This window comes from Lacerta agilis, chromosome 4, assembly GCF_009819535.1.
Source record: "Lacerta agilis isolate rLacAgi1 chromosome 4, rLacAgi1.pri, whole genome shotgun sequence".
Taxonomy (NCBI): domain Eukaryota; kingdom Metazoa; phylum Chordata; class Lepidosauria; order Squamata; family Lacertidae; genus Lacerta; species Lacerta agilis.
Window position 1 is genome coordinate 98,641,520 of NC_046315.1, and position 72,089 is coordinate 98,713,608.

Genomic DNA, 72,089 nt, shown 5'->3' on the forward strand with positions numbered 1-72,089 from the left:
ACCCTTGCCCCGCAACAGAGAGAGAGAGAGAGAGAGAGAGAGAGAGAGAGAGAGAGAGAGAGAGAGAGAGATTCTTTCTGGGGGGAGGGGACGCATACTCCTAAACATTTTGTGAATCTAAGTTTGGCCTCATTGAGGGGCAGTATTTCAGTATGAGTAGGAAAATGAGAGTATCCCTAAACATTTTTTAGGAAAAAAAGCACCGCACCCACTCACCATGAATGCTCGCCATTCACGGCCAAATCTCACTCCCAGGATCGAAGGGCCCCCAGGCAAGATATTATTCACACACTACTCTGGCCACCCCACCCCACCCCAGTCTCCCCCACCCCCACTGCCCTGTCTGCTCCACTTTCTCCTGCCAGCCACCCCCTATTTCCTCCGCCCTACTTTCTCCAACTGCTTTCTTCTCCAAACACAAATTGCCCTGGTCATGGCATTCCTGCCTCACCTGATTCATTAGATGTAACTAAATGTAAATAAAATTTCATATTATGAAAATCAAGGTATGTTTTTTGAGATATGGATGAAGGAAATGTACAATGAATCACAACTTAGTGAATAAAAAGTTACTTCTTGTGCTGCTTCGTCTCTACTTTTTTCACTAACATGCTGGGATGGGCTCTGCTGAAGGGGGGCCCTCTCCTTGGCTTGATTCGGAACAGAGTTGTCATTGGAGAACACTCAGGGGAGAAATCACAGACTGTACAGAGCGCTTTATGGGCTTGTAATCTTTAATGCATGTGTTCCTTTCCAGGAAATGTGTTCTCCCTCACAATGCTGCTTGGAAGTGTCCTTCAGGGGCTGGGGGGGTGGCGCATTCCCCAGTAACCATGAGAAGTTGGGGTCTCATTCTGCACAAAAGGCCCAGTTATATGTGCCTTGTGCCAGGTCTGTTGTCTTGCCCATCTTACCCAATATTGGCAACTATATTCTGAGAGAACTTCCAGTTTTTATATCCAGATCATTCTTCCAAAGGATAAACTCCCTGCCCCAGAGGAAGTGCCTCTGGAGCAGTCTCTCAGGTGACCTGGTCCTGAGATGTAGAGGGCTTTACATGTTAGTACCTTGAACTTGGCCTGGTAGTAGGGTTGCCATGCAAAAGTTGCTGAGCTTTTCTTAGTTTTGCCCAAAGTTGTTGAGCTTTTTTTTAAGGAAAAAATCTAGACTACTGTCATGGGTTGACATATGGCAACCCTGCCAGGTAGCATATTGACACCCAGTGCAAATCAAGAAAGCAAAGTGTCACGTGCTGTTGATTTCTGCACAAGCTGCAGCCTCCAGTCCACCCCCAAGAAATCCATTTGTGAGGTTACCAATGCATGGACAACTGTGGTCAAACTATCTCAGCCCAGGAACCCTGTAGCTGTTTTACCAACCAACATTGGTAGAAGGCATTCCAAGTCCCTAAGGATACCTGCAGCTCTACTGACAGAGATGGACCAGGAGCACTTGCTCCTTCAGAGATAGTGAAACTCCATCCAGGGCAGGGAACCCAGGAACCACTGTGTCACAGAGCCTCCTTCAGACTCAGTTTATTAGTCCTCATGCAGCCCACCACTGCATCCAGACTTCATCAGCCACTCCCAGTTCAAATGAAGCACGTTGCTCCAAAACACCTCTTGACCACTCCCAAAGACTTCACATACATGTTAAATAGCATGAGACAATATAGTTCCTTGCAGTTCCTCATAGTGCAGGAACCAGGAGGCTGAGAAGCACTCATCCAATGCTACCTTCTGGAACTATCCCTGGAGATAAGACTGCCTCCAAAACCCATCTCCCATAGGCGGTCCAGGAGGGTTCCATGGTCAAGGGTAATAAAAGTGATCTTGCAAGAGCAACATGATCAAGGCAGATCCACTCCCAAACCTGGGTCTGAAAACAGACTGGAATAGGTCCCAGAGAATCAGCATCTTCTCGGAATGCCTGCAGCTGCGTTGTCAAGACCCTCACAAGTACCTTGCTAAAAATGGGGGTATTTGCAACAGGGCAGTAGTTGCTAGATGCTGTTAGGTCCAAGGAGTTCTTTTCCCAGGAGTGGCCAACCTATTGCCTCCTTCCAGGCAGCCATGCCACCTGCTCATGCAGACATGATGGACCAATTAAGGCCATTTAGAGCCATGATTCCCCTTCCAGTCACAAGGATGACAAACCACCAGAGATCACAAAGCAAACCCTCCTACAGTCCCTTTGCACTGATGCATGAAAATAATCATTGAAACAAGGGAGGCCTCTTTTGATTCTTTCTGATGGAAGATTTTCCATGAACAAGCTCGCCCCTTTTGGCTCAGCCATAGCCCCCACAGACTAAAAAGTTTCAAGCTTTTTCCTTCTCAGAAACGTTTCATTTTAAAATCACTTAACTTGCCAAGAGGTCTCCCCCCCCCAATTCTCAAATAGCGTAAGTTTCACGTCAGTGGGCATCCAGCATTGTGTATAAATGGAAGACATACTTGATAACAATGCCTTTATTTAAATACATGAATTAATGCCCAAGTCCCTTGACAATCGCAGACACCACCACCAGCATCTCTGTGCTAAAGAGGCATTAATTGTTTCCCCCCCCCTCCCTTCAGCTACAGAGGAGGCTCGTCTGCGCTGGTTCAAAAATAATGATTTGTTTTATTCATCTCTCACTTGACAGTATGTGACATGGCCAGCCACAGTTAGTTTTACTAATATGAGATCACTCCACACTCAGCAGCTTATTATATTTACTGATAGATGTATTTTGGTTCCTGACACAATTCAATCATCCTTGGAGAGAGAAAGTCAAAAATGGCTTGTAAAACGCCTCTTGCAGATCACAACCCCCAGCTTCTATTATCTGCCACAACCCCCGCGTTGTGTTCTCTGAGGTTGGAGGAAAGAGACTACATTCTTTGTGTTGTCGGCAGAATGGCTCCCATAAAACTGAGCACTCAAGTGGGGGGAAAGGAGGGAGGGGGGAACCAATCGCAGTTGTGAGTGAACCTGGAAAGTGCACTTTCCAGAACAATAAGCAAACTGAAGCACAACTGTCCTTCAGATTTTGTGACAAAGTTCTCCAAGCAAATAATATGTACAAAATCCCACATATTCACAAAAATAAATACCCCATATATGCCTGTTCGATCATTTTGATCTGCAGAATTTACACTTTATTTATTTCATGATTTTTAAAATTTCTTTTATAAAATTTATATCTACTTCATCGTAAATACCAGCAACAACCTCAAAGCAGTTTACAAACGATAGAACAGTAAAATCGAGGGAAAATCACAATACATGAAAGCATGAAAAATTTAAAATGCTAAAACAGTTTAAAATTACCTGAACTTTCTAAGCATCTTGGTAGGCTTGTCTGAACAGGAATGCTTTTTAGCAGGCACCAATAATGAATGAATTTACTTTATTACAGTCACAGACTAGCATAAGCAAAGCATCTAAATAAATAGCACAACAGTATGAGTCTAAGTGAATAATTATTAAATAAATGGGAGCAAGAACCAAACATAGCTTAAAGCATATATATATAGAATACTTAATAAAGCATAAATAAAGGATGAATAAAAACTGATAAGAAAATTTAAAAGGACCAGTTAAAACAGCTATACGGGGTCGGGCTTCAGAAGCGCAGATCTAACAATACAGCATGGGCCTTCAATTTAGGACTGAATTGTAGCCTAGACCGTCCTTCAACGAATATCTAACATGGCAATGCAAGATCTGGCGACTGAATGTGTGACTTCTGGACTTTTGTCCTGTAATAATAGGGAGATGTTGTGTTGTTCTGAACACCCAGGGAGCTCATATAAGATGGGTTGGATAAACCTGGTTCGACTGTCTATGTAATACTGGCAATGAAGAAGGGCGTGCTCTGTTGTTTCCTGCTGCCCAGAGCCACAGGGGCATTTCCTCTCCTCGTAAGGTATAAATAATGAATTACTATTATTATCATTATTATTATTATCCTATAACGGCTTTCCTGAATTACTGGAGGGAGGGCCTGACAATGGGCCAGAGTGAAAGCCCTTCGTTGTTTTGGTATTTCGAGGTTAGCTATGCATGACATTTGGGAGTCAAGTATCTTCTAGTTTAGCTAATTAAAATTTTTGTGGACCTGGCTAGGTCTACCTGTCGTTCTGTATCTACCACAAGCTGTTTAATGTTGTTATTTGCTTGTTTGTGCCCCATCATGCTAAGTAAGATCTATGGATTGAATCCTAGAGTTGTTATTATATTTTCCACTGTTCATTTCCATGTCGATTGAAATTCGTCTTTAATTGTCAGGGAAGTAAGGCTGCTCAGAAGGAAGGCTAGCCTCAGCCAGTAATTAAGAGTGGGGAGCCACACTCTGGTCTTTATTCTTATGAATCCGGTTTTGAGGCGTATGGTAGTGTTGGAGACATATTTGGATACTTGTAGCACATATCTTAAGAATTTAGATTGCACCAATTCTAATGGAGCGCAATTGGGGAAGGGGCCTAATTGGGCACCGTATAACAGTTGTGCAATCGATTTGGCCTCAAACAATTTGAGGGCTGTCGGTATGTAGTGTCCACCTTTGGACCTAAGGCACCAAAAAAAGTACAGTGGAGACACCTGCTTGATCTCAATAGGCAGGGTGCAAATGCTGCCACACTAAACAGCCGGGAACTTACAAATGTGGAACGGGGATTTTGTAGCACCTGCAGTACTAATGCCAGTTCCTCCGATTGAAGAGGGCAGGTATGTACTTGGGGGGCAAGGCGGTCATGTTCATTCCGCACTTGCGAGGAGTCGATCTTTCAGTGTGGCAGCACCTGGTCTCTGGCACTCCCTGCCCATTGTGGCTAGACAGGCGCCCCCAATCTACTCTCTTAGGTGCTTGCTGAAAACCTTTCTGCTTTGGCCAGTGTACACAAATATATAATTTAGTTGCCTATATCTATCTTATTTTTTTATTGCTTTACCTTTGTCTTAATGATGTTGGTTTTATGTATACTTGGTTTTTAATTGGTTTGTGGATTTTAGATGTTTTATCTAGAATTTTACTTGTACATCACTTGGAAACCATTTTGATCAATTGGTTTACATATCTGCTAAATTAATAAATGAATATATGAGGCACGAGGGGTGGCGGCTTGAAGTCAGTGGACAAGGGGACAGCTTTATTATATGGCAGCTATTTGGCTTTAATTGTTTTTAGTGGTGTGTAGGAAACTGGGATGTGGATTTTATTTGTCTGGAAAATGTTTTATTATAACCTGCCCTTGGGGCTCCCTGGAGCCATGTTGGTGGGACAGAAATGAATGAATTAATGAATGAATGAGTAGGTGACTCATGTTTTCTCAGCAGCCCATGAATCTTTTCAGCAGCCCTGAAAAAAACACTGAAGTATTTTCACATAGAAAATAGGGCAAATCCAGAACGGAGTATGAAAGGAGACAGCCTCTGTCCATCAAATAAGCTTGCATTATTTCTAGCTGGACTACTGCAACGTGCTCTACGAGGGACTGCCTTTGAAAAGTGCTCCAAAACTCCAGCTGGCTCAAAGAGCTGCAGCCAGACTGAGGCTGGTTATAGGGAGCAGATGACATGCTAGAACAGCTCCCCTGGCTACGGGGATGTTTCTGGGTGCTGGTTATCACCTATAAAGTCCTATTTAGTCCAAGCTATCTGAAAGATCAGTTTCCCTCATGCGAACTTGTCCAGGTTGTGAGATCTTCAGGGGAGGCCTTTCTTTCAGTCCTGCAACCCTCACATGTGTGCTTGGTGGGGACACGGGAGAGGGCCTTCTCGGCGGCTGCTCCCAGACAACTTTGGAACTCTCTCCCGAGAGAAGCCAGACTGGCTCCCTCCTTGCTGTCCTTCCACCAGCAGGTGAAGACTTTCTTGTTCCAACAAACTTTTGGGAACTGACTGTTTTTAATGAAAGGGCTGGTACCATGCTGTTTTTATTGTAATTAGCTACAAGTTTTTATTAGATTTGCACACAGACATTGTTTTAACTCTATCAAAGTTTAATTGTTTTTCAATGTACCCCCCCCATGCTTTTAGCTATTCCTGTTTTTATCTGTAAGTCACCTTGAGTCCCTGCCAGGGAAATGAACAACAACAACAACACACTATGTCCCCCACCCCTCTCATGGGCCAAGTTTGACTGGTGGATGAGGCCACCCACCTGCTGCCCACTTGATGTCACAATGACACCAGGTGTCTAATGGGAAAGCTAACCAAACAAATTAGGGCTTTAAGATCCCCCAAACAAAGGGCACCTTTGATAAGACTTGGCCATGTTTTCTTATCTACATAACCAATAAGGAACATGACTGACAACCAGGTACACTGGTTCTAAACACTGAGCTTTGCTATATAAACAATAAAATGACCCTCTATGCAAGTTCTTTGCCCTTGTTCTAGTTATTTTGAGTAACAGGAATTAGCCACATCATTTTGTCTTAGAGTATCTTATTTAACTGGAATTTGATCTTGATTATACATTTTTGAATGCCACTGTGAAAGTTTGCCTTCACCCACTGAAATCTTGACCCTCATTGCTGAAATCCAAAATGGCATCCCTGCCCAAAGGAATTGAGCAATATGGAAACAGCAATATAGCTTTTCCGTTTTCAGATGCCTGTATATTTTTCCTATGTAAAACTTAGCAAGCAATTGTCTTTTTTGCTCACACGGCTTCCAATTATCTTGCAGGGTTTAGGGCAATCCCCCTTCCCTGTCTGTTCCTGATGGGCAGAATCAAATAGCCAACATTCTGAAGCCAGCTCGTCTTTGAGATGAAAGTCTCTGGAGAAAATCAAAGGCAGATGTGAAGAAATGTTATATTTGACTCTGGCCAGAACTCAGTGTAAAGAGCTGTGGCTGATCAATACTAGTCCTATTAATTCTGATCCTAGACGGATGATCATTGCCTCTGTTCCCTCCCCTGAGTTAAATTACTTTGAAACAGCACAAAAAAAACTGTTCACAGGCACTAGTCAGAATCCATGTGAAAATATTTTTTCCCTAGACTGCCAAGCATAATTCATAGTTTTCACAAACTTAATAGGAGAAAATGTGGAGACTTAACTGTACCATTCATGTACCTAACAAAACTCCTCCGAAGTAGTTTGCAATGATGAAGTAGGTCCCAGTGGTGCAATGCAAGGAAAAGGTTCACACATGGAGCCCGGCAGATTAAGCCTGCTACACTGAGAGATCTCGTAGTCGCCCTCTCCATGGGATCTTACACTTCCAACTGGCATTACTAACGACTGGTGGGCTGCTGTGAGCTCTTTTTGACATTGAATCTAACAACATTGCACTACAATGAACCACCAAAGGGATAAGCATAACTTCTGCAAGGCACAATAAGAAACTGGAGAGCTATGAGTAATAGACCTCTAAAGGGATACATGTTCAGCTTACACCCTTGCCAGCTGGAGTGAAATGATACAGATTTAACACCACTCGATCCATATACTTTGCATTGGCATTGATTCTGGCATCGGAAGGACTCTGGAGTTACCAGAGTATTTGGCTCAGACCCCAAGTCAGAGCTTTGGAACCAAGTGTGAATCGGTTGAAAGTGTTTCAGAAGCATTTGGATTTGTGAGCAACAATTTTATTATGATGATGGCATACATCATAGAGTTACCCTTAGAAAGTGGCACCCAAAATTTCAGAAAGGGGGTGAGGGAGTTACAATGAAGGGGTGCAGAAACCAACCTCAGGCTTCTGTTCTGCTCTAAAGGTAAAGGTAAAGGGACCCCTGACCATTAGGTCCAGTCATGTCCGACTCTGGGGTTGCAGCGCTCATCTCACATTACTGGCCGGAGGAGCCGGCGTATAGCTTCCGGGTCATGTGGCCAGCATGGCAAAGCCGCTTCTGGCAAACCAGAGCAGCGCACGGAAATGCCGTTTACCTTCTCACCGGAGCGGTACCTATTTATCTACTTGCACTTTGACGTGCTTTCGAACTGCTAGGTTGGCAGGAGCTGGGACCGAGCAACAGGAGCTCACCCTGTTGTGGGGATTCGAACCGCCGACCTTCTGATCAGCAAGCTCTGTTCTGCTCTACTGGCACAAAAAACCATAAAAACTAAGTGCAAAGCGGATTGGAAAGGAATGGATATGTGGGCCTGGGGATAGACGTAGAAGGACTTGAACAGCCAGCATTTTTCAAGTAAGAACCATAAGCAGAACTGGGCAAAGAAGGAGCAGAAGGAGCAGCTCTGCAGCAATGCCTCTGCTGTGGGGTTAAGCATGAGCCATGATTTGGTCGTGTGACTAGGCAGTCACAAAGAGAACACTTCAGATGGAGCTCTTATTTAGGTTCAAATCACCTCAAGCACAATCCTTTTCAGTAAAGCTGCTGCACATTCTGTTGCCAATTATCCAGGGCACAGTAATTAAACAAAGAGATGTGGTACACATGCATGTGTGAACAAGGCCTTAGGGAGCATTTGGCAAGCAATTTCCCCCAGGAAAGTTCAATAAAGGAGTTACAGGTGGGTAGCCGTGTTGGTCTGCCATAGTCAAAACAAAATCGAAAATTCTTTCTAGTAGCACCTTAGAGACCAACTGAGTTTGTTCCTGGTATGAGCTTTCGTGTGCATGCACACTTCTTCAGATATGGGTATCTGAAGAAGTGTGCATGCACAATAAAGGAGTGTGAGCCTTGTTTTAGAGTAAAAAGATGTCTTCAAACATGTATTCTCTTTTTAAAAGTTTCTTAAATATTGTCACATTCTAACTATATGGAAGGAGAAGAGGAACACTCTATAAAGCACCCTTAGTGATGAAGAAAAAGTGAAAAATACAATCTCACTGGAGATATATAACGGTTTGGAGAATGAAATATTGTGGAAAAACACTGGATGTCTTATCCTAAACTGATTTTTGAAAAAGGAATTGTGTTTATCAGCTCTCTCACAAAATGAACTTGATTATGGATGCAAAACAATAATTGCTATGTCAAATTAGTGGAAGCCTTATACTTTTTGTACCATTGTGCACAACACAATAAATTTCTGTTTATTCCGTGTCCTCAAATGGCAGGGTGATGATCCTTGCCATTTTGCCTACGTTCAGAAGTGAGTCTGGTGATCACAATGGCTGGGGGAAATGCAAGCACAATGGTGGAAACTGCTACCGGCAGACGATGTGCACGGCCTGGTTCACACTGACGGCTCCCTGTGAACGGAGGGCCTGCACATGACCAGGGGCAGCTCAGGTTGCTTGAATGTGAGCGTGAAAAGAAAAGCCAGCAGTGAGGAGAAATGTGCGCAAACTCCACAGGAAAAATGTGCTGGGCTAAATAATAGTAATAATAAATGATGATAATAAGAATTTTATTATTTATACCCTGCCTATCTGGCTGGGTTTCCCCAGCCACTCATTCTGGATTCAGACTTTTTGGGGTTCACTTGAAATTCCTCAGGTGTTTCATCCAGGGAGGAATCCTAAAATTTAGGTAGATGAGTCGGAACATTGATCCATGTAGTAATATTGTTTTCTCTGACTGAAAGCAGCTTCCCAGCATCTCAGGTGGAGGTTTCTCCCCACATACAACCCAATATACTTTTAAAACAACAAACATACTACTATTTAATCGTAGAGCCTTCTGCATGCATGCCTCCATTGAACCATGAGCCTCTCCTCACGCAGCAGCAGACAATCGAACTGCCAAGAACACAAAGGAACCTGGACTGCCTATGGGCCGGCGGTGCAGCTCTCTGTCCTGGGTGGAAGGGCATGTCCAGAGATCCTTGTGCACTTCCTCCCTTGCTCATTAATATGCTTGATAGGTGCTGAGGTCTGGAAACAGAAAAGATGTGCCTGGCAGGGCAGGGCATTAATTACTTTCCTCCACATGTTACCCTGATGCTTAGCTAAGTATTCTGCAACTGCTGCCGTTACGATGTATAATTTGCACAGTGTTCAGTCGTGAGCAAAAGCAATTTGGCAAACCCTCCTTCTAATTAGTTTAGAGTCTGATTATCACATTTTGCCTCTCACTCACACATGCAACACGCTGCAGCTGTGCTGTGCAGGATTAAGCCAGTATGCGGAAAGAAACAAAACGTGTTACCCTTTTAAGCATTTGCTCTCCCTTCTTCCAGTAATCCCTCCCTGGGAGCTAGATTTAGCTCTTATCAAAAGCTAACAAAAACCCCTAAGCTTGCAGGCAAGGATCCTTTAACCCCTCGTATCAATAACATCTATCAAAGGTTTGCCAAGTTCCTGCTAACTGCCCAAGTGCTGGGATCAGTACTTTCGAATCTGCCATTAAAATGCCTTGGTTTCAAATGAATTTTTTGGATCGGAAAACATCACTTTTTAGTTGTCTATTCCTCTCTTTCAATGTACAGGGGGGGTCTGCAGCTGCTGCACAGGACAGCTCCAGTTTTAAAACAGGAGCATGCATTAGATCTCCCATGCAGCAATGCATTTCTCTATTTCCTATCCCATTTTTCTCCCAGGTGAACCTAAAGCTGCTTAAGCAGGGCTCCCAGGTAGTTTCTCATCCGTGCACTGGCCTTTGCAGTACAACAGCTTCAGGATTGCTGCAGCTATTAATGATTTCCCACACCCCCGCGGGCAGCGCACCACGCCCGTGGGATGAGTGCCATGCCCCCTGCGGCGAACACCACTCCAGATACCAGAGTAGGTTGCTTTGCCTCTGGTAGAAAGGGCTGCTCAGGGACTGATCAGCTGTCCTGAGATCCAGTCCTATCTGGACCTATTTGATTCAGGCCCAATCAGAATTGAGTCCCAGTTAAATGTAATCTCAGACCCTCTATCTATAATCTTTGAGCCCCCGTCTTCAGGGATTTTTTAACCTATGATTCCTGCATTGCAGGGGTTGGAGGAGATGACCGAAGAAGAAGAAGAAGAAGAAGAAGAAGAAGAAGAAGAAGAAGAAGAAGAAGGTCAACTCTATTCCATATCAGCTCTTTGTGATATATTAGTAACTTTGTAACTTATGAAGTAGCACTTTGGCAGCTAAGAAGGTCAGGAGGAAAGGACTAGATAAAATAGCGGTCAACTGCAAAGGGGATTCAGATATTTAATTTGGCACATTTTACTAGAGAATCTTCTGCTATTCTATTTTATGCAACCAACAATCTTAGTAGTTGTGACCGTGGTTTATATTGTACTAGCTGACCCGGCCACGCGTTGCTGTGGCTCATTTTGTGAAATGGCAAAGGAAGATGTAAAAGAGAAAGCGCATGCCTCCCCACAGCTTCTCCCGTTGAACTTCCGCCTGCCTCCTGTTTGTCTTTCCCCTGTTTTTGCCTTCCTCCCCACAGCTTCTCCTGTTGAACTCTTGCCTGGCACCTCTCTGTCTCCCCCCCCCCCCCCACTTTCGCGTTGCTGTGGGTTTTTTTTTTGTTTTTTTAATGCTTTTTAAAATTCTCCTGACCCCGAGAGTATTCTGGAAGCTCCTGTTTTCCTTCTTCCCTGTCCCTTTACAGCAGGAGTCAGCAACCTTTTCCAGCCGTGGGCCGGTCCACTTTCCCTCAGACCATGTGGTGGGCCGGACTATATTTTTTTGGGGGGGGGAATGAACTAATTCCTATGCCCCACAAATAACTCAGAGATACATTTTACATGCAAAGCTGCGGCGGCCATTTTAGGTTAGGGCACTGGAGCCTTAAAGAGCATTCTCCCCTACCCCAGTCCCAAAATTACCCAGTCCCAAAATCACGCACCCCAGCGACACAATCCCCTCAGAGCTGGTCTTACTCAGTGCGACCTCTCAGGCATGCCTCCTGCTCCGTGTTTTTTTTCTTCTTCTCGGCACATGCGAAGCTGCGGCGGCCATTTTAGGTGAGGGCAAAGGCATTGTTGCTCTGGCCAGGTCTGATGACATCAGAAGGCAATCCGCCTTTCTATTGGATGCTGTTGGAGTCTTCATTCCTTTTGCTGATGAGGTATAATAGGCTTTTATTCTATATTTTAGGCATGACAGGTGTGGTTTTTTTAAATTTTTATTATGCTATATCCTTCCCCCATTGTCATGTTATGCTTTGTCCTAAATTTGATGTGATTTGGTCCTGCGGTTACGGAGCAAGGTGCGGCCGGACGCACACACAATGGGAACATTTTTATATATATAGATGTGTGGTGCCTGATGATTTTTATGGTTATTGCTGTTTTTCCTTTTGTTCTTTTTCTGAATGATGCCATGACCTATGCCTAGTGCAATGAAAGTCTATGATGATGATGATGATGATATAGTAGTAGGCTGTTAAGCCCCCCCCCCCTGCAAAATAGCATTAAATGCATGTATGCGTTTTACTGGTGTGTCCCAGTATCACTTAGAGAAGTACATGAATGGTATACTTCTTTGCAGGGTGCCAATAATAAAGAACTCGGTACACTTTGACCATAAAACTAAGAAATAATAGCTGAAGAAGAAAAAACGAAACAGGGCCTTGTCCTGGAGTTAACAATCGTTGTAACTGGAATTTGTTTTATACTTTCAACTACAAAAATAGAGAAAACTATTGTTTATTGCTGTCCTGGCCTGAGTCCTTGCAACCTTTCTACTTTATTTCCAATGATAAAGAACTGGTCTAGCATGTTACAAGATTAGATTCTAGAAAGTGGGGTCTTCAAGCTAAGCTACACACTGAAGTGAATCTTGCTGACTCTGGGAAACATGCTTTTAGAGGAAAATTTCAATTTCAATTCTCAAATACATAAGCTTAGAATATTTGCCCAGGTCACAAAACTTCAAATAAAACTTAAGAATGGGCTAGATACTGCTTAAATGCTTTGCTTGGGTAGATTTCAGTGAGCAAATATTCATACATGCTCTCCGTTTTAAAAAAAAAAATGAACTTAGGCTTCGATGCAATGAGCAAGATAATTGCTTGAAAGAAATGAGGAGTTGAAATTTCCCAAATAAAAATTCTGAGGAAGAAGAGTTTGGATTTGATATCCCACTTTTCACTACCTGAAGGAGTCTCAAAGCGGCTAACATTCTCCTTTCCCTTCCTCCCCCACAACAAACACTCTGTGAGGTGAGTGGGGCTGAGAGACTTCAGAGAAGTGTGACTAGCCCAAGGTCACCCAGCAGCTGCATGTGGAGGAGTGGAGACGCGAACCCGGTTCCCCAGATTACGAGTCTACCGCTCTTAACCACTACACCACACTGGCTCTCAGGAAGGTAAGGCACTGCATGTTTTTGTGAATTATTAACGCGATAATTTTTTTCTTCTTCATCATCATCATGATCTACTCTGGATAAGAGGACTGGCAGCCAACAAATGGGATCTAGTCTCCAGAACCATTTTATCTGTCCCCTAGTGGCACTCCTAAATATTAATTTACCATACCGTCTAACCAACAATATGTGTTTGCTAGAAAGGCAAACGCGGAGGAAGTTGGATCTCACAGGGTCTACAGGAAATCCTGCCTGTGAGAGCCAGGTAAAGGGGGTGTAGCCTACTATATAACCTGGTCACACACACACACACACACACACACATACCCCAGCCTGCTTCTCTTTCTCTGCTTCCTGGTATCTCATCTCACCTCTCCAATGCCTCCTCCATGACCAGGGATGTAGGCCATCAGGCTACCAAATATGTCTGTAACTACTTTTAAGCCTGCCTCAAGACTGCTACTGTGAAACTGAGTGAGTAAGTCTTTCTTTACTTTTAAAGAATCCATCATTTATCCCATAGCAGCAATTACAAAGTAGACATACACTTCATCTGAAGGAGCAGACAGGTAGCTTAGGGATATTTCTGGATCCTTTGCTGTCTCTTGAGGCTCAGGTGGCCTTGATGGTGCAGAGTGCCTTCCATCTGCTTCAGCTGGTTGCCCAGCTGCACCCGTATCTGGAAAAAGAGAGCCTAACTTCTGTTGTCTGGTAACCTCTTGGTTAGATTACTGCAATGTGTTAGATGCAGGGCTGCTTCTAAAAGTAGTTTGGAAAGTTCAGCTGGTACAGAATTTGGCAGCCAGGTTGCTCACTGAGGAAGATGGTTTGAACATATTACCCTGATCCTGGTCCAACTGAAGTGGCTGCCAATTTGTTCCTGGGCCCAATTCAAAGTGCTGGTTTTGACCAATAAAGCCTTAAATGACTCAGGACTGCCTCTCACCCATATGACCAACCAGACCCTGAGATCACCACTTCAGGCCTTCTTCATGTGGATCTTTTGTCCTAATAAAGTGCAGCAATGCCATAGCAGTGCTAAACCAATCTAGTGTGAAAGCAACCCAGGAGAGTTCTGGGTTGCAGTAGTCGTAGTCTGATTTGAACGAGCTGCAGTCCTCTTTTGTATTCCTGTGGTGCAGAAAGCCTGCAGGATACAAGAGATACAACAGAGGACCCAGCTTCAGCCCCATAACATCCTGTTCCTAGTATTGCAGCCTGAAAGATGCTAGCAGAAACTATGACTTCCAGAAGCTGCAATAGAAACAAAGGGATATTCAGATACCTCCTGCAAGGTCTTCATGGTGCAAATGTCTCATTGCTTCTCTGGGTGGGGTAGCTTCAACTGCTGACAATAAGCAGTGTGAAAGGTCAGAGAGCTAATGGAAAGGTCTGATGTTCAAAGCCTAGGATGCAATTAGCCATCTTTTTCAGCGAAACAGAAGATACATCCATTGTCAGTCCACCCTCATTCTTCTTGACTCCAGCATTCTAATGAAGCTTTTAAAAAGAATTAATAATGAGAAAATTTTCTGATCCAAGTGTATGAATCACCATCAGTTCTTCATTTCAGAAATATCAGAAGATCATAATTATTTTGCTTTGGGTTAGGCTGACCTCATTTTTTTCCTTGGCACAATAATTTTGATTTCAGCAACGTTTTACATGTTCTTTTCAGCACACTCCTTCTGTGCTTTCTGCTTGTTTTCCCATGAAATCTGTTGAACATCTTTTGTATTTGATCTGGTTTTTTCCCTCTTCCGTACTCTTTGGCTTCAAATTGCCTTCTCACTGATTTAGAATGCTTGAAACATTTGGAGAAAAGGACAGAGAGCATGCAAAAAACAAAAATCACCACCTGTTTAAAGATCCAAATCTTGAGACTGGAAGCCTTGTTTTCCTGGCTTTGCTTTGCTGATGCTGTTGTTGTACAACCATGCAGCCTGCTCCTAATCATTTAAAACTCAGAAGAAGGTCCAAACTTGAGATGGTGCAGGATATTGTATTATATCCTGCAGGAAGCGTTTGACAGGATTATGGGTTGGAGAGGCAGAGTGCGTGTTCATTCTTTGCACCATGCCATTTTCTCAGTTAAAATCACCCCTTCTCTAAAGCTGCAACTTAGTCCATGAGGCAAAGCATATAAATATCATATGGGTATCTGTAGGGTGTGCCCTCTGGAGAAAATACAGGGGGGGGGCAGCATGGGCAGACGGGGCTGATCACCCCATTGTGCCGGTCCTGATCTAAATTCCTCCTCACAGTTATTATGAACAACGCTAAGCACCAACAGAGTATCTCCGTCAGGGATTCTACCTGAGTTCTGTAAGATTTAGTTTGTTGTAAATGTGTTTAGGATGGCAGCCTTCGTTTCAAATAACATGCTACCCAGCATCCCATAGTTTCTTCTCCATAGGCTACAGGGCATAGGGAAAATGAGGAGAGACTGATTAACCCTGTCACTTGTAGTCACTCTCCAGCTCAAAATCACCCGCCCCAAGCTGTTTTCCATCTACAGGATGGGAAGAATGATTTGAGTCCATTTTAACTACTGATACCTTTCCACCCAGGTGAAACAAAAAAAGGTAAAGGACCTCTGGATGGTTGGGTCCAACTATGGGGTTGCGGCTCTCATCTTGCTTTCCAGCTGAGGGAGCCAGTGTTTGTCCACAGACAGCTTTCCGGATCATGTAGCCAGCAGGACTAAACCACTTCTGATGCAATGACACAGCTTGGGTGGGTGACCACACATGAAAAGTTAAGAAGCAGCCCTTTCCACCCATCTTGCCTCTGCCTTGGCATGGCTTGCAGAAGCTGAAATTGGCTTCAAAAGAAGGTGCAGGTTGATTTCCTCATAATGTATGTTTTGAACCTTAATTTTGGTGTCAAGATGGGGTAACCATTTTTTAACAGGGGTCTTATTCTGAAGGGATGCAGGGACTCTTTACTGATATACGCTGGGAGGAGCCAAATACTGCTAAACTAATCTCTCCCTCCCATATGAGCAGCTGCAGAAGATTAGGCAGAGTTGCCCCTAGCAGACCTTACTTGCCCCTTCAACATGGCCAGTGTGGTGTAGTGGTTAAGAGTGGTAGACTCGTAATCTGGTGAACCGGGTTCGCATCTCCGCTCCTCCACATGCAGCTGCTGGGTGACCTTGGGCTAGTCACACTTCTTTGAAGTCTCTCAGCCCCACTCACCTCACAGAGTGTTTGTTGTGGGGGAGGAAGGGAAAGGAGAATGTGAGCTGCTTTGAGACTCTTTTGGGTAGTGAAAAGTGGGATATCAAATCCAAACTCTTCTCTGTTGCTGTTCTACGAATGGAAGAAAATCTCAGTTTTGGTTCTCTCAGATTCAAACTTATTAAATTCAGTTCTCCATATTTCTCCAGCAATTTGCTTTTAAACAACACTCATGAAAACCTATGCACATTTTTAGTGTGAATTTATTCTAATGAGCACATTTTTGTATGTATTTTTGACAAGTGTACACATTTTTACAAGCAATTTTCTGTAGTGAATGCAGTCTTTGAATATGATTTCCACTAATATATTCATTTTTATGCACACTTTCTCTACTATACACATTTTTTAGAAACATTGTTTGGTTGGAAAATTGCAATGCAAAATTCTGCCAAGTGTGACTTTTGTAGGATAGCTCTGTTTCAATTTTGGAAATTGCAAATTTGATAGATTTGCCTTTAAATGCAAATAGAATTACATCCCTACTCCCTGCTATCTGTACTGTTCACACTGTTGGACGAAGCTTCAGAGCCTTTTGTCAACAAAGATGCATAACAAAGGGACCTGGTGCCGTCCACCTCAGATGAGGTATGCCAAGGTGCCTTTTTCTTGTATCTCAGCATGCACCACAGATTCATGCACCTAGCATTCATATAGCACTTTCAAATATCCAAAGAGCTTTCTGCACATCAAAGTCTAACAATGGAATTGTACGGTACTGGATCAGTATTGTTACTTGCCCATATTGCCCCTTACTGAATTCATGGGGGAGACTGCATTCAAACAAGGGATCTGCTTTGCAGCTCAGGGCACTTCCAGACTGTCACTATTTGCAGGTGGGACTCAATCATATCCTGGCAAATTTATGCATACAATGTAAGCTGTTGCGGAACACTTGTGAAAGAAACCTGCTTCCCTAAAAAAAGAAAGGAAAAAAAGACCTTTTTCAGTAAGAAAAGTGACAGAAAAATGCACTGGAAAGTGCTTGATGCAATTCATTCTAATCTTCGCACAAACAAATATGGATTAATGTTCATTAAATAGTGAACATTTGAAGAATGTATCTGAAGAAGTGTGCATGCACACTTCTTCTCTCATACCAAGAACAAATTTTGTTGGTCTCTAAGGTGCTACTGGAAGGAATTTTTTATTTTATTTTTTTGACTATGGCAGACCAACACAGCTACCTCCCTGCAAATAGTGACAGTCATCTAATCTCTCAGCAAACAAACAGGTGATCTGGAAGCAATCTCCATCTTTTTACAGGCCATTCCTATGCATGTTTATTCAGAAGGAAGTTTCGCTGAGCTCCTAAGGAAGTGGCAGGGATGGCCTCCACCATCACTGTGCTGTGTTGGCTTCCCACTGCGTATACCAGGGACAAAATACCGTAATGATGAGGGTGCTGTGCAGTCAGGGGCCATTCTGGTGGCCAGGAATGGGCTGGGCTGATCCTCCCGTCTGCCAGTTGCCCATGATGAATGTGTGCTGCCATTTACCAAGCACTTTTCATGCTGGGCTGAACAAGCAGTGAGCATGTCCAGTTTCCTCGAGTGAGTGCAAAGGGACTTATTCAGCAGAGGTTGAATAAGCTATCAACAGTCCGTTGCAGTTCTAGCCAGAGTAGTTTGTCAGGTAAGATAGCCTGCTTGATGCAGACCAAATTATTTTATGCTTCGTTTGTTTCACAGCATATTTCCACATTTAGCTGAATTGTTATGCTGCATTTAGCCAGCTAATGACTCAGGAACTTTATTTGCTTTCTTCATCGAAAGCACCTGATCACAGCTTACAATTATATGAAGAAATTATGCTATGGAATTAACAAAAACACCAGTCAATTTAACAGGGAGACAACGTTCAACAGCTTTTTGATTCCCCTCCACCCTGTTTAGTTGGAGACACATTGCATGCTCATAGGGTGTACTCAAATATTACCTCGAGCAAAGAGAAATTCTGTCAGATATAGCTCAATAGGTAGCAGCAACAACTTCCTTGCATGCTAAGTTGCAAGAAAGGTGTGCAAAAGTCATGCCTGAAGTATTTGGAAGTACTGGCATGCCGCTCCCATGCAGCTCACCATAATGGCCGTATTTCCATACCCATGCTGACCAATGGGTAGACATTTCATAAGATTAATAATCTTAATAAAGGTTTACAAGTAACCCAGATCTGCAAACCTTTTGTTTTTAAAAGGTCTATGCTATACAAGATCAAACTTATCCATCCTTAAAGAAATCAGTCCTGAGTGCTCACTGGAAGGACAGATCCTGAAGTTGAGGCTCCAGTACTTTGGCCACCTCATGAGAAGAGAAGACTCCCTGGAAAAGACCCTGATGTTGGGAAAGATGGAGGGCACAAGGAGAAGGGGGCGACAGAGGATGAGATGGTTGGACAGTGTTCTTGAAGCGACTGGCATGAGTTTGGCCAAACTGCGGGAGGCAGTGAAGGATAGGCGTGCCTGGCGTGCTCTGGTCCATGGGGTCACGAAAAGTCGGACACGACTGAATGACTGAACAACAAAAAGTCTACACAGGTTTGCCACCAACAAAAGGAAATGGCCTTCATGTCTCCTTAAAAGGACAATTGAAACAACCCCCTTCTACTGGCAACAAAGCATGATGGCTCTTTTATTCTTCATGATAGGCCTACAGTTTTGTACCAAGATTAAGAGCTGTTTGACAGGGGAACGGACTCCCTTGGGAGGTGGTGGACTCTCCTTCCTTGGAGTTTTTTAAGCAGAGGTTGGATGGCCATCTGCCAATGCATAACTTAGTTGTGATTCCTGCATTGCAGGGGGTTGGACTAGATCGCCCTTGGGGTCCCTTCCAACTCTATGAGTCTATGATGACTTTTTAAAAGAAAAAATAAATCACAAACTGATGTAGAAATGTAGAGAACCAAACTTAAACCTGGAAAAATGAGAAATTGAGAGAAACCAGATTCACTCATCCCTACAAACAGCACAATCTTACACCTGTCTATTCATAAATAAATCACATTGATTTCATATTGCTTTACTTCCACGTAAATAAGTATTGGTTTGCATCCTAATGCAAGTGTCTCTGTCTCTCTCTCTCTCTCTCTCTCTCCAAAGTGGCTATAAAACATCATTTTAAAGTACTCAGTTATCTTTTTGCACTGGGCTGCAATGACCTCATGCAACTCAATTTTATCAATTAGTAACATCATCTAATTAAGAACACAAGACAATAAGCACTGCCCTGCTGGATCCATCCAGTCTGCCAATGTTTCTATGGTTCCGCATGCTGTTTTCAACAGCAGACAGATAGATGTCTAGATAAATCCTACAAGCAGACCAAGAAGACAGCAGTTGCCTTCCATAGTTTGTCCTCAGAATCAGATATTCAGAGGCACACTAACAGTTCCATTAAGCTATCATGGCTGATATCCATGACCCTGAACCTTTTGCAGCGGCAGAACTAAGCCCTGGCACGCCACTCATTGAAGCATCAGCACATTAGAATAGAGGGAGGAATTTGAGACACTGTCAGACTTCCCCTCCCATCCTAGCACTTGACTGATCCACACCATACATTTAAAGCAAATACAAAATGCATTTAAAGTATTGTTGTTGTTGTTGTTGTTGTTGTTGTTGTTGTTGTCACTTTTTCTATTTTCTCAGATCCCAGCTGATGGTGGTCCTGGAGAGAAATTCCTGTCTGAGCAAGAGATGAATGTGGTGGTGCGGAGCCAGGCAAGTGTTGGGAACTAAGATCCACGGCTGCTGATCTCTGCGCTGCCAGTCCAGGCCATCACCCTGATCTCACTGCAAGTCATCCGGCCATTGGAATGAGGTGAAAGGCTTGGAGAAGGAAAAGGGAAGTCTACAGCAGCTGTTGCTCCTTCTTCTTCCAATCCAAGGCTCACCAAGTTGAAAACCATACCAGAATTTCCCACCTCTCCCTCCTGACTTCTGTTCTGTTCCTCACTTGTAAGTTTTGTCTCCTGTGGTTTCGCAGCCAGGCTTTCTCAGTGCATTCAAGGAAGTGTTTTGTTCTCTGCTTTCACTTCTCTCACCACCTCGCATCAGAAGGGCACAGAAGTCTGCTCCTTCTCCCCCTACAAAGTGTGTGCTAAGCTACCAGACACTGAGAAAATAGACAGAAAAGCATAAATACCATCTCTGTTTAAGTCCCCATGCTTAAGAGGTTTGGTAGAGTACAGTTCGCACAATCATACACAGATACACTCAAGATGTGTGCTGCTAAACACTCAGTTTTTGATGCATGTGTTTGTTTTTAATTTCCCATGTGTATAGTCATTCACACAAACACCTGTATATGTGAACAGACTCATTTCACATGTGTAGAGCATAATGTGTGAAAAGTCAAAGTTTTAATTAGCCAGGTTGCAGGGTGTACACATGGCTGATATAGACTGTCCTTGGAAATGGGCCTTGGTAGCACTTCAACTACATAAATAAACTTTAAAGCTCTTTTATGTACTTTCTGTCAATCTTTTACTGCTACAGGATGAAGAATGGAACAAAATGATGCCATTAGACTGAATTATAAGTAAGGATGCTGGCAAAGATCTCAGGCTCAGAAACAAACTTCGGGGGCTCATAAAAGTCTGCATCAAATGAGAGGTGGGTTTTACAACCCCCTGAATACTTCACAGACTCAGGTTTTAATCTGAAACAGAGAAGAGCTTCCCATCCTGCTATCTTCTAACCTCTTCTCTTTAAAAACTCATCCGCTTAGAAGCTTACCTTAGTGGGAGGAGCAGCAGCGTGCCTCTCCTCTCCCAGTGCCCCTGTGCCTTGTTATACCATGCCCTAGAAACAAGGCCTGGGGGCCAAGGGATGTTTTTATTTTTGTTTTCTGCTATTATTTTTTATCCATAATAGACTGGTAATTCTTAATTGTAATTGATAAGTGTAAACTGTCTAATTATTATTTGCTGATGTTTATTTTTACTGTTTACAGTTGGATTCTAATGGATTATGGAATATTGCATTAATTGATGTAAATTGTTTATTTTAAAGGTATTGTGACTTTTTATATTGGATCAGATTGTTACTATTAATGTTTGATGTTTTATTATATTTTTATATGTGTTGGAATCTGCCCCCAAGTGGCTGGGGCAACCCAGCCAGATGGGCAGGGTATAAATAAAAAAAAAGTGTTATTATTTTTAGGTGTTCTTCTGAGAGACTTGTGCTGGATGGGGAGGTCAGAGGTTGCTCTTTCTCTCACATACTGCTGCTTCTGCTTCCAGCACTGCTCATTAGCACAAGGTTTTAAGGGGAAGGGGGAGAGTGATTTGGGGAGTGGGGGTTAGCAGAGAATGAGTTGAGGGGTGAAACTGGCTTGGGAAATGGACCAGGTTATGTTTGTTTTTTGGAAGTAATTTGGTTCATAGCCGAGTGAATTTAAGACAAGCAGAAATTCCTCTTTTCCGTGGGGCAGCAGCCTTTGGATTCCCAGCTAAAGGCTACTGGGAAGAATATCATCTTCTAAAGGCCTGTTGGTTGTAATCAAATCAAATCACTGTGTCTGTTTTAAAATGACCCGTGATGCTGTTATTGTGTATTACTATTTTATTGCTTATTGGCAAGCTCAGGCAAACACAGACCACTAAATACCTAACAGTATCTGTTCTAGCGTCAAGAGGAAGCACAACCAACGTTTTTCCATCACTTTCTCCACCTCATGCATAATGTTCTCTCTTGATTGCCTTTTCTCTAAACTAAAAAGCCCCAAATGTAACTGTTTCTCATAGGGGTGTTCCCCCACCGCCTTCATTGTTTTGGTTGCCCTTTGGTTGCCCTTTGGTTGCTGATTGGTGCTGACAGTGAGTGCCACTTGCAAAGGAAAACTCCATCTGAAGCCCATCCCCAATTGTTGAGAGTTGCCTCTGCAGCAGGAGATTCAAGCCACTGATCAATTATGGTGCTTTGTGAAGTTACAAAAGCGCGAAATGAAATAGATCCCTGCCCCAAAGAGTTTCCTTTGCCCGTGGATGAGAAGCACTCTGCTGCACTTAGATGGGAGGATCAGGCATGAGGAATGGATAAGGGCTTTGGGGGCTTTTTTGACTTCAGAAGCAATAATTGTGTTTAATAAGTAGCACCAGTGGACATCATTTATATGACAGCAAGCCCAATTCTGATTGCATTACCAATAAGCAGGCATGTCCAACAGGTAGATCGTGATCTACCGGTAGATCACTGGACGTCTGTGGTAGATCACCGGTAGATCAGTGGCTCCCCCCAAAGAAGCAAAAAAACTTTGGCTCCCCTAAAAAAAAAAAACTCAACGTCTTTGCCCTGCACCCCTAAAATCACCTGAACCACCAAAACAGGGCTTTCCTTCCTAAAAAAAGCTCAATGCTGCTTTCCTCCTCCCTAAAGAAGCTCAACAACTTTTATGTGAACCCCTAAAAAACAGGGCTTTCCTTCCGAAAAAAAAGCTCAACAAAAAAGCTCAACGAAAAGCTATTATTATATATGAATTCCTTAACTCTAACTTGTCTTCATCAAATTAATCAAATTCATCTGCTCTTCTCTTTTTGCGTAATTTGTGCTCTTTGACTTCTTTCTCGTAACGGTGAGCAACACGCTTCATGTATTTGGTCATCTTGGAAGTGTTGACCACCAGCGTGTAGACCATCTTGTCCATGTTGTTGGTGTATTCCCCATTCACTTTGGTAGCAACTGGAAATGCAGGTGCCTGGACAGTTTCCCTACAGGACTGAGAAAAATGGAAAAAACGGGGAGTAATACTTTGCATCAAAAGCAATTTACAAGTTAAATAGTGTTGCCATCTCTTTCACTGACCCTGCTGTTATGCCTTTTAAGAGGAATTTGATGTCTGAAATCCCAGTACTCCTGGTCTTAGATTGCTGTCCTGGATTTGACCCTGTGGCATAAAAAACAACACCTGCTCCTCCTTCCCTTTGGCTTTATGGTAGTATGCTCATTGGTCCTCTATCTGCTATTCTGTGAAAGCTGAGCTTATTAGATGGCAAGACCACTTGATTCTTTGAAATATAGGTAGGTATAAGTAGGTAAAAGTATATGTTTAGCACATATTTAGCCAGCTCACTGTAGTTAGAGTCCCAGGTGGTTCAGTTGTTCATAATTTAGTTTTTTTGTGTACAAAGCACACATTGGGCATATCTACACACTAGACTATACATGGTTTTGTCCTTGCAAAGAATTAGTGAAATCACACTAGTTCTGTGAGTACTAAGGATCTCTAACAGAATTGTCAGCTCCAACTACAACTCCCAGGATTCTGTAGAGGAAATTGATGTTAAATAAAAGGAGTGCATTTATAGTGTGGCTATGCTCACCTTGTCCTTACATGTGTTACTTAGAAAGTACTTCTGACTGGGAAGGAGGAGGGGATCAGCATTAAGACCCATGGTTTGTTTTTTTACATATATATTTTCTATTAAATTAGAATCTGAGTTAAATTAAAGCTAGAGAGCCAGACAATGTACTAATTGAGAATATCTTACCGTTGTGGGTTTCGCCAGTCTCAGTTTCTGTTCCAGTTTGATGAACAGGTAGTGGACAACTAAACCACTCACTATGAGGAATGCTACCTTACAACCTGCACACATAACTTCTAGAGACTCTTTGGAGAGTCCCAAGCCAGTAAAACAATGGTATGCTTGAAACTTCAAATCACGAAAACAGTTACATTCCTCTTGAGTCGCCAGTAGTTCCAGATCCTGTGGAGTCATTTCCCAACCAACTCTTGTCCAATCTGGTCGTTCACAAAAGCCAGTAACATCTTGAAACAACAAGACTGTCCAAAGGAGAAAAACCTGACAAGGACCTTGAGAAAACATTCTGTGAAATTTTCAGCAAGAAATGTCTTCTGCTAATTGATGTTCCCTGTGTAGGAACCGTAGCAAATAACCGTAGCAAATACACGTTGTCTAAAACAAGATTCAAATAAATCTTTCCATCATGACCAAGCTTTCAGCCTGAGCACTGGAGAGATTTGAATGCAGGCAATATAATCAACCCATCAGCTGGGGGAGGGTTCAGTGATGTCATAAAGGGGGATCCTGATCTTTATATATGACAGCTTCGATGATGTCATTATGATTGCAAGATTTTTCTCAGTAGCACTTTTCTCAGTGCAAGGTGTGAATCTGTGCGATGGGGTGAGCTCCCATTGCTCTGTCCCAGCTTCTGCCGATCTAGCACTGGACCCCCTGATGGGTCAAGACTGGCCGGCAGGCTGTAAATTCCACATTCCTACCCAAAAATATATCAGATAACATCCATGGGATGATGAAACTAGGCACCAACAGAGTGAATCTCAGATTCCCAAAGAGATTGACATGCGCAGGCCATCTAAGGTAGCAATCCTATCCACTGATTTCTGGAAGCAAAACCTATTTCAGGCATGTCCAACAGGTAGATCGTGATCTACCGGTAGATCACTGGACGTCTGTGGTAGATCACCGGTAGATCAGTGGCTCCCCCCAAAGAAGCAAAAAAACTTTGGCTCCCCTAAAAAAAACCTCAACGTCTTTGCCCTGCACCCCTAAAATCACCTGAACCACCAAAACAGGGCTTTCCTTCCTAAAAAAAGCTCAATGTTGCTTTCCTCCTCCCTAAAGAAGCTCAACAACTTTTACATGAACTCTCCAAAAGAGGGTAGATCACTGCCAATTTTTAACTCTGTGAGTAGATCGCAGTCTCTTGGGAGTTGGCCACCCCTGGACTAACAGAACTGGACAAAAGGGACAAAGCTTATATACATTTCTGAAGGACTGGGCCACTCCCACTCCCAATGTGATTCACTGTCTAAACTTCCAAGCTGCAAATCATGACTCAGAGTTTAAGGGCCAACAGCAGAGGCCCAAATCCTGAAATGTTCTGTGATTGTCAAGCTCAGGCAAACACAGACCACTGAAAACATAACAGATACCATCTAGTGATTCTGATTGCTGGAAGATTTGGAACAGAAAAAGCACTACTTCAAGCAGCAACACATTATTAAACTATGGAATCCCCTTCTGTAAATTGTAGTGATGCCCTTCAAATTGGATGTCTTATCCTCAATGAAGCTCTCTGTCAGTGGCCACTAGCCACGATGGTTGTGCTCACTGTCAGGGGCAGTATTTCTCTATATAACAGGTGCTGGGAATCACAAAAGGAGAGAGCGCTGCTGCTGCACTTACAGTAGGTCCTGCTTGGGGTTGGACTTTGCAACGACAGGATGCTAAACTAGTTGGGCCTTTGGCATGACCCAGCAGCCTCTTTTATGCCTCTTACCCTGTACATCTCTCAGGTGCACCCTCTGGGTAATTCCTCCACCCTCAGAACCTCAGGGTAGTGGTCCAGGAGAGGACATTTTCTGTGGCAGCTCCTAAGTTGTGGGGTTCTCTCCTCACAGAGGTTGCACCTTCAGTATACAGCTTTCATTGAAGGCTGATGACGTAAGACCTCTTTGCCCTGGCACTTGCCCTTTGCCCTTGACACTTAAGATGTGTATTTTCAGGACCCACTCTATGTGCAATTGTACCCTAATTGGTTTTAAACTATTTTGAATGTTGTATTTTACATTGCTGTGATGCACCCTGGGACCTTCAGGTGAAGGGGGCAGGTAATTAATAATAACAATTTATGTTCTTTTTACTAGCAGTTCCGGGTGTAATAATGATCCCAGGAAAAAATACCAAATTGGCTGAATGTTCACGGTCAGAGCCAGCACAGCTCAAAGGCTTCCTTGTACTGATGTCAAACAGCCATGTGGCATAATAGGTTTTCAGTTGTAGTTCAAGCAGCAGTAAGAGGAACCCCAAAATCTGCTGGGGCACAGAAACTTTACCTGGTCCCACCTATATGCATTACCTGCCCCCCTCTGCATTAGAGCTCTTATACCAGTTTAGGTCAGACCACACCTTTCCTACAACTTTTCTTTGCAGATCAATAGCAAAACAGTATACTTTACTAGTAGCCAGTTTCTCTGGGTGCTTTTGCTAACTTGGTTCATCCACAGATGTCAAATCTTCATTCTTACATCTGAAACATATCCAAACCCTGGGCTTTATTTCCTCACTCTGCTGAGATTAAAATGGGGCCCTGAGCATCTTTCCCTTTTCCACAATTACTTCAGCAGCATGTCTCCCTGAACGTGCGAGTGATAGCGGGTGCAAAATTGCAGCTGGGCTGATTGTAATCAGTACAAAATAGATTGGCCATATTATACTAATCTTGGCTCATCAGCTTGCATCAGCCTTAAGGTTTTTCTTACTGATGTATGAGATCGTCACATCATCTTTTTGATCTCTTGTCTCCTTAGCGTAGGTCTGCAACAGAACCCTGATGTTTCGTTTCTGAACATTTTAGTTTGTCACTCATTCTTCCATTTTGCTGCAATGCATTGTATCTGCTGACCCTTTGATGTGCACTACTTCAGCTAAACCATGGCAGGAACAGTGAGGGAGACATTTCTGAAAACTACAGCACTAGCTGGGAGTGGAAATTAAGTATAAGAAACTTCCCTAAGTTCTGTCACTTTACACTGAAGCCCATGTCAACTTGTATCGACTTGTAGCACTGAACTATTAAATCATCTTGAACTCCAGAGGAACTGAGAAGCCATGCAAAGTGAGGTTTAATTTGATTTAATTTGGTATAGTTGTCGTTCTATTTGTTTGTGTGTTTGTTTGTAACATGCTATTTCCCTTGAACATTGGGAAGCTGAAACAAAATGTGTTCAGGACTACAGTAAATTCTATGCTCCAAGTTTGAAAAGCACCTCAAACGTTACACCCATTTTCAAGAGGGCCAAGAATGGTCTGAAACACATGGTCTTGTCATATCTAAAATTTGTCTCTTTTCATATTATTCTTTATCTGTTATATTTGGTTACAGTCTATCTCACTCTTCCTCTACAAAGCTCAGAATGGCATGCATGGGATTTTAGAAAGTCATTTATGGCAGGTGTCTCTCATTCAGGTAAAAGCACAGCCCAGACCTCCTTAGCAATAGAGATTGAATAAAAGCAGGTGTGATTAACAAATTAGAAATAAGCCTAAAAGGAAGGGATGGAATATTTGAAGATGACCAGATTCTTCACAAGCACATTGCTTGTTTATGAAGAATTGCTTTAGATCAATTAAAGAAGGGTCAGTCTTGATATGATCTATGTCAGTTTCTCACATGACTGACACAAAGTCATTCAGTGCCATTTTCAAGAACATGTGTGGCTTTTTACTTCCTCATTCTAGTGAGATTAAATGGAAAACATGGAAAATCCACACAAAATACTTCTTTTTTTAAAAGTATTTACAAATTTATGAGGTGATGTGAGGGCTGCCTTTTAATCCCCCCTGGGCAGAGATGGAAGAGTCATTTGAGAAGTGAAAGGCAGACCCAGACCTTGCAGTGTCTCTGCCCATGTGCAGGTGGAGTTGGGGGAAGAGGAGGAAAAGACTCTGTGGGACTACAGGAATCCTCTGTGTTGGTAGAGGCTCTGCACTTAATTCTATCTTCCCTCTAAACTTTTATTGGCTTTAAGACATTTTGACTCTTTCAGGGGTTGATGTTGTTGTTTTTAATATGGTGATTGAAATTATTGTTCTTATTTGAACTGCTGCTGCTGTTTTGTAGGCCACTGGCTGAAAGGTAGGATAGGAAAACAGGAACAACAGAAGAAATGGTGCCAAGAATGGTTCCCAAAGAATCCTGGGAACTGCAGTGTGAACATAACAACTCTCCAGAAAACTCTGCAGTTGGGATTTCTCAGATAGAGGATTATTTGTTTGTTTGTTTGTTTGTTTGTTTGTTACACCACCCTTCATCCAATCTCAGGGGCGGTTCACGAGATAAATTCACACACAGGATAATTTCACGCAGCGATTGTTCTAAGGGTTCCATCAACAGAGGGCATGACAGTTAAACCAGTTAAACCTGTATGATAGCCAGTATACACATTTACTCTGGATTACTGTCACTGCTATAAAGGTAAGAGTAATATGTACAGGTCCATCAGAATCAATGCACTTGAATGAACTGACCAAGGTCACAAAGTGTTTGTGATGGGGATTTAATTTAGATTTCCTAAAGGAACTCTGATGAAACAATTAAGAAAATTATCTCAATCTGTTTATGGGGCCAAATTCTTTTTCGGTGCATGTGTGCCATTTTAGTCTCTTCTTTTGTAAGTGGTCCCATGATATTCTGAACAGGAGTGAAAAATTTAAATGTCACAGCCATTGCTTCTGATAATCAAACGCAAACATAAAACAGATGTTAGGAACATGTGCTTACCAAAGGGAGATGCTCCCAGGAAACATAAGCAGGGCCTATGACATTAATAAAAATATTCTCCCTTTTATGCTATATTTTATTTGAGCAAACAACTTGCATCCCTTTAGCCTGTGGAGGAAAAATACATGTACTCAATAATGAGTAAAAATGCCGCAGCTTGAGATCTAAGGTTGTTCACTGTTGTTGATGTTTCCAAAACCTGTCCAGACTGTTCAGTGACTGATAGGCTATCCACTCTATTTGTTCTGTTCAAACTTACAGGGAATCCTAATTATCCCATGGAATTAAGTAATTTAATCCAGCAAAATTTCGGTAATACTTGCAAAGCACTTCCTGGCAGCTCCAATTTATGAAATTCAAATAGTGCAAAATCAGCTTCCATCTGTTCAGCAAAGATAAAGCAACAATTAAAGCACTGAACAGAGCAAGTAAGCATATTGGCCAACTTCCCATTGATTTTAAGGAATCAGGTCTCTCTACCTAGATTTTTCCCCCATGAAGGGTGAAAGGTGTCTTTAGGGAAGTATGTTGAATGCCTGCTCTTTCTATGAACAACAATATTATGAAATATTTTGCTCTAGCTTCCACATTTTATAACTCAGCAGCAAGAAAACAAAACGCTAGCAGACTTTTTAAACAGCTGTGTTGATTGTCAGAAAATGTTGGGCTTAAAGCTAGGAAGAGTGTACTTCGTTTTTCTTAACAGCATATGGACCTGCAACCTACATTTGAACTGGTAGAGACAATCTCTATCTCTTTAACAAGACAAAACAGGCCAGGCGTCTGTGTGGCCTCTTTGTGCCTTTATGTGGCCAACCTAATTTGCCAACTGGATTTTCCAGCTAGGGAGAAAAGAAACAAAACAAAACAAAAAGCAAAATTTGCATCACTGCTGGTACTGAATTGGCTTACAATAAAAAGAGAGCCAGGGAGTGAAAGCTTAACTTTTATAAAGCTGTTTTGTCCACAGGCTGATTTCACACTTGATCCTTGTTTTCTAAAATAGCACTGGGAGAAAAGGATACAAGTGACAACTACTCTCTTCTCAGATTTACGTCCATATGGATACCCAAGAAGAGCCGGCTGCAGGGAGCATATGCTCATCCAGTCTAGAAGCCTCTTCTCACAGGGGTCAACCTGATGCCTATGGGGAACCCACAAGCAGGACCCGAACGCAAGAGCACCCACCCACCCATACACCCCAATGGTTCCCAGCAACTGGTGTTTAAAACCATGATGCCTAGTCCTACCAGAACAAGAACTGTGCTCTTGGATTCAAACTTAACATCCTCCAACCCCTCTGTCATTAACATGCACATATAGTATTGCTAGTCTTTGTCAATTTGCACATGTCCCAAGGTATACTGTAAATCAGATTTGTTACGTGTGTTAGGCTATTACTCTAAAAAAAAAAAAATCACTTTCTAGCATATCACATGCCTTACAAGTACAGATCAAAGGGGACTCAGCTCTAATTGGATTCCCTCCCTAATGGTATTTAATTGGAATGAGTGTATGAAAATGTGCCCCCCAATTCACAACTGTTTAAAAACTTCTTCAGCTCTGCACTACGCAGAGGCAGCATTAAATGTGCACCTGCCTGTAGAGGAAAGTCTACTTGGTAATACGAGGGCACATTTTCCCAACCTTTGGTGCTGCATTGAAAATTAAGATAATCCATTCTCTTTATCAGGAACATGGACAGAACTCTTACATAGCCGGGCTACTTGCATTTCAACTGGTTATTGGGAGAACAAAGGTTTCAAAGAAGATGATGTTAACTGAATCACAGTTCTGCTGGCTTTGATCAGTAATGGGTAGGGAAGGGAGGGGGATTTGACTGAGTTTGCATTTTAATGTGAACCTACTGAATTTGCACTTCACAAAACAATGAACAAACCGAAACACAGATATCCTTCCAAACTGGCATGTCTCTGACTTTTGCAAGGAAGGCAGTTCTTACAACGCATACAAAAACACACATATTACAAGAAAGTGCATATATAAGTGAAAAGAACTTACAAAAATGCATTACATTAAGGGAATTTAGTTGCAAAAAATGTGTGTATTAGGAGAATGGGCTGACTTAAGTGCTGGTGAATTTTCAAACACAATCTGATGTGGAAATGTGCTAAACTGAACTTAAGGTTGGAAAAAATGAGAAACTGAGAGAAACCAAAACTGACAGAATTAGCCATCCCTTGTAATTAGATGATTCAATACTTCTGCATTTTTTAGAAACAACAAACTGGGGAGTCATTAATAGTCAGCTTGAGTTCTGTAGAATTGTTGTAAGGCAAAGTACAAACAAGGGTAATAAAATATTTGTATTGTGTCAGTAGGTAATTATTTTGCAAACATCAGCATCCACTTTTTCAAATACATTCTGATCATTTATAGTTAGTTTTACATGATCAAGCTATGCATGTTTTTAAATAGGCAACGATTTTAAAACAACACTAGATTCAGCTGGGTTCAGATGACACTACAGAATAGGTTTATACTGGGCAGTGGTTCCGAAACCATTTTTCTCATGGACCAATTGTAAATTGCTGAGGTGGATCACTTAATTACCTTTCTGCCTGTTGTGGCAATTATAATGCACTGTGCTAGATTCTGTATGAGCTTTAATTGTCTTTTTATTGAATCTTTCCTTTCTTATTGTGACTGAGGATCCAGCCCAATGCCATATCTGCCAGAGTTGTGATGGTTGCTATGAGGTTGAGGAAAACCTACACGTCGGCCAATTTGCTTGCATGAGAAAATTCCTCCCTAGCCCTAAATACGGTGACTGAATAAACCATAGCAAGGTCCGGAGGCAGTGTGCTCACTCCCCCCCTCCGGGGGGGCCCCAAAGACTTGGGTGGGTGGGTAGAAAATCACACGATGATTGGCCAAGAGAGGGGCATGCACCTGGCCACCCCCTTAAATATGCTAGGGCTGCTCTGGTCACAACCCCCTAGCACCCGCCTCTTGAGTGGCTAAGCGGGCACTGGCCGCCCTTATCTGGGAGCCAGATGTGGCTGGAGGTGGGCAGCGCCAGGTGACCATTACCTCCCACCCACGTCGGAAGATGGCGGACTCCCCAGACCCACCATGGCCACACCATGTGGCAATGTCCACCTACCCAGGTGAACAGATAATCATGTCAATTCATAATAGAATTCACTATGATCTACAGTGGTACCTCGGGTTACAGACGCTTCAGGTTACAGACTCCGCTAACCCAGAAGTAGTCCCACGGGTTAAGAACTTTGCTTCAGGATGAGAACAGAAATCGTGCAGTAGCGGTGCGGTGGCAGCGGGAGGCCCCATTAGCTAAAATGGTACCTCAGGTTAAGAATGGACCTCCGGAACGAATTAAGTTCTTAACCCGAGGTACCACTGTAATACATCAACATCCCTAGTTTAAATCCAACATAACTGCCATCACATCATTTCAAGAACCCTTGGAGCTGCAGTTTTATGAGGAAATGCTGAGAATTCATCAATTGTTTAGTTGGGAACCAACCAAGTTTAAAACTGGTTTTACATTTGTAGGCACAGTAGTATAAAAGGACCTCGTTGCAAGGCTAGAGTTGGGCCAGGACTTAGACCTGGAATCTAGTTTTGGTGTTATTTTTTCAACCTTTGGATACGTGAAATGGACTAAAGGCATGAGTTGCTTTGATCATGCACAATTTTGAGTGAGTAAAGAGTTGACCCCAAAATTAGAGGGAGGAATTTTGATGGGAAAGTATATGGCTTACAGGCAGATTTGATTCCTTAAAAATTAAACATATGAAATAAATCAAGTATTTGTGAATCATATTTACTTGTATGTGTTTTTCTTCACACATCCTTTCTCTATTACACTCTTTACAAGTATAATGCATCACTTAACCTTCATTTAAAAAAACCTATAAAAATAAATGTTTTCATTGTAGGTAGGTGGGAAATTGCAGCGCAACTTTTAAAAGTGAGAAATACCTTGAAAGAATCCTCTGCAATCTGACACAGCAGGCTAAGTTGCTACAGCACAGTCTAACAAATTGTTGTTCTGAATAAATAATACATTTCTAATCATAAAGTGTCACTTAATTAACCTCAGGATTGGCTTTACTAATTCTAAATTAAATCATTATTTGAAACACTTAATTTAAAATGAGGGAGAGCACATTTCCCTGCTACCTTCTTCTTCTCCTATAGGGGCTGCATGGGTTGTAATAAATAGTAGGTTAAGGATTGGCTTTTTGCTCCCTTTTCTCTGCAAAAAAATCAAGGCGTGCCTGAAAGGATTCCTGCTGTCTGTTAATTGCTACTGGCTACAATGCAAAAGACAGGAAATACAGAAAACAAAAACAAATTAGGAGCAACAGCATGTGGGGGTGAGTGAGGAAAACTTCCGGTATTATTTTTGTTATAAATCCCAGTGTTTAAATTTAGTAGTTGGCTGTCAAGTGGCAAACATCAGCAAAATGACTACTTTATTGATACTATTCCTTAATTTTGTTTGTTTTGTTTTCTCTTATTGTCTTGAGGGTATGGTCTTTACTGAATTATAAATCTGCAGCCAGGTTGTTTTATTTTATTTGTATTTAGCTTTCAGGAGGGATGGGAAAATGTGCCTGGGATGGGATCATCTGGGGACAGAAGGAATGGGGCCAACCACAGCGGTTCTTGGTAAAGGGAGGTACTCTCTCACCTCAGACACCGATTCTGGGCCAGAGGAGCTAGGACAGCAGTTGCCGACCTCAGAATACACCAAGGTTGCTGTGAAAGCTACAGTGCACAGAATGATTCCTGCCACCCCTCAGAGGAGAAAGAGACAGGAGAGGATGGACTTGGAGGAATCATTTTTTACCTAACCCCTTCAACTCCAAGGCTACTGATCCTGGATGGGTATGCTGATAACCCACTTGCAACCTTCCATGGAGACAATATTGGAGAAAGGGAATTGCAGTCTGGAGCTGTGTTCGAAACTCCCATTGGTGTGCATTTTGCGACAGGGAATTTCATTAGTGCGAGCAGTTTCTGATCTCTGGGAGCAGCACTTCACTTAAGATTTCAGATTAAAACTGCAGAGTGTAAGGAAAGGAGGACCTTTTTCTGCCTCCCCTCTTTGGGAGGCATCTGAGGAAACCAGCATGGCTGCAAAAAGAACTTACATATGAGCTGAGATTTAAGAAGGGCATGTACAATAAATGAAAGAAAGGGGAAATTACAAAGGAGGAGTATGCACAAGTAGCCCACATTTGCAGGGTGAAGGTCCGGTGGCATAAAGCTCAGAAAGAGCTCAGACTTGCAAGAGGTTAAGAATAGTTTAAAAACCAAAAAAAGGTTTCTTCAGCTATGACCAAAGTAAGAGGAAGAACAAGCAAGTGGTAGGTGCTCTGCGTGGGACAGACGGAGAAATGCTATTGGGTGACAGAGAGAAAGGAGAACTGCTCAACACCTACTTTGCCTTTGTCTTCACCCAAAAGGAAAGCAATGACCAACATGGTAATAACAGAATAAATGATGTAAGGAGGGAGCTGCAGCCCAGTATAGGAAAGGATATGGTAAGGGAACATCTAACTATTTTAAATGAATTAAGTCTCCAGGGCCTGATGAGCTGCATCCAATCGGTACTAGAGGAGCTTGTGGGTGTAATCTCAGAACATTTGTCTATTATCTTTGAGAATTCTTGGAGAACAGGGGAGGTCCCTACAGACTGGAGGCGGGCAAATGTTGTCCCCATCTTCAAAAGGGGGGGGGGAGAAGACCCAAGTAACTACCGACTGGTGAGTTTGACATCTATACCAGGAAAGGTCCTAGCACAGTCTGCTAGCACTTCAAAAAGGATGCTGTGATTACTAAGACCAGCATGGGTTTCTCAAAAACAGTCATGTCAGGCAAATCTCATTTCTTTTTTAATGGAGTTACAAGCTTGGTGGATCAGGGCAATGCTGTGGACATAGTGTATTTTGATTTCAGTAAGGCGTTTGACAAAGTCCTCATGACATTCTTGCGAGAAAGCTGGTAAAATGTGGGTTGAACAAGGTAACTGTTAGGTGGATTTGTAGATGGTTGGCAGACCAAACCCAAAGAGTTCTCTTTAATGGTTCCTCATCATCCTGGGGAAAAGTGACAAGTGGAGTGCCACAGGGTTCTGTCCTAGGCCCATTGTTGTTCAATAAATGACTTGGATGGGGGAATTGATGAGGTGCTCATGAAATCTGCAGTTGACACCAACCTGGGAGGGGTGGATAATGCTGCAGAAGACAAAATTGTGATTCAAAAAGACCTTAACAGAATTGAGACTTGGGCCCAAACTAACAAATTGAATTTCAGTAGGGACAAAGGTAAGATTCAGCACTTAGGCAGGAAGAACCAGATGCATAAATTTAAAATGGGGAACACCTGGCGTACACGTGAAAAGGTTTTAGGGGTATTGGTGGACTACAAGCTTAACATGAGTCAACAGTGTATGCTGCATCAACAGAAGTATGCTGTCCAGTAATAGTACCATTCTATTCTGCCTTGGTCAGACAACACCTGGAATACTGTGTCCAATTCTGGGCACCACAATTTAAGAAGGATATTGACAAGCTGCAATGTGTGCAGAGGCCTTATGAGGAACAGTTTAAGGAGCTGTGTATGTCTAGCCAGGAAATGAGGAGTCTGAAAGGAGATATGATAGCCATCTTCAAATATCTCAAGGGCTGTCACATAGAAGATGAAGCAAGCTTGTTTTCTCCTGCTCTGGAGGGTAGGACTTGAATCAATGGCTTCAAGTTACTAGAAAGGAGGTTCCAACTAACCATCAGGAAGAAATTTCTGATAGCAAGATCTGTTTGATGGTGGAACGGTCTCCCTCGTCAGGTTGTGAACTTTCCTTCCTTGGAAGGTTTTTTAGCAGGGTTTGGATGACCATCTGCCATGGATGGCTTAGCTGAGATTTCTGCATTGCAAGGGGTTGGGCTAGATGTCCCTTGGGGTGCCTTCTAACTCTACAATTCTATTATTCTAAGTGGGAAGGCCAGATAAGGGCACATGACACGTGGTTAGAGACTGCACCCTTTGCTTGTTGTAACATACACTTACTGATGCACACTTATGTCCATGAAAGAGTTAACCTGAGCCCACAGCTCTATTTGCAAGTGGGTGTGGCTTGGCAGTCTCTCAGCCGCCTCTGCTTCCATTCCCTTTTTCCCCTTCTCTTTGTGCCTCCTGGAACAAGGAGCAAGCAATAAGCCATGCAGCCCATGGCTCCCTGCAAGTGAACTGAATCTCTCTAAAAGAAGATTTTAACCTGCATCTTTGCTAACCCAAAGATTGCATTATTCTTTTTGTAAAGAAACCAAGTACTTTTCTTTATGTCCTTTGCTGTAACTTTTGGAAAACATTCACATATATGTAAAGCTAAATGTCTGTGATTTATTCTAGCCTAAGTATTTTTATGTGAACATTTGTTTAAAAGTGAATGGGCATGGATGACCAAGTTTTAATGTGGTTAGTCCCATCACCATTGTGCTTATCTCTGTTATGAGAGAATAAGAAATCTCTTTTCCAGACATCTCTCCTCCATCATCACTGGCCCCTTCTCATCCTAAGGAATTGTGGCTGTCTTTTTGGCAAGTCCTTTCAGCCAGCAGGCCTGTATCTGCTGGTGTTCCATTCTAGGTTGGCTTTGATTTGATTGTGAAGGAGGAGGCTGACCTGGTCTGTATATTATCTGAGTGGGTGGGCAGGGCAGAGTTGTTTTCACACAGCGATGCCCAATATGTTACTTAGCATCAGGGCAGACTTGACAGTTGGGGAGGGGGAACTTCAGTAATCTACAGAAATTCAACCTCTCTCTCTCTCCAGACTTTTTGTCCACTTGAGTTGGGTTCTAGTGTGTTTGACTCTGGGGTTGGGGAATTGGGACAGATTCATGATCCTGCTGGTTTACAAACCACTTTCCAAAATATATAGTAGATATACAAGAAGTTCCCAGTCAGAATTCTTGCTGTCTGTGGTGAAGCTGGGAACTGCACCAGAAGGCTCCAGTCTTTTAATCTTCATCAGGGGGGACATTGAAAGAAGTTCAGGTATTTTACTACACAGCCTATCTCTGCACTAATGTAGCATTTCACGGGATTTCTGCAATAACCATTGTTGGGTCTCTTCATAAGAGCCCTGTAATAGCTGTAAATATTCCTCAGGAGAGCCAGAGAGACTCTGAAAGGCCTGTAATAGCTATCATAAATGAATAATAAAATGCAGAAAGGACAAGCCACACTGAAAATGGCAAATGAATATGATGACGTGTGTGTATATGGTATGAGTCTGGGTGGTACATGAGCTCATTTACCTGTTTTATTATTTTCAGAAATCCCAGCAGTGTGTCAACAGGCACACAGAGGAGGCAGCACCATTTATATTGGATGTGTGTGGCACAGGAAGTGAAAAGCACTTTTGCAAAAGACTCAGGGACAATTTATACAATCAACCATGCTGTTTCACTTTTCCTGGCCTGCTCCACTTCAGGCCAGCAATGTCACCATGTGTTGTGATTTTTTGCCTTCAAATATTAATCTTAGGGACTCACGATTCTCCAATACGTGGTGAGAATTATGACTTCTGAGTTAGTTTGCTCCTGCTAGAGAAAAAAAATGACTCCTCTTTCTTTCTTCTCTTCTCTTCCTACTTCCCTCCCACAACCTTATTTGTTTTGAAAGCTTCTCCTCTGCCCATTTTGAGCATCTAGTCTTGCTCCATCCCACCATCTAAACAAAGCAATGTTTTATTTCAGGCTGGAATAAACAAGGCGTTTACATCTCTTTGCACCCTGCTTTTACATCAATTGCAGAAGGAACAGAATAGCCATGCACACACATGCATGTGCACTTGCACATAGGAAGGTAGAACTGGGACCTGCAAATGGCCCCACATCTCTGCTTCTTAATGAGACACACAAATGTGTGTGTGTGCGCGCACACACACACACACACACACACAAACAAGCACCCCTATTTTGTTCTTTGCAACAGATTGTAACTGTTACAAGCCACTTTGGGAGAAAATCTTGGCGGAAAAGGAATAAAAGCAATAAATGGAATATTTACATAGAAAGGCAGCCATTCCTAAAAGGTGTTAAGATTATAAAAATCACACTTCAGCTTGTTCAGGAGTACAGCAGGCCAGGTAGATATCTAATTTCCACTGTTTCTGCAGACTAACATAGAAAGAAACATTTAATAGCCACTAATACTGCTGGCGGAGGGACGCAGGTGGCTTGCCAATCAGAAGGTTGGCAGTTCCAATCCCCGCAACGGGGTGAGCTCCCGTTGCTTGGTCCCTGCTCCTGCCAACCTAGCATTCAAAAGCATGCAGTGCAAGAAGATAAATAGGTAACACTCCAGCGGGAAGGTAAACAGCATTTCCGTGCACTGCTCTGGTTCGCCAGAAGCGGCTTAGTCATGCTGGCCACATGATCCGGAAGCTGTCTGCGGACTAACGCTGGCTCCCTCGGCCTATAGAGCGAGATGAGCGCCACAATCCCAGAGTTGTCCGCAACTGGAACAAACGGTCAGGGGTACCTTTACCTTTTACCTTAATACTGCTGGCAAGCAATGAGGAACTGGCAAGATTTGACTCTGACTTATTACTACTTGTTGGAGAGCCAGTAGGTTTTGTGGGTATCAGTTTTTGAGCTGGCTCACTGTTGAACAGCAGGAGCTTTCTACCTGATCAGGGAAAAGTTGGAATTTTTTCAGAGGCAGTCTCATCCAGAACATGGAACATCCCATTTCTGATGTTCACTACTTTCTCCTGCAAGGAGAGCGAGGCAGCAGAAAAGAGATGGAAGCTCATGTAGCAGACCCCTGGCCAGACATTTATCAACTGCTTCTTTGCTGTGGGACATACTGGATGATATTAAATGTCGCTTTGGCAAAGTAAATTGACATGGCTGTGTCAGTTGGTCCACTAGTTGGTTCAGAGCAAAACAAGAGATTTGCCTTTTGTTTCCCTTTGGCATAATTGGAAGGTTTATTTGTTAGGCCCCTTGTTAAGTGCAGCTCACCTTCTTTATTTCTTGCTTTGTTTTCTCTACGTTCCTTGTTTCAAGTGTTTTTGTTTGGTAGACTTTCTTCTAATGGTAGCACCTCAGAGGTACATTGGTCAAGCAAACAGTACATCATAGCTTTGTTATGCAGGGGGAGAGCTGAAACAGTTGGCCACATGAAGGTCTGACACCCTTCCCACCTCTCTTTCCCTGCATCCCATTGCCTAAAGGCAGATGTCACCTCTTCCCTGCTATCAAACTTCTAGGCAAAGCTGTTCACTGATAGTTTGCTTAGCAAAAAGCCACTGCTTTTTGTTTTGGCTTTAAGTGAATATTTATATATGTTATATCTATATATATATATATATATATATATATATATATATATATATATATATATATAAATGTTCCCATTGCGTGCGCATCCAGCCCCACCTTGCTCCATAATCCAAATCACATCAAATTTAGGACAAAGCGTAACATGACCATGGGGGAAGGATCTAGCATAATAAATATTTAAAAAACCACACCTGTCATGCCTAAAATATAGAATAAAGGCCAAAAAATGGTGTACACATTACATGACACCAGCAACAGAACTGAACAACAACCAATAGAAAGGCTCATCGCAGGGCAGCGTCACAGACTCTGCGCTGATCCAAAAACCTTCTTCACCTCAGTCAGCCATTTTCAGACAGCAGGGCCAACCCCCCATTAATCTCCCTAGCCCCAGCCTCTGCCAAGGGCCTTACCGCCAAAAAAACAGTTAAGAGGAAGGCCTAAACTCTTCTTAGTAGTTTCAGCTCCAGGCAGGAAAAGGTTTTTAGGCCCGGGCCATACCATTCCTTATGGCGGGGGGGGGGGCAGGGAATGTAGGATGAGAAAGCTCAGCAACTATGCTTTGCTCCCTATCCTGTCTCCACACACAATCCTTCCTGCACTGCTGTATCGCTTTACAAACGAAACTCCAGCTATCAGAAAAGGAAAAAGCGCCACACACAAATGTATAAGGAGACTACCAGTTCCCCACCCCCCCTCCTTGCATCGTTATGGTCCCTTCTGACCCCAGGCTCAATGCCAGAGCGGACTGTACCATGTATCAGGTTTCCAGAGGGGGGGAGGAGATAGTAAAAGTTCAACGGGATAAGCTGTGGGAGGAAGGTAAAAACAGGAAATACGGAGAGGAGGCAGGTGGAAGTTCAATGGGAGAAGCTGTGGGGAGGAAGGCGAAAACGGGGGAAAGACAAACAGGAGGCAGGCAGAAGTTCAACGGGAGAAGCTGTGGGGAGGAAGGCAAAAGTGGGGGGGGGAGGGAGACAGAGGTGCCAGGCAAGAGTTCAACGGGAGAAGCTGTGGGGAGGAAGGCAAAAACAGGAAATAAGGAGAGGAGGCAGGCGGAAGTTCAATGGGAGAAGCTGTGGGGAGGCAGGCAAAAATGGGGAAAATATGGAGAGGAGGCAGGCAAGAGTTCAACGGGAGAAGCTGTGGGGAGGCAGACGAAAATGGGAAATACGGAGAGGAGGAAGGCGGAAGTTCAACAGGATAAGCTGTGGGGAGGCATGCACTTTCTCTTTTACATATTCCTTTTCCATTTCACAAAATGAGCCACAGCAACGCGTGGCTGGGTTAGCTAGTATGTTACATAGTTATATATGTACTCTGGTATTTCCTAAGCAAAAACTGAGACCCTTGCCACATTTCTTCTTTCGCAAAATAAAAGCACCTTTCCGCATTGCATATTGCTGAATAACCTCATTTACTCATTTCAGCCTGTGCTGAACTGTCTTCTGAAGCAGAACATGTTCACAAGGAGCATAAATGGTTTTCCTTCTCAAAACAAAATCAACTTAGAGTGTGATTCAGCCAAAGTTAAACACTTTTAAATCCCTTTTATTTCAACAAAAAATGGTTTAAGCATGTGCTTCAGTTTCTACCTGAAATCAGTGGAACTGAGCCACTTAAGGGCTAACTCTTTCAAACTAAGAAAACTCTACCAGTGAGTTACTTCAGCCTATAAGTTTCATACTGTGAGCAAGCAGCTACTACCCTAGGGTATATGTTGAGAACAGAAAGGAAGATTGCATGTCAGCCCTTCATGTGGTTCGCTGTTATAGTTGCCTCCCTTGAGTAATGAGGCTATGAGGTAATGTTTGCTTGACTGACCTCCTCATAACTTTAGGGTTCCTCATATCTCTGAGGTGCTACCATGAGGAGAAAGTACATGAAACAATGAATTGGAAACCAAGAATTCAGAGAAAACAAGGGAAGAAATAAAAGAAGGGGTGATGTTGCAATTTACTGGGCGGATGGGAAGGAAGAATGCCAGTAATGCCAAGAAAGAAGCGAAAGGTGAATCTCTTGCTTCACTCCAAACTGACTGGTAGCAGCTTCAGTAGTTGAGAACATTTACTCTGCCAAAACCAAACTAATAACATGCGGCATGCTCCATTGCTAAGAATCAGTTGAGAGATATTGATGAATACAAACAGGTACTTAAACAGCACAGCATAACCATGGTGCTAACATGCCTTTATCTGAGTGAGCCTCCTTCCCTGTTTTTGCTTTGTTTGTTTGTTTTGTTTTGTTTTTTGTTTTGCAAAGGAAGCACTTGTGAGAGGAAAGCAATAAACCAGACAGAGAAGAAACAGTATAGTGGAAGACAGGAAATTTCCTGCACACTGCAGTGTTCAAGTGCTTAAACTCAAGAGTCATTCTACTACCTTTGCTGGGAGTACTTAGGAGGGACCATGTCATGAATTACTATTTTAAAAAAAATACAGTGTGAATGCAGCACACAAACATATCAGAGGACTCAGGAAATGTTCCCAAGTAAATCCAAAGTCTCTGGAATCTTTATGGGGGCCATAAAGGATTATTTTTTTAAAAAAATGTATTCCCTTGTGTGTTCCCTGGTGAATATTTAAGTGGACTTATTTGGCAGATTGGTTATTTTAACTGTGACAATCTTTGGTCAGTGGAGTACATGGCAAAGGCCCATTTAAATCCAAATTATGTCTGTCTCTTTTTTCCCTTCTGCTTCAGCAAATTAGGCCCCTAAAGATCAACATAAGCCAACCCAGAATTAGTTGGAACTAATAATATTAGCAGATTGCTTCAGATGAAATAAGCAGACGAAGTGAACCAAACCCTTCAGGGAAAGTCAAATATATGCAACACATTTTTAGGAATTTAAGCACACATGCTTCCAAAGGAAAATGTTTTTCCCCATGTTTTAGCATATGCTGTACAGTACTGAACTGTTGATAACAGATAACATGTACATATGGGGAGCATATAAAATTACATTGATTAGAATATCCACTTGCCACGCCTACAGATATAAAGAAGAAACAGAGCTGTGTATCAGGAACATATTTCTGACAATGCTCTCCAAAACTCTGGATGACCTTACTCAGTAGTTTCATGTAGATGTTAAACAGCACGGGGGGATAAAATCGAACCCCCCAGCACTGAATACTGGCTCCACGGGGACAAAATGACACTTTTCAAGCCCCACCCTCTGGAGTCATTCATCCCAATAGGATCAGAGCCACTTCAAATCTCTGCCAATCCCCAACCTGGACAGCCACTCTAGAAGTATAGCATGGCTGATGGTACAGAAAGCTGCTGTGATCAGGGAAGATTAATAGGGACACACTCTCTCTGTCTCTCAAAGCTCATCATACACCATGACCAATATTAAGTAGTGGGTGGACATAGCAGACGACACAGTGATTCTCCAAGCAGCTCTCTTTGTTCTCAGGCTGGAACAGAACTGGACTGAAGGGCTGAGCCAGCCTGCTTATATAGTACTCAGTAACATGCAACAGTAACAACTCTCTCTAGCTACCCAATCCGTAAACAGCACTCTCAATCCTTCATTTGCATATTGTGGACCTGAGTGAGAACTGCAGTTACGGTGGGCAGAGTGAAACTATATACACAACACCCCTAGTGGCCTAGGGTGAGAACTTCAATACATAACAACCAAGACAATTTCCATGCCAAGACTGGGCCTAAACTATGATTGAAATTGATCTAGAAAATGGTGGCCCACAACCACAAACTCAAGAACCTATAAGGTAGCTTCCTATATTCTTGTTCTTCAAAATAATATTTTGAAAAACCATATCTTATTATTTTTTTATCCACCTTGAATCAGGCAAGTTAGTCTTAGAGGTATAATTTTGTCTCTTTTGCATCACCTTCCATTTGTAAATGGTGAGTTTGTGATACTGCAGGATAGGCAGGCAGCTGCATTTTTACAGTTTTCTCCCACTATTTGCATACTGTAGCTCCAGACATTAAAGGCAAGATGCCATGGCTCAAAATCTGTCTGGAAATCTCACTGTCTCATTTCAAACCCCAGCTCCTTTATTGGAGATAAGAAGGGCTGCTTGCAGTTAATCAGCAGCAGTACAGAAAGGCAATTGACAAATGATCAGAGAGGCTCTTGCAAGCAGCTCCTTCATGATTCTAGAACTTGGCCATGGGGTGGCACTGGGGGGAGAAGATTCTGCTCAGGGCTAAGTCCCAGTGAGCCTGGCTCAAGCTCTGCATTTGCCATCTCAAAACCTTGGAAGTGTCAAGATGGCTGCCATCCAGCCTCTTCATTCCAAGGCAGCATCTTCCACATGAACACACAGGATCCGTTCTGCACTCTGCTACTAGCTGGCAGGGCGGGTGGACACAGATCAAGATACTGAGGGGGGGGAGGACAGTAGCTTTAGGCGAGCCATTCCTGCTCAACCTTAGCGCCGCCGCCGCCCCCCCCCACCTGTCTCAGTAATGCTGGTCCACCTTACATGGTTATAAGTGTATGTGATGTGCTTTAAAGAGTTGTGAAAAGCACTATATGAGCATTAAGCTATATTATTAAGACAGTCTTATAAATAATCACACAAAAGTTACTAGCCAAAATACTAGCCTGCTAGGGGTTGGCAAAGGAGGTGCTTAATGCATAAAAAGACATTCCTTCTCCAGTTGCCCACCTGGTTTCTGTACTAGGCCCTGTATACAATTCCTGCTTGGTGAGTGCTAAATACAAGCCTCCCCTACTATCCTTTTTGATGCATCTTACTGGATGACGCTTGCAGAAGTTACTAGTGCATGAATCCAGATGTAGGCCTACTCTAGCTGAGGGCCCAGCTTCTTGCCACATTCAGGACCAAAATATTTGCAAACTTGACCAATTGCCTGAACTAGCTGTGCTTACAAAGACAGCCTAAAGTGTGCAGGTAATGTTTGTACCTAAAGTGTGCAGGTAATGTTGTACCCATTTGGGGGGGGGGGGTTCCCCTGGGAGCCTTGTTTCTTTGAGGAATCTGGAAACTTGACCTCACTGCCCTTCCATTACAAGTGGATATATCAGGGGTCTTTCTCTTAACCTCACTGTTATCTCTCCAGTTTGCTCCATTGAGATGGGTGAAATATTGAGCATGCAAAGTCCAGGGTAGGTGGCTTTGATTTCTTGATTTATTGGGAGTAACACACATTTTCCTCCAGGATGTGAAGCTTAGTTCAAGCCCTTAATTGTTGGACTTGAAGCACAAAAAACCCCACATACAATTTGACAATATCACTGGTATGATATTAGATTTTTTAAAAGATATATTATTATATATGCATCAGCATTACTAATATTATCCACGGGTGCTTCTTTTCATTGCATGTACTTGCTTTATAGACCACTTAATTTAATTTAGGCCTAGTTTCCTCACAGAGAATATTGACTCTGCAGCTGCCACAAGCATGAAAGAGAAAATTGTGGTTGGCTTCTTGCAGCCCTGTTTGAAAGACACTATAACAATCCCCAGGGAAAACTGAATGCGAGCTTGCTGGCGGAGGCTGAAATGACTTACTATTGTGCCTCAGGGCTGGTGCAAGTTAAGTGGCTGGGTTCCTATTCCTCCAGCTTTTGTTCCTGGGAAGCCTAGGGGAGAATAATTGCCCAGGCTTTGAGCTTCAACTTTCCAAGGCTGATAGCCTGCTTAAATTAGACCGCTAAAATGGAAATTAAATTTATCACTGTTATTTTCTATCTCAATATTGGATCTGAAGGTGAAGTTGAATCTGAAACTTTCATTACGCTTTAAACGACATGTATAGGTTTCTTAAACAATACATTTTCCCTCTGAAAACCCTTTCAGTTTCAGGGGTGGGTGAGCCCAATTGTCTGCAGGCGCTGATCTGCAGGATTTTAGAGTGACCAAACACAAGCAGCTGTCCTGCTATGTCCACTTGAAATTGCCCTTATAAATTGCCCTGGACAGGTTGGAGTGGGAAGGGGGGGTGAGGTCCCAAAGGTGTCTAAACAGAAATATTTATTATTATTATTATTATTATTATTATTATTATTATTATTATTATTATTATTATTATATCCTGCCTTTCCCCCTGACAGGGAGTCAAGGCAGCTTATTAATTCTGAATCTTCTTCATGGACACCACAAATGTGAATAAAACATCTTATACAAAGTGACCCAGACCTTGCACTTGTCCTCTGAGGCCCTTCTCTGTGTCCCACCTCCCCGAGAGGTTGGGAGGGCGGCAACAAGAGAACGGGGCCTTTTCTGTGGTGGCTCCCCATTTGTGGAATGCTCTCCCCAGAGAGGCTTGCCTGGCACTATCATTATATGTCTTTAGGTGCCAGGCAAAATCATTCCGCTATGCCCAGGCCTATGGCTATTAAATAATGCATGGCCTGCAAAAGTGGGGGAGAGAGCACTGTTGTTATGAAGATTATTTTCCTACTAGGCTCTTCTTGAAGGCAGGTGGGGATGATAAACCTCCCCCATCCCCTTCAATCTCATTGAGTAAGATGGCAACTTCCCCTGCTGTTTTAACTTTTGAGCCCTCATCTCTGAGTAGGCTAAACCTCAGTGAGGCCTCCCCATATCTGTGGGTGTAGACAGAACCCCTTGGCCTCATCTGAGACTTCCAAATCTCCACACGTTCTTCCAATACTGTATCTGGGAAATTCTGTTTGTTCCCCTGAGGGAGCTTCCCCATGCCATGCCTCTGTGGCGCTGGCAACTCTGCCCTAAGCTGTATCTCCTACTTTTTAAGGCTAAACATGTCTTTTTCATGCTCCATTCGAGCCTCTCTTTCTTTTTCCGCTTGTATTCTGGCTGACTGAATCTGTTTTGTTAAAAAAAAAGCCCTGTTCTCTCTGTCTCCACTTCTGCTCTCGCCAGTTCCAGCAATTCTGCCTCCTGACTGAAACTCCCCTCAGAAGTTGTTCCCTCTGCCTGAGCTTCTGCCTGACTCTGTGTGTGTGTGCCATTTCCTCACAGGAAATTCCCCCTCACAAAACATAAAACTTTCTTCTGCCTGTGGGTTTTATTTTGTATCACAACACTACCACCAATCCCGGTGAACCCTCTCTACATATACTCTAAATATAACCACCACGGGTTATCCTACGGTTTTTGTGTGAGGTAAAACTTTGATCCTTGGAGACTCAGGCAGAAGCTGAACAAATAAGAAAGATTTATTTTACAGAACAAAGTTCATAAAACAAAAGATGCGTCAGGGAACTTATTAGAACAGTTTACACTTGGAACCCCTGGAGTCTCTCACTGCTCAGAGATTGGGGAGGTATGTAACAATAGTATTAAAATAATTATACAATCATCTTTTACTTTTTACACTTTACTTAGACAATTTAATAACACATGCCTTTAAAGCTTCTGTAACATGTATATGGATGCTTAAAATATACAATTGAGATCTAAGCAAAATGAAGTTAAAAGTTGTCTAATGTTGGTGAAGGTGATGGAGTGTTTTGTGTTATGAAAAACTAATAAAATCTTTATTTAAAAAAAAAGTTGTCTAATGTCAATGATCCGCCACTCAAGTACATATGTATTAACCAACCAACATATATACTACAAAAATGTACAAAATCTCATCCTCCATAGAACAAACTATTTTTAAATGACAAGCTATGAACTTGCAATCCTAAAAGTTGTAACAAATGAACATTTAGATATTTTGTTACCTGCACAATAATACATGTATTGTTCCTGAAAAGCGGGTTTCTAAAATCATCCAGGAAACATGTCTCATAAAAGGGTATATTATGCATTCCCTGATAAAAAAAAACTTCAGTAAATAAGAGAGACCATTTGAACCCCTGAATTGCATGGACAGTATTTAAAGGGAACGGCAGATCTGTTGTCTAAACTCTTTCAAGCTCAACCATTAAAACGCACCAATAAAATAATATTGTCTGCTGTCCTTTTCTGTAGTTAAGTGCTATTAGAAAGCCCAAATCAGACCCAATGACTGTGGGCATTAGCTAACTCCAACGAAGGAGCCAGCCAGCAGTTATTGGTGACAATTAAATGGGATGAGATAGTGTGCTTTGTAACCAAAGAAATTCATGGTCTTGCTAAAATGAGTGCTTTAAGCAATAACGAGCATGTACATCACATATATGCAGAGTTGTAGGTGAAGTAACCTTTTGAATGAACCTTTTGAATTCACTGCATGAATAGCCTAAACAAATCTGTAACTCTGGGAACTATTTGTTAGTGAGGCTATTACACCTCCCCTGTTCCCTAACTGCTGCTAGAAGGGAATTTTGGGAGAAAGGGTCACAAAATGGTTGTTTGCAGGGAGGGAAACTGGCTGAAGGGAAGGCTGACAACAGTAGAGGGTGGCTTGGGAAGAATTTGCAGGGGGGGGGGATGTTTTCAAAATTTCAGGGAACTGTCAGGAACTAGAGTCTTCGGAGGAAGAAGAATTTGTTTACAAAAAAGGAGCCCGTTCCAAATCCAGACTGGGTGGAGAAGTGCTTTAAATAAATATTGAGCTGAGAAGTGTAGAAAGCATCATTTATAGAATAGAAGATACCTCCCCCACACGCCTCCATGCTTAGTGAAAGGTTAGCACTGCAGTAAATGATACTGGATTTTGTGGCTACCTGACATAATCTCTGAAGCGTAACGCAGGTCCCTGTAACTCACAGCCATTGCCATGCCACAGCTTAACATGCCCTTTTGAAATATGGTTTACAACTGGCACAAATCACTTTTGTACAGCTGTGCATTCAGCTTCATAAAATACACATTAGATAACAGGGACAGTTGCCAAGGATTATTGGACCAGAACCAAAGTATTTGGAGATAGAGAGGAGAAGCTCTGTTCTTTGTGCAATCACCCATTGAGACCATGTAGATGAGACAGTCGCATTAGTTCCTTTCATCAGCAACCAATTGATGTTGATTACACTCTTTGAGTCACAAAGGCAAGTGATATTCTTGTCAAACGTGGCAGGCCTTTGTTTCACACAAGTCACCTGTTGTCTAATCAATGGTGTCGGAAATTGATTGTGTAAGAATACAGTCTCTTCTTCCAAGCCTTCTGCCAATTTCCCTCCCTTTCATTTCTTCCTTTTCTGCCTGAAGTTGCTTTGAACAATATATACCTGGTGTGGTAATACTAGACTTCTGAATGTGGAAGTCAATCAGAACAAATTTCTCTCTCTCTCTCTCTCTCTCTCTCTCTCTCTCTCTCTCCCCCCCCCCCCCAGTTTCCCATTTCTCCATGGTTTGCTGTCAGTTTTGGTAATTAGAGATATCTGGAAAATTACTCTGCCATAGCTTCTGGGTTCTTACAAAGCCAGAAGCCATGGAAAGCTACAATTCCCCAGGATTCACTCACTGGTTCAAGAAGCAGCCGTCCTCTTTACATGTGTGCACACCCACACATATACAAACATACATTCAGTCCTGATGGGGACTGAATTCATTTAAAAGCCAATAAGAAATTTAAAAGAATTTCAGTTTGGGTTGTAAAAAGCTTGTTATTTTCTAATGAGGGGAGATGTTCTTGGGTGTTCTTCCAAACCCCCACAGTACTGAAACTCAGCAGCATGACCAGTTAAAGGCCACACAACCTTTTACCTATTTATTAAAATACATTTCTACATCTTTCTGTCTTGTTTTGTGTACAGGGCACCCCCCTAAAAAGCAACAACAACAGGGAGAAAAGCAATACAGAGTTGTGGAATGAAATAAAAACAGAAGACCTGTATACAATCAGGTCTTACAAGCATACTTCACTGAATATTGTGGGGTGTAAATACAGAGCAGTCAAAACATACAATTGCTAGAGTGGACATGAAGGGTATCTCAGTCCTCCAGCCAAAGCTTCCTGTTTATCTGGACTGAGATAACTTCCTGTGTAACTAGAGATGGGTGTGGTCTCACCTGTATACAAAACTCTTGAGACCAGACGCCATCTCTCTCTTTTGGATTCGTCTCTTAAAGGAAGAACACCTTAGGACAGGGTGCACTCTTGGCTTCGAGCCAAGAGAGGCCAGGTGAAGCCTGCTCCCTTATGGAGATAGCTTCACACATGTAAATACATTTATCTAACCTAGCCTGCCTTCTGAGACTGTACTGTAATTCAGGATGAAAACTGTGAGTAAACTCATTTTATACTTTTAAAGAGCACTGTGTTGTGTCTTTACTTTTAAGAGGGAAGAAGGGGAATATACCAGGAATATATATGTTATTCTGAGGCTTTAGCAAGCCTGTGCAACTGTTTCTGCTGTGCTTTAGAAAGGGAATGCAACTCTGCTAAGTTTGGAGCTTGTTAACACAAGCTGGGATAGGATATCTTAATCAATATATCCTCATCCACATACCTAAACATTGCCACAAATATCAGATGGTTTTTAAATACCCCAGCCATAAGGAAGAATGAGAAGCTTGAGGGATATGGGAAACTCCCTCCTTGTTAGTAAATTCAAAGAAGGGAAACCAACCTGCATTGAAATACATTTCGAAACTGTTTAACATTCAGATGTTAAAGATGAAGGGAACGCTGTGGATGTAGCCTATCTTGATTTCAGCAAGGCCTTTGACAAGGTGCCCCATGATATTCTTGCAAAGAAGCTGGTAAAATGTGGGCTACCATTCAGTGGATTTGTAACTGGCTGACGGACCGAACCCAAAGGGTGCTCACGAATGGCTCCTCTTCATCCTGGAAAGAAGTGACTAGTGGGGTGCCACAGGGTTCTGTCTTGGGCCCAGTCTCATTCAACATCTTCATCAATGACTTGGATGATGGGCTTGAGGGCATCCTGATCAAGTTTGCAGATTACACCAAATTGGGAGAGGTGGCTAATACCCCAGAGAACAGGTTCACACTTCATAATGACCATAACAGATTAGAGAACTGGGCCAAAGCAAATAAGATGAATTTTAACAGGGAGAAATGTAAAGTACTACACTTGGGCAAAAAAAAAAAAAAAAAAAAAGGCAAGGCACAAATACAGGATGGGTGACACCTGGCTTGAGAGCAGTACATGTGAAAAGGATCTAGGAGTCTTGGTAGACCACAAACTTGACATGAGTCAACAATGTGATGCAGCAACTGAAAAAGCCAATGCAATTCTGGAATGCATCAATAGGAGTATAGCGTCTAGATCAAGGGAGGTAATAGTACCACTGTATTCCACTCTGGTCAGACCTCACCTGGAATACTGTGTCCAGTTCTGGGCACCACAGTTCAAGAAGGATACTGACAAGCTGGAACATGTCCAGAGGAGAGCAACCAAAATGGTCAAAGGCCTGGAAACGATGCCTTATGAGGAACGGCTTAGGGAGCTGGGTATGTTTAGCCTGGAGAAGAGAAGGTTAAGGGGTGATATGATAGCCATGTTCAAATATATAAAAGGATGTCATATAGAGGAGGGGGAAAGGTTGTTTTCTGCTGCTCCAGAGAAGCGGACACGGAGCAATGGATTCAAACTACAAGAAAGAGGATTCCACTTAAACATTAGGAAGAACTTCCTGACAGTAAGAGCTGTTTGACAGTGGAATTTGCTGCCAAGGAGTGTGGTGGAGTCTCCTTCTTTGGAGGTCTTTAAGCGGAGGCTTGACAGCCATCTGTCAGGAATGCTTTGATGGTGTTTCCTGCTTGGCAGGGGGTTGGACTAGATGGCCCTTGTGGTCTCTTCCCACTCTATGATTCTGTGATTCCATGAAATCTCAAAGTGTTCCACAATAATGCAACATAGAAACAGGAATTCAGTCTTAATAGTCCAAAAGGCCAGGGAAAGTCTAGGCAAAAAGTTATGTCTTTATAAGATGTCTGAACCAAGTGATGGATGATGCTTCGTGGCAGGCCAAGGAATATTACACAGTGCAGAGGCAATGGTTGAAAATTGCCATTTTCCTGTGACATTCTGTAGGATGGTGCTTATTTCTTCTACATGTTTCTGTAAGCTGTTATTCACAGGATTTTTATACATGCATCAAATACACAAGGTATGCATTTGATCATTACTGTGTTCTACTGCTCAAAATGAAGCATTATTTTCTTTCTTAACTGCATTCATCATCAATTCTTTATTACGGTCAGCGACCAGCACAACAAATAAATGCATTACATCATTGGGATAATTTAAAAATATATATAAACTAGAATAAATTGTCTAAAAGGATTAGCCATCATTAAACCATTAGGTGATATATAATAAATTATTTACTATGCAATAAAAATGAAAAACTAAATCTTTTCTAGCTCAGATCATAAGTTAATTTGAGTGCCTCCTATATGTGCGGACCAGATTTTAATAGCATTGCCGTAGAATTTTGCCACCATGGCGGTGACATTTGGGTTGGAATCTGAAAGAAGACATTTTGTATAGAATTCTTTGGATTGTCCAGGAAGCTCATTGAGTATCTTTGAAATAAGTTCATTTCGTAGGTCCCTGTAAAAACAGCAATGGAAGAATACATGATCAGTAGTCTCAACTTCTCCAGAGTTGCACAGGCAAAGTCTGTCATCTAAGGGGACCCGTCTGAACTTCCCATATAATACTTAACTGTCTTTTACATTATTGGAAGGAGTTTTCTCTAGATTTCTACACATCTTACACATGTTTACTCAGATGTAAGACACTGTGTGCAATGGGACTTATTACTAAGTTAGTGTGTTTTGCAAGGCAGCTGAAGTCTGCTACCAAAGACTGTTTTTCAGTCATCACTACTGATCTAACTTGTTTTGGGAAAATAGGCAACTCTGAAACCAGAGACTTATTACAGGCTTCTCTGTAAACCCAAAGCAATAATACGCTAGAGAGAGATGAGCGGATTCTGGTTTTCTCCTGGGCTGATTTACCGGTAGGTATATCGCCCCTTTCAAGAAAGTGTGTAACAAATCAACCCTGCATAAAATGTGAATACAAACGCATACTTTTGGGAGGGGGGAACCCTTGTTAAATAAAATATTTTTTTGAGGAACAGGAGAATACTGTACTGTAGCATAAAACTTGGTAAAATGAAGGATTGCTTCAGCTAGTTCCTTTCATCTCTGCTTTGCTTGGGTGGAGGGTCACTCCAATGTGAAATTTGTTCATTAAAAAAAATACAGTATGTTCCCACAGTTCCTCTGCTGAGATTGTGTGATGATTGTAACACCCCCTAAGAATTTCCTAGTAGACAAAGCAATTGCTTTCAGAGTCTAATTTGGACAGTGAAAGTGAAACTACTTTTGAACACAAATTTATTGCCTTTGTTCTTAGGACAATGAATGTATCTTCAAGCCACACTTTGGAGTGTCTGCCTGTCTGCATCCTAAGTTTTATTTTAAGCCTATCAGTTTTAAGTCATTGTTCTTCTGCAGAATTTAAAACTTTCTATGAAACAATTTATGTATGTTTTGCCCCCTCAAGAGATCTTAATGCATTTGCAATTCAGATGTCCACGAAACTGTATATAAATATTATAAAAAGAGGGTGTCTTTGGAGGGAACCTTTAAAAGATGTGACTTCATTAATATGTAATATATTGCTCCATTGTACATTTTCTACAATCAAGACAATCTCAATGAGTCTTATTTGTATTCTGGCCAAATAGATTTCTTATGTACTCAAACCTCGGAAGATCTCAATACAAAAATAAAGGCAGAGGATTAATGTATCTGTTGACTTCATTATACTTTCACATTCATTTCTGATTTGTTAATATTCAGTCAAGAATTTTAAAAACTTTGCCATCATAATTTTTACTCAGTGAGATATAAAAGCCGAGTCATTAGGAACATGGACCTCTGCCATGGGAACAATTACATCAGCTCGTAGTCAGAGACTGTAGAACCAGAGAAGTTTATGAGACTCATGTCAGAATTATGGGATTGACTATCCTTCCTTTCTGGCTCTTGATTCAAGCTCCTTGGATACAAGCTTTAGAAGCAAGGAGTTTGGAAACAAAGGCGAACATTTCAGGAAGAAATTATTCTGGAACCCAAAGTACATGGTGCTGAAGAACCAGACAGTGCAATTTCCACAGAGAAATATTGTAGGGCTGAGTCTGATGTTCTACAGGTTTCCTATTCACACCCATGCTGCTGATTTTACAAGGGAGCTGGCAGCTTTTACCTTAATCGCTTGCTACTGTTTTGAGCCACTTCAGTCCTCTCTGTGAGGAGCTTCTGATTACCATCCTACATGGTGGGTTGCATCTCTGCACCTTCTTAGTACAGTGATAGATAATACTGATCACATGTGGCAAGCAGTGTCTCTACAGCTTCTCAGAGAAGATGTGGCCCACTGATGTAGCCCAGGGTGGCCATTGGCTCCTACTGAGAAGGAAGAACAATAAGATGGTCTCCTATTTCAATGAATCATTGCCTGGCCAATGAGACCTACCCAAGCTATAACGTGTCCTGTGTTTCTGGTCCTGCCTCTTGGTTTGCCTTCTGCTCTGGATTGCCTTTGGTCCTGACTCTGGTTCTCAGCTCCTTACTAATCTCAGACAGCCGCTCATGGCCCAGTCCAGAAACTCACTTGTTGCTGCTATGCATCACCCCCCCCCCCAGCTGCTTCATTCATCCTGAAGTGATCCTAACGAATCAAAGATCGCATACTAGGCATGGTGATACCACTAGCCAGGCTTTTCTATTTCCTGATATTAAAACGAAGTCTATATTCATCAGGCAACCTTTCCCCGTTCACTACTCTGGATGTGGAGGTGCAGAGCGGCAACCACCCTCCAGAGTCTAATAAATATGAACAATGTTTGTTTATTTATAGGTTAGACAATGAACAGAACCAATTAATTAGCACGAATAACAATGAATAAGCAACAACCAAACACAAACAGTCAACCACAGTTGATTGCATGGTACAATGTCAGCAATCTGTTGTGTGTCAAATATGTATTATACAAATTGTGAACAGTGATGTTGCAGTGCTGTGTGGTAATTTTATTTTTGTTTGTAGATGCCATTGCCCTAGGATTGCAGACCAAAAAAGAAACACACTCTGCCCTCTTCACTAGACTGCACTTCCTGCCACTTGAGAAGGAAATGGGAAGGCCAACCTGGCCCCATCCCTTGGCCAAAGAAGAAACTGTGAGGAGTTTGCTTCCCTCCCCTCCCTTCAAGAAAGAACACTCTTCTCTAACTGCCAGATTCCCTGGCAGTGCAGAGATTAAAGAAGGAACACTCTGGCCTCTCCCACCAAATTGGGCACCAAGAGCCACTGGCAGTCTGTGCTCCCTTCCTCCCAGGAAGATCATCATGGCAAGGAAGAGAACAAGCCAGCCCTGGCAATCAGCCAGAGAAGGAATAACTGCAGGGAGTATATGTGTGTAGATTCCACCCTGATCTTTAGCGATAGATCAGAACAAATGGGAATCTGGGAAAACCCGAATTGCTGTTTGTTCCAATTGAGAACTAAAGAGCAGTTTCCCCAGGGGGGAAGCTGCAGGACAAAAAGTGTGAATAAGCTCTAAGCTGGCTGCATCCATTGAACAGAGAAAGCGCAGCTGCTCCGGTGCCTGCTTTCCTTTCTCTGCCCTTGTTTTCCCTTTTGTATTGTGCCTGTTCCTGTGAGACTGCAGGCAGGGACTGCCTTACCTTTTGATATATATGCATAGTATTTTTTAAATCTTGACAATATGAAACAACGAAGGGTGTTTTGAGTGAAGGCAATACTTCCAAGCCAGATCCAATGGGCTAATAACCAGATTTTTAAACAAACTACAACAACAACTAATTTAAATTCCTGGGAAGATTTTCACAAAATCTTCCTCTCCATTCTAGCCCACCTGTATAATTTGAAGTTGACTATTTTATGCCCTGGGCAATAATCATTACTTGATCTATATAAATAGCTATATGCATGCATGTTTTTAACAAATATATGTAACTTCATGAGCAACTGTTATAATTATCCTTCTGTAGAAACAAATTCCATGGAATCACCTGAGGCCACAACAGGCATTTTCTACAATAATCAATATGCTAATATAATTCCATATCTACATTCCACATCCTGGTTGAGAGCAATTGCAATTGGTCCAAACAGTCACAATAGGATTTCCAGTTCTTGGATGGCCTGGATTGTTCTCGGGGCAGCAGGGACCATCAGTGCAGATCTGAGTCAATGCCACACAACACCTCTACGATTAACTTGAACTTTAAAAGTGTTTGCGCCACTCTGCCACTGCTTTTCTTTCTCAGATGTGATAACATTTGCAAACTTCTTGTTGTCTGTTTAGTACACTTATTTGAAAAAAACAAACCCATAGTTTTTTGCTCCAGGAGAAGCAAATCATGGGTATTCAGAGCATCGTGAGAGAAGTTGTTTCTTTTGTGAAGGATCTAATGTGACAGTTTTTGCTGTAGCTGTTTCTGAAATAAAGGTTGACATATTAAGCACAAAGCTTTACATCAAGGTGCATAATCTCAACCACATTATATGCAGGGAGGTGTGTCACTGCAATCGGGTTTTTTCCTCAAACAGGAAAGATTGCTACTGAAAAGTGTACATTTACAGTTTTTGCCGACAGCCACGGATGTCTTATATATATATATATATTTCCAATGACAACAGGAATCTTACATACACAAACACCTGGCTTTTCATATCTAAGGTATGGAAGAGGCAAGGAGAGGAACCACTGTGTTTCTTATTAATAAACAAAAGAGTGCAAGCTTTAAGAAAACAACAGCCAAAGAACATCCACAGGCAATTAAAAATAGGAGCAACGAGAAGCATATATAAGGCACAATTTCAGTGAGTTTCCTGAGGTCAAGGGTTGCATTTTTTGTTTGCAAACAGTTACAACAGAATGTAGGATGAAACAAATGTAAAGCATTGGAATGGAAAACTGTTTATTAAATTTAGGATCTGTTTGAGCTTGCAAGCAATTGTGTGGCATCATATTTTGTCTTTTGTCAAATCTGCCTGTGACTCTTTGGAAAGGGAAACAAAAGGGCACATCAGCTTACCTAATGCTCTCAGAAATGAGTGCAGAATTTATTTTTATATCTGCTCTCTATTCTGACCATGCAAGGTTGGAGTATGACAAGTCTGTTGTAAACAGCTTTCTCCTTGACAGGCTGTGTCACCTGGAAGAGCAATACATTCATGGTGATGGAATTTACATGTGAGCCCCAGGACTTGCAATGCTTATCTGTCATACTTTGGGGTAAAAAGAGAAGTGGCCACTAAGCTTTAAGAAAGCCTTCACTGTGATTTACAAGCAAAATATTCCCATGTTCATTACGGGAAAGTCAAAATGACTTACTCTTGGCCTCTTAAACGTCTTGATATCATGAAGGAGACTTGCAAGAAAAGTACAGAAAAGAAAAGAAAAGAAAAGAAAAGAAAAGAAAAGAAAAGAAAAGAAAAGAAAAGAAAAGAAAAGAAAAGAAGGCTGGTTCTGAAACACAATGTTTTCTCATTTTTACCTTTGTCTGTGCCTCATTTAAGATTCCAGCTCTTCTGAGAGCAAAAAGTGCAAATGCCGTCCACATCAGTTATACTCCTGTGGCTGGTTCACACATGCATATTCACCACCTGATGGCTGCAAATCAGCATTGATTTGCATGTGTGAAACAGTCATCTACACACAGCAACTGAAACTTTCAAATCCCCTCATGTGACCTCAAACACAGTGCTCTAGTCCAGTGTTTTTCAACCACTGTTCCGCAGCACACTAGTGTGCCGCGAGATGTTGCCTGGTGTGCCGTGGGAAAAATTGAAAAATTACTTTATATATAGTCAATATAGGCACAGAGTTAAATTTTTTAACATTTTCTAATGGTGGTGTGCCTCGTGATTTTCTCCATGAAACAAGTGTGCCTTTGCCCAAAAAAGGTTGAAAAACACTGCTCTAGTCTGAGTCAGCACACATTCAGCAGCAAGTCATTAAATCTAAAGTAATCAAGTGTCAAAAAATTGATGTGGATGTTCAACACATGCTTATGCAGTAGTGGAGGGTGGGGAGGGCAGCACACTGACCTGTGGTCAGTCACATCACTGCTGCCAGTCTGGTGCGCCCACCTGTGTTTGCACCACACCAACCTTGCCACTGCTCCCTGCACCTCCCAGTAAACACCAGGAATGTCAAGCAAGCACCTCTGCTTCACTCAGCCTTTAATGTTTCAGGGGCGGTCAGTCTTTCCCAGTAAACATCCCATCTTCACAACACTCCATTATCCCTGCACCAGGTACAAATTACTAGCCTTTGAAGGACCATATCTAACATGGCTTCAATAAACACAGAATTTTTAAAATACTAGTAAGTACTATTGTAGTATCGTTCACAATAGCCTTCAAGGTTCAACAAGACTGCTGTTTTGATTTGTTGAACATGAGCAATTTTAATTGCCTCTTTTGGAAATGCAAGGAAAACATCCTCTATGTTCTCACCTTCCCATTCTTGTTCTTCCTTGAGGATGTAGAATGTCCTGGAGCTGACCTTTCATAAGAACAATGGAATGATGCATCTGAAGTCAAAAAGGAACTGGTAGGATTTTCCCCCAGACTAGTGTAATTAAAACTCCATCCTTTCCCGCAAAGCAGCATTATTGTCTATGATCTATATATGGATCTGCAGATGGTCAAGTATTCTTCTTAACAATACATAAAATGTTAACAATACATAAAGTAAATATAGATCCTTTGGATAAATGGTCCAGATCTTCCTAGTGGACATATTGATAACATATATCCACCGAAAAACAGTATTATATTATACACAATTGAATAATATGTAACTTATTTAGACATTGCAGTAAGGTATCTTGTGTTGTGATCTCATTTGTCCATAATGAAATAATGTAGTATGTCTTTAATTACATTGGTTTTCAAAGCAAGTTGCAAAGGCCAACATTATTACTCTAAGTCAAGACATTGGTGTAATCTTGAGATTATTTTACTTCATATACATGCCTAAACAGAATACAGAATAAATATGAAGAGAAAATATTCCTGAATTATCTGTTCAGGGTCAGCCTCTTTCAAGACTGCTTATGGGGAAAAACTTGTTTCACCATTTGCCTGAATTAGCTGGATACTTCAGCTGCAAAGTATGCAAATTATCTGGGATCTAATCCTTCCTGGGTTCAACAACTTTTGATTTTGCTACCACCTGGAACCAGGAAGGAGAGAAGAACCAAAGCAGAAATTGACAGCTTAGGACAGCTGGAACTTCTGGAAATAGGAACGGTAGAGTCAAGATGAAGTGGAAGGTCAGGGCCAGATCCAGATAAAGAGAGAATGCATTGCAAACATGTGTATTACTAGCTACTACTACTGCTACTATTTTATTAGTACCCCACCCACCTGACAGGGTTGTCCCAGCTTCCTACAGATGTAAAAACATAATAAAACATCAAACATTTAAAAACTTCCCTAAACAGGGCTGCTTTCAGGTGTCTTCTGAATGTCATATATCTGTTTATCTACTTGACATCAGACATTCCACTTCCGAGAAGGCCCTCTGCCTGGTTCCCTGCAACTTCACTTCTTGCAGTGAGGGAACCGCCAGAAGCCCCTCTGAGGCAAAATTGCATGCAAAAAATGTGGGGTTTTTTTAAAGGGGAATTCACACTGAAATGCTGACAAATTTTACAAGGAAGAGAAGTAGGAATAATATGTGCATCCACTGCAAAGTGCAAAGGGCAAATTGGCTCACCTCCCACTTGGGGAGATGTGAGAGCTCCAGGTATGGAAAACTACCATGTGTAGCTTTGTCCATCACACATTATAGCTGAAGCATGAAAACAGGAGACAAAACCTATCCACTCTTCCTGTAAAACGCAAAATATTAATCTGGCCAATTAACAGGCTTAACTATCTGTATGTCTGTATAAGATGGTGTCTGACAAATTCTGCTCTTTTTTTAAAAAAGTAATATTTCATCACCTTATTTCAAGATCATTCCAAATTTGAAACTGGTCTGTGAATATAATTACCAGTATAATATGTGTATTGCAGACCCATAACATTAACAGTTTGTTCTCAGGTAGTAATTGAGTTTTGCATCCCAAATAAGCCATGTAGCCATCTCTCCTTCTGAAAATAAAATTAAAAAGTGATAAGCTTCAGAGCTGTAACCCTCCGTGGAGGGGTAGAATGTGTATTTTTGGGTTTTATGTGCTGTCTGGTTCTGAGAATCACTCTTCAAGCTGGCAGCCTCATTGCCGGGGTCACAAAGCAACAACATTAAAACAACAGGAGCATGAACTGATTTCAAGCCCAGGTGCCGAGCAATTTGAAATGCACAAGCTCCTTCTTGTGATACAATCATTCGCTCAGAGAGTGCTATTGTCCTGAGGACACCATGAATGGCATGCCTGGTGAATGGGCACATATTTCCTTGCCTGCTAAGGAAGGTGCTAGGCAAATGTGCAAAATGGGAGAACTTGCCTGCCCTTCCCTGATTTGCATGATTTTTTTTTAAAAAAAAATTTATTTAAAAAAATTATATACCATTATATCATAAATATATTTAACAGCAGTTTTACAACTGCATAAAAACACGAAACCAAACAAGTTAAAAGCAAAAAGAAATTTTAAATGAACTTATCACTTTAATTCAAGGAAGAATACCATATTGCACTACCATTCTGCAGAAACAGCAATAGTGAAAGCAATCAGCTAGACTTGCCCTAGTGACGAAACTGGTGGTGTCAAAAGATAGAAACCACAGAGCTGGTGTCCAAACCTTTCTTAGGTTCTCCCTTCCTCAAGCCATAAGTGAGATGCCATCCTTTCTATTCAAACACCACAGCGGACCTATCCTGTGATCACTCTTTTTCTTTCTGCTCCCTTTGCAGCTGGTTAGCTACCTTCCTCTGTCACTAGCCATGTCTTCTTCTTCTTTGGCGATCACTCGTAGCCGAGTAACATTGTCTTCCATAAACACGGTTTTAACAATGAGTCCGTAAGAGCTGTGGAGGCCAATTCTGGACCCACACGTCCTTCCACAGCGGGGACATTGGTTCCCGGGCAGGAGTTGTTCATGGTGTGGATTTGCCAAGTGTGCCTTCCTGTTAGCACGTTTCTCCCTTGCGTTCTAGCCATGTAATGAGTAGAAGACAACCCCTGTTAGCCCTCCTTTGCAGAAACTGTGGATTAAAATATTGCCCTGAGCACTAACAAGATCCCACCTTGGGGCATCCTAGGCCAAGAAATTCCAAAATGTGATAGAACCTTATTCATGTATGCCACAACAGCAGCTAGAATTTTATTAGTTAAAAACTGGAAGACAGAGGAATTACCAACGATTGAAGAATGGCAGATGAAAATGATGGACTATATGGAGCTCGCAGAGATGACCGGGAAACTTCGTGACCAGAGGGACGATGCGGTGGAAGAAGAATGGAAGAAATTCAAACTGTATTAAAATTATTACTGTATGATTGATAATTAGATATAATTCGGAAGAAAAGTTAGACTGTAGATGAAGAGTTAGGTTAAGTGTTTAAGATAGATGAAATATGAGTTAGGAAATGTTAAGATTAATAAGTAGGTATTTTTATAGTAAAAAAAGGTTTTATAAGATGTTTAGAAATTACTAAAGATGATAGACAAGGAATGCAGGAAGAGGAGATAGGAGGAAGTCAACATACAATGTGAAGGACAGTTATTAGTGAGAATAAATAAGATTTTTTGTTTTTTATTGTAGGTCTGTAGTTATTATAGGTATGTTTTTATTGTAGGTTTGTCTTTAAATAATTGTATTGTATTGTTATGTTTATGTTTGATTATGTTGTTGTTGTTGTTGTTTTATAAAATTCAATAAAGATATAAAAAAAACCCAACCAAGATCCCACCTTGCTGTTGTGAAAGCCTGACTGGCCTGCTTCACAGCCATGGGAGTCAGCTGCTGCTGCGTCTTCTCCCATTATCTCCCCATGTTCCCCAAAGCCCTCCTTTGTCACACATATATAATTGCACTGGCAAATACTTGAACAGCCGGGTTTGTACTGATTTTTTTGTGGCTCTCAAGCTTTCTTACCCAAACCTCTCTTCTCAGCAAGATGGAACCCACAGGCAAGTTATGAAAAAGAAAAAGAAAAATTGAAGGAAAGAAAGAAGGTTTATCTAGGCAGTTTTGATGGGAAATCTTGCTAGATTTGCTGTTGTGTTGTGTGGAGAAACTGCCTGGCAGAATCATGCCATTCCCAAGCGGCACACCTCAAGGCCTTAGGATCAGAACGAAAGGAAAACCTTAGGGAAAGGATTTATGCAGTCTTTGTGCTAATTCAAAAGTAATATGCTTCAAGAAGCTGCCCTGTTAGCTATGGGAATACACAGCTCTTTTCTGAGGTCTGTCCTCTCAGGATTGGCTTGTGGAACTTTTCTTCTCAAAGCCTCAGGCATGTCTCCTTAGAGTTCACTAGGGAGGTTGCACAGCTCAGTGGGAATTTTAAAAAATAACACTTTTCAGAGCATCGCTGACAATGTGTATTTAACTCATGGCACTAGTAGAACACGTCTAGCAGCTTATTTTGTTTTTGTTTTTAAAAATGTACACATCCATGGAGAAATGGTCCATCTACAGCATCTAGTCATGACAACTAAATGCAACCTCTCTCTTTTTCAGAGACAGAATTTTTCAGATTTAGCACCGGTGCCTGGCAAAAGGGAGGTCTGTTGTCCTAGTCTTCTGCTTCTGAACTCCCAGAGGCATTGAGAAGCTGCAGAACAAAGCTGACTTAGAGGGATGATCAAGCAGAGCATTAATTAATTGTCTTTGAAAATCAACAAAAATGGATGTGTTTTATTTCCTAAAATAAAACAAAATCGAAATCCAAAGAGAAATTGCTGTGACGCAATTCCATAAAAAGTAATTCATGCCTGTAGTAACCAGCTTCTGGTTTGATGCAGTCTCAGGTACTTTATACAATTCTTCAAAAACCAACAACAGTCAAGATTAGGTTGACTGAGGCTACAAGTAATCATTGTGAATAAAAGGGAGGGGTACTTGAATGAAGGGTGGAAAGGAGAACCATAGTCTTAAGGAATAGGCTATCTTTAGGACTGCCTGATCCCACATAATCCAACCATGGCTCCTAATTAATAGGAGCTGCACATTCAGGCCCCTTCCTTGGTAAACTTCAGGCACATGATTAAGACCATCTTGTTCCTGCAGGCATTTTAAAGTGGTGCTTGGTTTTACAGTAAATTGTTATTGTTACATTGCCCCATTTTCTGGGGGTTGTTTTTGTGCACACCACTTAGAAATGTGCATAATTAAATGGTATGTAAATGTCTTAAATAAATAACTTAATTTATGACAAGTAAGGATGAATTTTCACCGTTTACATAAAATACTTCCATAGTATTATTATCTTTACTAATATTATGATAACATGCAAGACAGAATATAAAATGCATGCTAGAAAAAGAATACCCCTTCATGGTTTTGCTTCTTGCTCTTGAATCATGCTATAGTTGGTAAATCCAGGTAATATGCATTTGAAAAGAGTTAACAAAAGTATTGCCCTCATCTCTTCATAAATAAGATACATCATTTGTTGTTTTGAACATCTTGGAAGGCAAGTTATGTACACTGAGTTTTGGCCCTTCAGTCCTAATGTATAGGAAGCAGCTGCAATTCAAACCTTATTTAAATCTACTTTTAAAATACACCCTGTTTTATTGTGTAATTAAATCAGTCAGTTCACCCCAATTGGCTCCCCCCCTTTTTTCTTTGTGGAGCACATTGCTTAATTGGGGCTCACCCATATAATCTATGGAAGTGACATAAGTGATACAAACTTAACGGGTGTGTGTGTGTGTGTGGGTGTGTGTGTGTGTGTGTATTATTGCCCATTTTTCCAAGTGGAGTTGAGAATGGGTGACTCTCCTAGGGGTACGAGCATTAGATTTCAAAAGTGAACATGACAAAGTAGTGGAATAGAGCAGAGAGTGTTTGAGGACCGGGACATTCGCAGGAAAACCAAAATGCTTGTTTACAAAGCTAATTGTACTACCAACCTTACTATATGCTTGTGAAACATGGACCACTTATAAACGCCATCTCCAACTCCTTGAAAGATTCCATCAACGGTGTCTCCGAAAAATTTTACACATCACTTGGGAAGACAGGCGAACTAATGTCAGTGTACTGGAAGAAGCAAAGATCACCAGTGTTGAAGCAATGATCCTTCAACATCAACTTCATTGGACTGATCATGTTGTGCGGATGCCTGATGATCGTCTTCCAAAGCAATTACTCTATTCTGAACTTAAAAATGGAAAGCGTAATGCTGGTGGTCAACAAAAGAGGTTTAAAGACTGTCTCAAGGCAAATCTAAAAACAATGTAGTATAAACACTGACAACTGGGAAACACTGGCCTGCGAGATCTGCAGATGGAGAACAGCCTTTACCAAAGGTGTCATGGGCTTTGAAGACACTTGAACTCAGGACGCAAGGGAGAAACGTGCTAAGAAACGCTTGACAAATCCACACTGTGATCCACTCCCGCCTGGAAACCAATGTCCCTGCTGTGGAAGGACGTGTGGATCCAGAATTGGCCTCCACAGTCACTTACGGACTCATTGTTGAAACCATGTTTATGGAAGACAATCTTACTCGGCTACGAGTGAGTTGGTCTTTGGCTTTTTCTCTGGAAGCCACAGTGAACAAAGGATGTGCCCATGAGGTCTCTCCTGAAGAGAAGCTAATGAAGACTGTGTAGAGAGATACAGATCTTTGGTTTTAGGTCTGTTTGAACTTATTTCAATTTTCTAAGATGATGGAACACATACACATGACGTTTGGAAGTAACATTATTTGTTTTATCTTCTGTTTTGAAGCAAGTTTTATAAGTGCGTTACAAACACCTTGAGTTACAAACACTTCGGGTTACAGACTCCGCTAACCCGGAAGTAGTACCTCAGGTTAATAACTTTACTTCAGGATGAGAACAGAAATCGCACGGCGGCGGCGCAGCAGCAGTGGAAGGCCCCTTTAGCTAAGGTGGTACCTCAGGTTAAGAATGGTTTCAGGTTATGAACGGACCTCTAGAATAAATTAAGTTTGTAACCAGAGGTGCCACTGTAAAGATTTTGAATCATACTTATGGATCTGGACAATTTTTATTGCAAGAGGAGTCGGTTTTTATGTACCCTATTGCTTCAAGCTGTGCAATATTAATATCTGCAATATCTGTTCCATGTAACAACACCAGACAGGGTTGTCATTGTCTCCTCCTTCTGTGTTCACAATGTTCAAAACAACCAGTCCATAGGAGTAGGTAGAAGTAGTTTGAATTCAAGATAGTCAGAATAGGGTACAGAAAGAAGTTGATCATTGTGAGTTATACTCATCCATTAAAAGGGGGGGACACACCTTCCAGTCCTAAACACATTATAGTCCCCACTCATTTAAACAAGGCTCACTTTCACTTAAATCAAGGCGTTTTTATATCAGTGTTCAGCAGCTGCCTGTTTGAAAATAAATGAAGGCTACTGTGCCTGAAATTTATACAGAGCGTTACCTCCTTTTCTGTCCAAACTATGACACATTTTAAAAGTACACGCACTTGTGCTTTGATATTTAACGATCACCACTTAAAATATGAGAAAAGATTTAAATTATTTCAACACTTCTTCCATTCCGAATTGTCAGTGTTCTCGTTCTGTGCTTCGTTGCTATTATTATGCCACAGTGGATCCTTGGAAGGATTCTCCTGTCTGCTTCAGAAAAGAGAAATTGCTTGTAAGTTGAGCGGCTACGGTAGGTTCTTGATAGAAAGAATCTTCCTCCTCTTTCAATAATTAACTTTCTCCTCCAGATTTCTGCCTTTCCTTCCAGGAGTCCCAGCTCTGAGGGTCATCTATATTGATTTGCTTCCAGTGTCAAGATAAAGCCATGAACTGAAGAAAGAAACCAGAGCAGTGGTTCGGCCAATTAGATCAGCCATAATACTCAGGTGGCAGAACAAGTATTAATAAAAAGCCCAAAGAAGGAGAACTCCTATATTTTATATTCTTTTATATTCTTTTCATTTGAGTGAATTCCCAAGTTTGCAGTCTGAACGATTTTCCTTTCTCTCGAGTCCAAATCAGTCTGCCAGGCAGGCAGGAGTTTTCACGCCCCCAAAAGGAGTGAATCGAGAAATGGCAGTGCAATCTAAAGAGAAGGTTCACCTACACGCCGTACCCACTGCCTACCCATCAGGGAAACTGATCAAACACAAATATGCAAGTAACGCTGGGGAATGTGTGAGGGAATTGTTAAAGGGGTTGCCATGACTATGGCTTGGAGCATCTGAGGAAAATGCAAGAAGTAAACTATTAATCACGATAGAACAGAAGGCACAAAAAGTTGGCTTTTTTGTGAGATGCTACAGTAAATAAAGCCTTGCACTCTAGAAATTCTTTCCGGGCAAAATGAAAATTATGAAAAACAAAACACAATGTGATTTCACTCCAGAGGCAAGTTCTAACCTCTGATATGTGGAACTCATTATATGGCAACCTATTCAAAAATCAGCTTGCTTGACAGGGTGAGGTGAATGCAACTTCCTTTCAGCTCTGTGACAAATTAGTTGTTTCTCTACAGACTTTCACTGGAGTCCGGACACAAGAAATCACCTACAGCTGAAGCAGGAATTTAACTTTTATTTAATGCTGCCAACTCCTCCTCGGAAAATGGCTCCTCTGCCATTGATAAATGTGCAACGTTTCAGAACTGAGATCAGAATTAAAACTTGACATCGGCCTTTAGCACTGCAGTGATGCAACAGGCTGCCTTTACACCAAACTCCAATGGACAGTGGCCACCTTGAAACTTGAGAGCTAGCAATGCTGTTGATAATGTGGGCAGAGAAATCCCCCCCCCCAACAAAATGGGGAGAAAGTAAATGAAGTGCCCAGCTCCTGCCAAGGCAGCAGGGTGGGAAGGAGGGACTTGCTTAAAATCAAAACAAAGCAAAAACAATTTCCCTCCTATTGCTTCCAAGTCTTCAGTGCTGGCATGCATTTTGGAGATGTATCAGGGGAATGGGGAGGTTGTGAATCATCTGGCTTTTCCTAATCTGCCCCAGCATGGTTCTATCAAAGCTAGAGCTCTGGTGGCAGTAAGGCAAAACGGCCAGAGAAGTTTCCATGGCTCCAAGGCTGGCTCTCTCTTTTCAGAGCAAGACACAACTGCCGGGGTTCGGTGCTGGAGCTCCCCGTGCGTGAGCCTAAGCTGCCCACGCACGAGGTACCAGTTGTGGGGGAAAAGCGGCCAGCGTTCCACGTGCTTATGAGCACGGGCGCCGGCCAAGTCTCACGATCTGAAGGAAGCTGAGTAAGACGGAAAATGACTCCGAAGGTGCGTGAGTTGATGAATGCCTCGGAACTAAAATGATGCCTCGAAAACTAATGGATGCCTCGAAAACCAATGGATGCCCTGAATCTGAACTGGGAAAACCAAACTAAGGACGTTATCTAAGTTTTGGTTAAAATTAAAAAATCCTTAAAACCTTTACCCCTTTTCCCCAAAGAACGACAGACACCGAGTATATCTTTAGTGGCTTTGGCAAAACCCGCGTAGGCTCGTTTCTTGCCCTAAGCTAAGTTTCCCTAAGCTCTCAGTCCCTGCGCGCCCAATCTTCCGCGATACTAAACTAAATAATACTAAACCGAATATCTTCCGCAAATCTAGCCCTAGGCTAAACCTAAAAGCCTAACTAAAATCTCACCGAAAAGTCTTCCGCAAACTAAACTTTAACTAAAGGAAAAACCCATCCAGCCCATCCAGCCCGCTCCCAAAACCCTTAAACTAAACTTGACGTGAACTGAACATAAAAGACCCCAAAAGAACAAAACGTAAAAGAACGAACGCTAAAAGAACGTCTGACCTTAACTGAGAAAAAACGTGCCTAAGCGGGGAGCCTCAGCCTTTTATTTAGGAACAGATATGACATCACGATCAACACCCCAACCAATAAAACCACTGTTGCTACCCTCCAAAAAGGCGGGAAGCAGGTTTAACGTTCATTGATAACTTTGAAACATTACCGGGACTATAAATTAAAGGCAGATTAATCTTATTGGCAAACCAACTGTTCATTCTTACTTTCACTTTCACTTTTACGCGTAAGGATACTAAAAGTAGTTCTCAATAACCATTAAAATAAACAATTAACCGCAGATCTTTTAACGGATCCACGCAGTGTATTCCGACACACAACCTTTGGCCCCTGGGGTGCCTTCCAGGTGGTGGGGGCACAAGATTGCAACCTGAAAATCATTTCTCAACTAAACACATATCTAAACAGTTCAGCACGGAATCCACTAGGAATGTGGCTCAAGAGCTCATCAAAAAAGAAGCTCCAAACTTGCTTCAGATTTTTCTTCAGGCACACTTATGTTCTCAAAAGGCTCACAGGCACTGACCTGAGTCAGACACTGGAAATAGCAATGATGGAGACACATACAAGTGCAGAATGGCTCCATTGCTCTCTGAATTGTGAGACACCACCTACCCTCTGTTGCCTTCTTTCCTGTTAACCTCAAGTTTGGTCAAGGATATATTGGATTAACTAAAGATGCCAAAACTGTTATTTTGCTGCCTAGATTTTACTACTTTGACTTCGTGCCAGAAGATGTGATTTCCGCCAAATCTCAAATTCTGTTTTTCATCATAACTTTCAATATGTGATATGGGAATGGAAATGTACACAGAACATTTTCCCTTTCTTGCAGAAGTAATGGTATTTCTCTAGATGGGCCTTTGGTGTGATCTGAAAAAGGTGGGTAGGTGGTTTGCAAATAATCTCAGAAGTGGCCTCTGAGTAGTGGCTGGCAGGATGAAGAATCAACCCATCTCTGTTTATTATAATAACATGTGTAGAAAGGGTCCAAGACTAGGCAGTTAGTCTCTTCACTCAAGCTAAGCGGCCAGGCTAAGTCCATGGTGGAAGTCACCATGTTGTAAATGGGGGCCACCCACCAACATCACTCCTCATTAAGCTAGTCCCTATATTCTAATGGCTTTGTTGAAATGGCTCCATGAAATTAAATGCAGATATTCTGATTAAGGATGCTGTTATGTGTGTCTTTTATTTATAGGTGAATATTACAGATTTGCAGCTGCCTTGACAGATTGCCATCTGTCATGGATGCGTTAGTTGGGATTTCTGTATTGCAGGGGGTTGGACTAGATGATCCTTGGGGTCCCTTCCAGATCTACTATTCTATGATTGTATTCAATGAATACAGCTGTGGGTTTCTGAACAGTTTGCTTTGAGTCAAGAACTAGATGTGCACTAATAAGTCAGCTGGATTTATAATGGGGACCAGACAGACAATAGCAAGTAGGCAGAAACATTCACAGAGAACCAATGGCAATTAAGTCGCTTTTTCCCACCCCATCAAGAACAATCTTTAACAAATGTGTTCAGTGTGAAATATGTAAAAATATGCTTCTGTTTAAAAACAAATGAAAATGTAAAAGATCTCTCATCTTAAGAAAACAAAGTATATTACTGCAAGGATCTACGAAGAAACAGATCAGAACATTCTGCCTTGCAAAAATTGGCTATATGCTTTTCTGAGTAAATGAAGAAGGTCTCATCATAAATAACAGGAAAAAGTTTCACAAATCTCTCCCACATCTGTGCACTGTGACAAAGTTCTTAATGGCTGTGTATTGTGGCTCATGGCCACCATCATGGCAAATGGAAAGACGTCTGCTATTCAAACAAGATCAAGTCAGGTCCCTGTCAAGAAAACCTTTGATATTTTCATGAAAATCTCTCTCTGTTTTTACCCTTTACTTTCTTCTGTCAGTGTCAAACATAATGGGAAGGACATTGTTAAGAAATGGAGCAGGTTTTGATTTACCCTCACAAAAGCCACAAAACACAGGTCTGCAGCTTTCCTCTCCATTCCTGAACTCATTTCATGGCAGCTGTAGGTATTACGGAGGCCTGAAAAGACTCGTGTGATCTTACTGACCATATGTGCTATAATCCTACTTAAACACAAAAGCTGTGTAAAATAATCCATCAAAAGCCAGGAATGACAGAGTTAAGGCTTCTTATTCTATCCCTAACTGTTTCACACACTTAGAGACTGCACCCTTGATTCTGGGAAGGCTAGCCCATGCAGAACCAGCAGTGCAGAGTTTGTCCTTTTTCTTTTTTCTTTAGAGGTGCTTAATGGATGCTTTAAATTGATGCCTGTAATTTTATGATATCTAAAGTTAGGCCACCCACACTTCAGGCATTTCCAAAGCATAAGTATATCTGTTCAAGCCTCCTGTGAGATGTCTGAAGCAGGGAGTTACATCCCCAAACCGCTTTGGATGCAGAATGACCCAGAAAAGGTAGTTAGTCCACATGCAAAAGTGAGTCCAAATGCAAGATTTGCCAGGATGAATGGAGTTAGAACTGGTAGAATTCTGAACTATTCCAGACAACGGATACAGGTATATGTACCTTGTTATCAGATGCCTTCCTGAATGTATGTTAAACCATCTCCCAGTTATGCTGGTTTTATAATGCAGGGATATTTTTTTTTTTTTTACTAAGGAAGTGTGCATTGATGATATTTCCCCATCTTTTAGTCTTTGGGCAGTTCTTTCTTCTGAATTTTCATAGGATATTTACCTTCACATTCATTTTTTTGTTTATTCTGTTCTTTGCAGATAGCAAGTGGGTCATTCTGCTTATTCGCTGTCAAAATGCATCATAGTTTCCTCCTGCAGTGCTACGCCTGCTTTTCTCCACAATAATACTGTCTGTTTACAAATGCATGTCTTCTTCATAGTTGCCCCCTATTGATATCCAGTCTGCTAATACAAATAAGTTTCAGGTGAGCCTGAAGATGGATGTTTCCTTGCCAGAGCTACAACCTTGAGCAGAGACAGGCTCAACTAATCCCACTCTTCTTCTGCTGCTGTCATTGCTGTAGTCTTCCTCTGACAGAATCCACACACACAAAACTCCCTGTCTGCTAACCAGCACTTGCCCATATATGAGCTTTTCTTTGCCCCTTCCAGTCAGAGGCAGAGTGGTGCACATGCTGTGCACCTGGGAGCGGGGGCGAGTGTCCTGGGGTGTGTGTGTGCCACCTGTGGCGAGCATCACAGGGGGGGACAGGGCAGCGATGTCACCCCCCCTCAGGGGTGACACCCGGGGCGGTGCGCACCCAATGCACCCCCTTCCTCCCACCCAGGCCAATCACAGCGGGTAACTGAACATTTTAAACCTGCGCCCACTGCTTCAAAAAGTGATCTTCACTTAAACAAAATGAAGTGGCAGAGTCCAGGAACGACTATGCCATATGATTCCTGCTGTGTATGTAGAGAAGTTCTAATACGGATCTTCAAAAAAAAAAAATCATTAAGCAAAATTAAAAGAAATGCTTTCAAGGATGAAGCCTGTCACCACAAGTAGTAGGCCAACACTTAGTCTAAAATCAAGAAACAGCAATGCATAGGGTCAGAACTGTTGCCTTCTCAGCACAGAGAGAGTAATGCTGCAATGTGTTACACAATGCCCTGGAAACCAAGAAAAGGATAAGATTTGTGGGGCTTTGAAATCCATTTCTAATAATTTTACGCTTTAAAATCACCGGAGAGCTTGATAATGAAGAATATGGTGGGCATTAGGGATATTGTAAGGAGTCAAATATGGACATTTGGAGGGAGAAGACACCTTCAGTTGTCCCCACCACTTTTCCAGCTACTGCAAGTAAGTTCCTGGGCCCCTGGGAGTGCAGGGCAGGTGGCAGCAGGGGTGATGGAGGCAGGTGCTCTATGGGTGCCTTTAAGCTTTTAGTGAACATTAAAAGCAGGTACTTGCATAAGGCTCAAGCTTTTTTTCAGTCCCTAAATTGAGAGCTCATAAAAATTCAACGCGTTAGGGGTTTGTGCATCTCTACTGAAGAAGCATAATCACAGCAGTCTCATCTCTATACTGTATATTCAGAAATGTGTAGTACAGCCTTCCTGGGATTGCCCCACTTTGGACTGTAAGTGAGATACTGGATGTTTAAATTATTCCTCATGGGGGGAGGGGAAACCACTGCATGTTCTTATTTTACCAAGGGAATTTCCATCACATAAATCTGTAGAGCAGCAAAACTAGCATAGGAGAAGGCTAAGCTACTTCTTTTAAATATTCAGAACCTCCTTTCATGCAGAAAGACAGCATACCTGTGCGTGCACAAAGCCCTTTGTACAGATAGTCTACACACACTGCTGGTTGAAAACACAGCCATGCCGTTCTTTTTCTTGATTCAGACTGAAGCTGGTTTCGTGGGGAAACACCTCAAAATGCAGTATTCCATAAGAAGTGGCAGGGTAGATGTGAGTTGTGGTTAATGTCGTATGCACACCACTTTTGAAACCAGCAGTGGGAGCTCACTGGTGAAGAATAAATTAGAACACACACAGCCTCTGAGTAGATGGCACACAGCTAGATAGACTGACAACCTGACTCAAAATTGGGCAGCAGCATCATATATACAGTTTTGTTTTAGTGAAAAGCTTTCAAGGCAGGCTGGAATATGAACTTTTCAATTAAATCCTTCCAAATGAGATTAGACGGTATAAAATTTATAGTGTTGCCATTAAAAATATCAGCCGGCATGCAGAAAGGTTAACCCTAATCCCACAATTCAAACACAAAAAAGAAAATGGGGGCTTTTGCTGGTGGCCTCCCAGCTTCTTCTTAATTTCAGGACTTAAATGGACCTTTCAAAAGCTGACAATAATCCTATATAACCCCTTTGTAGAATATTAGAAAGGATCCAAACACTGTATTCAAGAATGAAAAGATAAACGTTGCAATTACAGTTTAATCTCTCCAGCTACAGAACTCCTATTTGCTTACTTCCTCACCCAGTATCATTGTCCTTAATGCTGCCTCTTCCCCTCCACAGTCACACTAATGATAAATGCAAAATGTTATGCAGATGGTTTTAAAAGGCTTAAGCCTTTCAAGACTTTCATGAAAGATCTAGGAGAGGAAATGGTTGGCAGACGCTGTTTGTGGCTCCTTAAAGAGTCCTTGAAGAAAATGTAATGCAAATTTTATGCCATTTTTTCATGTTGCATACTGTGCCCACAATAAGTGAACAAATTATTGATTTTCAATAGGGAAATTATATCAAACACTTATTTCATGCTTTCTGGGTCAGCGTTAGCCGGCAA